Here is a 72089-nt window from a genome sequence, read left to right as displayed (position 1 = left end):
GCTGTTCCAAATCTACCTTACACAGAGTGGGCTGACATTCAAACTTTAGATGTCTCTTGGACAAACATTAAAATTGGGTATCGCTATAAAATGTGTCATAAAAAACAAAACGGTAAATGCTAATTCCTTAATTTTTTCACACAAAGTCACTGATGGATATATCATATATAAAATGTGTTTAAACCTAAAAGGTTCAACTCGGTTCTTAAATAAAAATAGATTCTTTTCGCTATTGCACTTTTTTTTTGACTCACCATGTACTTTGTGATGTTACCTATTTAACAAAACAATTAATGCAACTTTTATGAGTTTTGATTTATTTTTGCCAAAGGAAAATTGGAGCATATTTCCATTGTAAACACCCGTGGGCCTCAAAAAAATGACCTTTGATCTTTTTGCTAATAACTCATACATACATACATACCTACACAAAAAAAATATAAGGCGCTTCTTACAGAGCGATCAGGGCGCACACAAACAAGAGAAAAAAAAATAAGCAAAAAAAAAAATATATCAACATTCTGGATACATATGACATTTAAGCATTTTTTGAAAGAGTGAAGTGATGAAGCCTCCCTGATGTTACGTGGGCGGCTGTTCCATAATGAAGGTGCCGCAACACAAAACGATTTGTCACCGATGCATTTTTTTACCAACACGAGCTTTTAGTAATGTGGTGTCTTTGGAAGATCTTGTCCTACAACCAGTTGAAGGTATTTCTCTATGAGAGAGTAAAACACATAAATATTGAGGAGCAGTACCTTGTAAACATTTATAGACATACATACAAATCTTGAACTTGATTCTATCACGGATAGGCAGCCAATGGATGTTATGTATTAGAGGCGAAGGGCTTTCACGTCTACCAACTGAGTGAATCAGCTTGACAGCTTTATGCTGGAGTGATTGCAAGCGGTCAAGATCTCTAGCATTCGCACCATAGAGCAAGGCATTTCCATAGTCAAGAACTAAAGTCTGCACAAAAAGAAACTCAGCTGTTATAAACACGCCTATAGCTTCAGAACTAATAATTGTTTTCACATTATTTTAACATAAAAAGAGTGGGTAGGAGAACATGAAAACTAATATGAGATACTGTATTAGGATCACATATTAAGTATCATGTGAGAGTATACTCTTGTACTCCAGAAGACAGGATCACATATTAAATATTTGACACCATAGAATATAAAAACTAGTAATTTGATAAGTTAAAATAAGATTTTTAACGGAATAAATCTAAATAATATGATTATGCAGTTTATTCCGTTAAATATTTACCCCATAATTTCCCTCATTCTTCAGGCCCTGCCCTCTATCGGGTGCTAATTTAAAGTTTAACCTTGATTGCTATTGTTTCTTTGTAAGCCTGCGGCGCAACCTTGAACAATATTGTCCTTGAGATAGGGTTAGGGTAATGGTTAGGGTTAGGGTTAGGGTAGGATTAGGATTAGGGTTAGGATTAGGATTAGAATTGCGATTTGTTTGGTATTCTTTTACACGAAGGATACACCTATGGTTGTTAACCAGATTTAACCAACTATTGAATTTCACCCCTGCATTAGCGACCATTTTGGATTTATGCAAGTTAGGCACTGTTCCACTACTTTTTGGGGACGTTTGATGTGTTATTAAATATGCTTTTCTGAACGGAATGATGATTAAATTGGTTCCGTTGCAATTAGTGGTGGGTTAACCTCTTATTTTTTTCTTAATTTGACAGGCCTAAGGTTAGATCGTAGTTTCGCGATAAATTTGGTCTAGAAAATGATCAAGGGTTTTGATCATCGCTTGCCTAATCATAAAAATGTAAATTAAGGATGACATTATTTAAAGTTGGAAGTAAATGAAAAGTTACAATTGACGATCTGTTGTAGGAATCACATAACGAAGGTCTTTTTAATAACATCTAAAAACTCAGGTTTTCAAGTGTATAGTGTGGAGCGTAAATTGGTTCATATCTCAAAATGATGAATATTAATCATTTTTATTTTAACCGGTTTGTATGAAATTTCATTTCCTATATTACAGAGTGTTTCACTGGACCAGATATCATAAGCCGTGAGGTTGATTTAATGGGTATAAACGATTATGTCCTTGTTGTGATCAATTCCTACACAGTAGTGTGTAATGGTATGTTAACAGCATGGCAGTTTTTTCCAACCGATAGCACACCTATTACATTTCTAGTTCTACGACCAATCGGAGGCGGCATGTTCCGCATGTACGAAATCGTCGGTCTTACCGTGGTTACTGATGTGGACGTTGGTGTGTCAAATGAATACAATATACCAGAATCGTCTCGCATTGAGGTTGAAGCAGATGATGTCCTTGGATTATTGACTTGTGAGCCCCCTGTACCTGGCATGTGTGGATATGCAATAGCAACCGGTGGTACTGGTACGCTTCATTACCTAGATTCCAGTTCCTTACCAAATATAGCTGTAGGTGCTACATTTACTCCATACGTTCAAGTCCCGGTTACTGTCTCCGTTTCAGCTACAGTAGTGCTAGGTATGGATATACTTGTAATTATTAATTACTAAAAGGGCATCAAACTCATAGGGTACCAAAAATAAATAAAACGTGAAATAATTCAATTTCTGTTGTTTCCCGAATTCAAAATTGCAAATATACAGTTGGTTTCCAAGGGATAAGCAGTGGTCCATATCACTTTCAGAATGTCATCATCCGTATGCAGACTTTTTATTAGACGTAAAATATTTGATGTAACATATCTACGTTATTTAATCTAGTCCCATTCCATTTCCTGTAATGTTTATGTTCTAACGAATGTTTTATGACGTAAAATCGATAATATATTTCTACCAGATATTATACGTTAGAACTTAAACATTACTGGAAATTGAATGGGACTAGATTAAATAACGTAGATATGTTACATCAAAATATTATACGTCTAATACTCTGAGTCTGCATACGGCCTAAAGGTCTTAAAAAATTATTCGTTAGAACTTAAACATTACTGGAAATTGAATGGGACTAGATTAAATAACGTAGATATGTTACATCAAATATTATACGTCTAATACTCGGAGTCTGCATGTACGGCCTAAAGGTCTTAAATATGATGCGATCAAGCAAAATCAGTCGGAACTCGGAAATATCGGTTTTGAGTTATAGCAAAACAAAGGAAATATTTCCTTTTGTTTTCTGCTGTTTTGGAAACTCTTTAATTGCTCATATATTTGGAACTGGTTGTTCAATTTCAATGGGGTTTTCTGCAAAACGCAGCTTTGTAAATGCTTTTTACTATCCCAAAAAAAACCCTGAAAATTTAATATTTCCAAGTTCCGACTGATTTTGCTTGATCGCATCACAAATATAATTTGCTTGATTTGTTTACCTGAAAGTATTTGCTATACATTTCTTTTATTTTGCGTATTTATGCAGCTTGCGAACCAGGTAGCCAGCCGTCAGGTTCAGTATGCACACCATGTGATTCTGGATCATACCAACTCGAATCAGGAATAGATTTATCGTGTAGTGATTGTGAACCGGGGTCCTACCAAGCCAACGCTGGTGCCACTTCGTGTAATACTTGTCTTCCAGGTACTTACCAAGCCAGTTCTGGCGCTTCTTCGTGCGTCTTATGTAAACCTGGTACATATGCACCTAATTCTGGTTCTGCTGTGTGCCTTCCTTGTGAACCCGGGACCTTTCAGGAAAACTCAGCGTCTACCGAGTGCAAGCCATGCGATGTTGGCTTCTATCAAGATTCGGAATTCAGCACTGGATGTATTCTATGTGGAGCAGATATGTCCACGATTACAACAAGATCCGATTCTTCTGATTTGTGTCTGGGTGAGTACTCATATATAAGTGCATGCAAGAATAACAGTAAATTGAAAAGCGCGCGCATCAAAGTTGTTCAATTTCGGCACACATCCATGTCGAAAAATTAATTTCCTCATATGTGCTATTTATCCCAATTGTTTGAATTTTTAATATATGGTGTGTGAAACCTTTCTTTGACTACCATCGGGTCTTTTAAAAATAAAATTTGCTTCGTTTAAGAGCTACTACCTGTTTTTATGGAATGTTGAAGATCCCTCATAAATCAATAAATATAGACCTTTTGAGAAAAAAAACTACCACCATTTAGCTGAAATACTTAATCTTTCTTAGCATGTAAATTATTTCCGTCGACAACCAATGGCACACTTGAGGAAAACGAGTTGAAACATAATATTATCAAAGTGAGGGAGTAATATTACAAACCACAATAGCTCTAAGCCATTGTGTGTGTCCAAGGCCACACCATTTTGGTATACACGGTGTAGTGGAATGGCGGTTCCTTTTACCATTTGCCCTCCCATGTTAAACCAGATAACAAAATGTTAATTTAAAGTCTCATTGCAAATGAATTTTTATATTTACTTTTCGGAATTGGCTTTGAGCAATGGTGACACATTCTATTCCAGACACCGTCAAAATGTAAAACTTTGCATTTTTTGTATTATATTAAAGTAATTAACTGCAGTTTCTTTATTCAACATTATTAAAGGTACTAACTATTAATTTAACATTATTAAATCATACTTGACGAATCTATGACGAATGAAAAGACTTTCATTAAATATTGAAAAAACCCAACATTTCTTATGCCTAATTTACATCATAATAATATGAACACATAATTAGCTATAATTAGCTAATTTGCGTTTACTTTTTGTGTATTTTTTGTTATCAATTGAAAGAACTTTGTATACATATGTGTGCAAAAAACCCGCACCATGATATCATAATGTTTTTAATTTGTCTGCAAGTTGGCCGAAATTGCTAAAATAGTATATTTGGTTAATTTATTATAATATAATTTTTGGGGCTTAAACACAAAGATGAAAAATTCAACATCAGTTGGGATATAGTCCAAAAATCCAACACCAAAATGAGAAAATCAGGAATTTGCAACCTTTGTTTAGAAGAAAAATTGCAATCTTCAACTCAAAATGAATAATCCAAGAATCTCGCTCAACAAAAGAAGTGAGCTGATAAGCAAATGCAGTGTTAAGAAAAAGTGATGTTTCATATGGTGTGTTTAGATTTTTGATATCTAATGATATGTACTTAAAGTGTATGTAGCTGGGATGAAAAACCGACGATCAATTGAACATTTTGACCTTTCATATTGAAGATATACCTTTTTTTTTTTTTAAGACCTAGTTTTTTTGGGTTTTTGTTGGTGGTTTGGGGAAAAAATCCATATCTTCAATACGAAAGGTCAACATGATCATCGGCTATTCATTCCCAGCTATACACTTTAAGTGCATATCCTAAGTAAACAGGTAACACGCACATTTACTTCCTGAGGGGAATTTCCAAAATGATCTCCATTTCACAATCCAAGGGATTTTCCCAAGGTTAATTATACACATTAACCTTTCACGTTACATCACTTCATGAGGTTTTTCTATGGTGCGATACACTGAACTGGGGATTTCCAAGTTCCAAACATAGATCTGACTTTGTTTACAATAATTTGGGGGAGGGGATTCCAAAATGACTCTTTTGGACTACTCAGGACACATCACAACTTCTAAATATATATTTCTGTATCATTTGCCATACATGTGTATTATATCGCGAATTTCAAAAAATCTAAATATTTTATATCAGACAGACATTCTTCTTATATGATTGTCCACCACGAATGAGCCGTAAATGTCCTCAATTGTATTCTGAGTTACAGTGTAAAATGGGCATGAAGGTCGTATTCATAGGTACCTCAATTTGGTGCTACGTGTACCTCATTTAATGAGATACACGTAGCACCAAATTGAAATACCTATGAATATGACCTTCATGCCCATTTTACACTGTAACTCAGAATACAATTGAGGACATTTACGGCTCATTCGTGGTGGACGGTCACATATGTGTGGTGTGCTCTCATGTCCCACAAAAAAAAATGCCCAAACGCTCATACCAGAGCCCTTAAACTATCGAAACTGCCCATACGCTACAGTCTGGTCGCTGCCACTGGGCCCTGTCTCCAGAACACATACTATATTTACATGTATGTGTCTTTATGAACAAGATATAGACCGTGACAAGAGCAGGTGGTAACAGCATCAAGGCGCTGCTTGCTTATACTGTACTAATATTGACATTCAACCTGCACACTAACACAGTCAAAATTGCAGATATAATAGATGTGTTGTGATCCTTTCCCGCAGAACCAGGAATATGGCAAATTGTATATACCAAAAAAGATTATGAAATAAGCATGAGAATTCGTCTTTTGTTATATTATGTATAAATTGTATAATTTGTCAAGTGTCCTTAGATATTGATGTTAATACACGGCACTAAAGGGTTACTAAAATCATCCGACATTATTGATTTAATATTCCCCTTCCTTAACTTGTGCTTTCATTGGTAATACAGATATGACATCCTAAAAAAATAAAAATTTCACAATTTTTATGATATGTATCTTTTTGTGGCCTTCATCTCTGCCACCATGTTGCGGGTTCGAGGCGCAAGTCATACATTGTGTACAATTCAATTTTCTCTACAGCGTATTGTCAGCCAGGTGAGAGTTCGTCAACAGGGCTTACTCCTTGTACTCCATGTGAACCAGGATCGGCCCAGTCTACTCCACGTTCACTTAACTGTGATCCGTGTCAGGCAGGTACATACCAACCGAGTGATAATCAGGCATCCTGCCTTGAATGTGATCCAGGATCGTACCAACCAAACGTAGGAAGTACTGAGTGCATTCCCTGTCGAAAGGGTTTCTATCAAAACGCAGGTGCTCAAGTTGTCTGTGATCGCTGTCCATCAGGGACGTCTACAGCAGCAACAGGTTCAGTCTTCTCTGATTGCACAGGTAAATACGTAGTTTATTTATAAAGTATTACGTCTATACAGTTTGAATTGTGAAAAGATTAATGTGTTTATGTATTAACCCTTCAGTACTCCTTTACAGAACTGGCAGTGGCGTGCGCAGAGGGTTGGGGGCGGTCGAAACTTGTGTTTGACATAGGGGGAAATTGGAAGGTCACATAGAAGGAAAAATCTCTGAGAAATTCAGAAAAAAGTATTTATGAAAGAGTCCGTCACTTTTGACGGTGCAAAATGTAAAAATTTGCCCCCTCAAAATAGGATTCCTTGGCCTTTTAAAACGCTTAACCCCAGAGAATCCGGGCTGCCCCCGGGACCCCCGCCAGTGGCTTTGCCCCTGCACCCAACCTGTGAGGGGCTGCGCACGCCACTGAATACTGGTTATAACTAATATACCAACACTAGGAAACCCAAAAGTCCGGAAAGTACCAATTTTGTCCGGAACAGGCGAGGTCTGTCCGTATTGGTCCGCAAAAGTCCAGATAGCCAACACCTAAGAAGATAATTCAATTAACTCTGGTTCAGAGTCTGGTCACTTTGTCCGCAAAAGTCTACAAGAGTCCGCAAAGTCCGCAAAATCCTAGAGCTTGTGATAGAGCTGTAGACATGAAGTCTGAGCTGGTCAAACCAGAAGTCTCACCCAGCTCCAGGCCATTGTTAAACTATTTATTTAAAGGATCATAAAGTTCTGGCCCTGTTGGCTGTGAGCAGTTAATTGATCATGCCGGAGAAAGCCAGGCAGTGGCAGGAACATCAAGGTTGTCCGAATTTGCCCATATTTGGTGTAGTAGGGGTGTTTGATAAAACATTCTCACTGAAACTTTTTCAGGATTCTGACCCCCCTTGTTAAGGGTTTATAGCCCTTATTTGTTTTGGTACAATCTACCCCCTTAAAATGGATGAATTTTTCCTGAATTTAAGCCAATTTTGTATTCTCATTGTTTCACAAGTGGTTGAAGTTCTTTAAGTAAATTAAGTATTTGTAGGAAACATCTACCCCGGGCATTACAGAGAACAATTGACATTCAACCAACCCCTATCATTTGGCTCTGGGGGGTGTCTAAACATACCCCCCTCAAAATGTCTTAAAAAATTGAATTTTTATTTGATGAATTCAAATGCAAATATAACAAATATACATCAAAATTTTGAATTTTTGTTGGTGTCATTAGAGTGACCCAACATGTGGCTGTGGGAAACAAATTAGAATATCTTGGGGCGGTGTTGCTTTTTTTAGAAAATACAGTGTTTCTATATGGTATTTAAGCAATATTACAAAGCTGAAAATATTGTAATATTAACGAAATATGTGATTATTTCAACTAAATACTTTATTTAGAGCTGGTTATTAAGTTGAGTAATGTTAGTAATTAGAATATCTTGGGCGGTGTTGCTTTTTTAGAAAATACAGTGTTTCTATATGGTATTTAAGCAATATTACAAAGCTGAAAATATTGTAATATTAACGAAATATGTGATTATTTCAACTAAATACTTTATTTAGAGCTGGTTTTTAAGTTGAGTAAGGTTTTAAACTTTAATAACATGGATAACAAAAGCAAAATGTTACTAAAATTTAAGTGTTTCTAGATTGTTTTTCGATCTAAAATGAGAAAAACCTAAAATACTGATCAAACACTCAGGAATTTTAAAGAACAGTTTGATTAAACAAACCGTTTATGAACAGATTCAAACAAAAGTACGAAATAAACAATTATTTGGTAACATAAGTAAGAAATAAACAATTATTTGGTAAGCAGCACTCCCTTAAGATTTAAATCATGATCATACAACATTACTTAGCATCAACATATAAATATGAGTTATTATAGACCTAGCAATTCAGTTATTTATTAGTGCATAATCAAGATGACACTTTGCATGTTACCGTTCTTTTCGACGCCTAATTGTACTACATGGTGTCGCAGAATGTTTTATACCATGTTTGAACAAAATATCAAAAATATGTAGTCAACACTGTATTTAATTTTAATATGTGCAATACAATGACACATAATGTCTCCTACTTATTCTGTAACTTCTATTAGAAACGTCCAATTTCTAAAATCTAAAATTCCTAAGAAAGCTAAATATATGTTAATTTTAGAATTTAAAAATACAACCGATAGTAATGCCCTTCATACCTAAATAAATACAACTTTCCTGGTATAAATAATTTTGGGACTCCCTGTAGTTGAGGACAAGCAAGTGTCAAAATGATATTCTAGCTTACACATAAGAAGTTGTATGGAACTGAAAGTGCAATGTTTACAGGGTGTCCAAAAAAAAAGAGGCCCCTCATTGCGCCCTCTTTTTCTCCTATTTCTAAAAAGTTGATACTCGTATATTTCGATATGTAAAGAAACCTTTAATCGTTAGCTTTAATAAACCAAAACAATTATTTCAATCGGCTCACAACTTTTGAAGATATGCTCTTTTGAATAAAAGTACCTGTTTTTCACTCTGTCCACGGATAGCAAACAGAGTGGTTGGGATGGCTCATGCTGTGGAGTGGCCTGCACGATCACCAGACCTCACACTACTTGATTTGTTTCCTTTGTGGCAAAATCCAAGATCTTTGCAAACGTATTACTGAATGCATTCGCAGGTATCTGGCGCACAGGGATGGTACGCAACGCAATTGATGCAATGAGAACCAGGGCTGAAACCTGTATTCGCCTAGGAGGCAACCAGGTAGAGGGCAGAGCAGCACAGTAAACTCACTTCAGAAGAACCAAAGACAAACTAACCAGCCTTTTAGGGCTACCTTTTATCCTAAAAAGAGAAATGACTTATGTTGTAAAGAAAAAACCCGGAAAAAAACCCCAACAAAGCAAGAAACATAATAAAACATTCTTGGATTTCACTCTTAATCGTCCATTGATATTTCTGATCCTGATAATCATGATAATATAGAACAACTCATCCCAACTTACCCAATATTTTATTGAAAAGTATACAATTTTATACCTCAAATATTTCAAGCACAATCTAAGTATTCGAGCCAGAATAGATACTTTGATTCAATCATATACATCAAACATGTTTTACTTCTCAAGTATTTATGATGTCTTGCTGTAATATTATTTCCAGTTCAAAGATGCATTCAAAGGTCACTTTATGACTGTGCAAGTTATCTAGGTTATTTTATTCTCAGGAACAAATAACATAACATGTCTGATATCATGATGTTCCAAGAAGTTTGCTTTTTAATAAACAAAATATGTATTGGTACCAATCGTTTTGATACAGCCTGTATATCTCGCATGTAAATGTAGGTCTATGAATTACATTCCAGACAGATGTCCAAAAAATACATTCCTAAAACTTGATTTATTGTCACTGTGTTTGAGCCCCATACCCTTACAGATGTCCAGAAAAAGAAATTATAAGATTTGACCCCAGATTACCTTTGACCTGACCCCTGCAAAGTGTTCCAAAATATTTCCCTGGTCATTAGGGAAATGAGTTTTAGTCCCGGTCCCTTACAACTGTACAGAAAATGCATTTCTAAAAATTGACCTCTGTATGACCTTTGACCTGACCTCTGTAAAATGTTCCCCTGGTCATGAGATTTGTTGTCACCGAGTTTGAGCCCCATATCCCTTACGGATGTCGAGATAATGCAATTGAAAGATTTTACCCCCTTAATGACCAATTCTTTGTACAACTTTTAGACATTGGCTAAGGCCGATGCAGGTATGCAAGTCACGTCATTGTGTTATGTAATTTGTGGAAGAAGAAGCATTTTTAGTGAAAATCACATTTTGGCCATAATGACCTTTGGATGACCTTTGACCCCGAGTTGGTCATGTAACATTTGTGCCCCACCCATTGGTCCTTGTGACCAAATATGGTTACAGGGTCCTAAAGCATATGGCTACGATGGCTTGTTACAAGTTTGACAGAAGAAAGAAAGAAGTACTGTCCGAAAACAGTACAATCGCAAATTGGAAATTTGCGATTGTAATTGAATAAAATCCTGGTTTGATTTAGTGAATACTTCAGTATTTATAAGGCAGTTGCAGTTCAAGCAGCATAGCATGAAATTGATGATCATAAAAGACCATATCTGCCCCAGCTACTAGAAAGGCCCACTGGAACTACATCCTATGGCTAAGAATCTTGGGCACTTGCAGTATAGTGTTTCTAGAATAATTATTTGTGAATGTAAACTGTGATCCAATTTATTTGAAATGATTAACTTACTCCTTTATAAACTCTTGTGATTTATGTTAGTTATCGGCTATTATCACAGTAGCCAACTAATCTTAGTTTCTTACTCGTAACATTGAGGGCTTTTAGGCATAATTTTTATTAATATATAAAAACAATATATATGATATACTTTAAAAAAAGCATAAACAGTAGGCCTACACAATGGACCTACATTTATATTGCAATTTTGTTCATCATGGTTTAATTATCACAAGGTAGTCTTGTATTCAGTATTTCTGTTTTGCATTTTACTCAGATAGCTAAATATGAATTGTTTTGCATTTAGAAACACTTCTGCAGACTTGACATGATTCTGTTTAGAAAAATCTAAAACAATGTCACCATATATGAAAACATTTTAAGCATTTTAAGACTAAAAAATAGAATTGTCACATTCAGTTTCCTCCAATTTTTAGACTTAAAATATCATTTTCAAGAAATTTATTAGGCGAAAATACTGTCTAGAAACACCAATTTTATGCAAAATCGTTACACCGCCCCAATCTACCATTTATTGTTTGGAGTAGACCAATATAGCCTCAAAATGTTGACATAAAAAAAAATCAATATTTAAGATGTATATTTTCATAAAATGGCTTTAAAATTTACCCTTTTTTACATTTTTAAAAATGCTAAAGAGGGGTAACATTGATGACCCCCACCTGAAAACCCAAGACCCCAATCATTGCAATTTCAAGTTCTATATTACAAATAAACTATGTTCTTGACAAATATTTCAAAATAAAATCCAATCGAGAAGTTGCTGATAGAAAAAAACTTCATAAACTTTGCCATTTTTCAACTGTTTTCACAGCAATTTTCCTGTGTCAAAAGCTCCAAATTAGGGGTACCCATATCTCCCTACCCAGGGGGATCAGGTGGGTCTAGTCTGGCATGTGAAAATATGTCATCCAGTACATCAATCTTACAAAGTATGAACCGATTTGGCCAACCTTCATGTTCCCAGATTTTGTCATATCACCTGGATCTCTCTGGCATGGACAATTAAGTATTGATTGGAAATGGTCATGGTTGAACATGGTTTTTATCTGGATGGTTTGAATCTTAAATATTTTCCTAACATTCAGAATATGTTTTTGCATGTTTTTACTATATCCATGGTTAAATGCAATTTTTTTATTTGAATTTTCTGTGTATTTTCTACGAAAAATTACAAAATATTAGTGGTGTGTCATGATATCCCAGCAAATACAAAACATTTTCACAACATTTGTTTTGTTTTTAAATGTTATAATATTAAATGTGTGGTTTTAGATTGGTTGAGATAAACATTTTCTCAAAAATATTTATAGAAAAATAGACAAACATCTTCAAAATGTTTAATAAATGTTTCTGATCATGTTTTTGTGTAAATATTTCAAGAAACTTGAGCAAAAAATATTTTGTGTTTGTTGGGATGTAATGTTTCTGTGTGTGAGTAAATTGAGATTTTGCCTAATATTTAGACTGCAGACCTGCATAAAAAAAAACACTTATGCCAACATTTGAAATACCGGTACCAAAAGATATTTTTTGTCTCAGGTTGTAAGATGATAAAATGTTAGAATTATAAGACAGGAATAGGTTTCATTTTAATCACTAAGCATGGAATAATAAAATGGTATTTGGTGTTCACATTATTTTATTTCAAATTTCCATAAAAAAATTGCCTTTGCTATTTACAAGTGAACTGAACATTTTGCAGGTTAAAATAAAATAAACATAAACAAAATGAAGTATGTTGGGGATGAATCTTTTCCAAGATAATTGCCATTTTTGTATCAATTTTTCAAAATATATTTTTAAGTTCCCACCCCCTGATTTTAACAATGACAAATATTATGAACCAAAACATCAATTACTTGTAAATGATGTATACCAAATAGCCAGCTGTGTCTCCTTTATGTCATGAACTTCACATTTCAAGTGGGTGATTAAAAATTACCTCTTTACACATTATCATTTTTAATTGTTTAGATTGTTAGAAACCATTGTTTTTGACCAATTTCATGCAACCCCACTCTTTCACACAGCACCTCTGCAGAAACCATTGAAATAGTGGATTCAGAGATAGGCCCACAAGGTGCCAAGTGATTACATTTAATGGTCCATTGCAGTGTACACTTACTAGATCACAAAATCAATTGTCCACTATTGTATTCCACTTAACATGATCAGATCAAGTCAAGTGCTGTCAGATTAAATCAAGTGTATTGTCAATTAAGTGTCTCATAAGTCAGTTGAATGTTAATTAAGTTACTTTTTTGCATTCCGTATCAAGAATGCATAAATATGAAAATATATCACTTAAGATTGAGTAATTAGTCAAATAATTAATTAGGTCATTGTTTAGGCCAACTTAAAAAGAGCATTGTAAAATACTTGATTTATTTATTTTTCCCATGATTATGGCAAGAATGTTGCATGGTAACCTAAAAAATCATTTTCAAATCCATGTCTACATGTTGCCAAGAATTAGCCAGCCCTGTTGTTTCATCCAATAATTTTGTATCAAACAATAGTTTGTACTCTGTAAATATTCATTGCCTACAGAGCTTTCTTAGGTAACACATCGGCCAGAAATCAGTATGACATTTCTGGTGTGTTCAAGCAGAGAAGATGAGATTTAAAAGTACACATAACATTCATAACATTTTATGAGGTCACATTAATCAAGATCAAATGAGTGGAAATTTAAAAAATCCAAGAAAATAAAAAATTACCAATTTTGTGAAAAATAAACTAAAATAAGGCGACAGGGAAAAAAACATGATGGACCTTTCAAGTACGGTTGGTCTGTCTGGCGATTTTTTGTATTGGTTTTCCTGGAGGCTAAAATTTCCCTATATCACCAAAACTGAAAAATCTAAAAAAATCTGAAAATTTTTTTGAAAACTTATTTTCTAAAATGTTCAACCTAAATATCTGTACTTTTACATGATTTTAAATAAATTACAAAAAAATTCTCCAAAATGCAAAATTCTGGTTCGGGTTTTTTTCGTCACCTCTTGTTTTGATGTCTTACAAAAGTAACTCCTGAGTATGGTCAACTCAAAAACGCTACTCACTCGATCATGATCAAAACATGTGACATAATTATTACTAGCTTTACTATAATAAGAAATAAAATGTGTAAAAACATCTCTGAATTTGTTCAAAATTCTGTAGTTTGTGAGTTGTCATTTATCATGATCACCAACCATGACCATTTCCAATCAATACTTTACTGCTCACAGCCAACAGGGCCAGAATTTTTATGACCCTTTAAATCAATAGTTTAACAATGGCCTGGAGCTGGGTGAGACTTTGTGGACTTTTGCGGACTCTTGTGGACTTTTGTGGACAAAGTGACCAAACTCTGAACAAGAGATAATTAAATTATCTTCTTAGGTGTTGGCTATCTGGACTTTTGTGGACCAGTACGGCAGACCTCGCCTGTTCCGGACAAAATTGGTACTTTCCGGACTAATTTGTACACCATCCGGAGTGATACTAAAAGTTACAATGTGTGATTTGCTCCCCAGCGATGCCCTCAATTTTTCTTGTATGTCTTCTTTTTGCATGATTGTAATGCCCAGTGGTGTACTAAAATACCACGTGAAAGACTAAGCCTGAAGTGCTTTAATTACAATAAACGTTAAGTGTTTATATTAAATCCGGAGATTATTCATCTTGTGCATATTGCTATTCGTCTTATATCTTGCTTGTACATCCAAGCTGCATGAAGCTCCGCCAATAATCATGATACTAATATGACCGGCGAGCTAATACATGCACGCATTGTAGGCGCTGGAATGAAATGGCAATTTTCTTCAATTTCCCTCATTTGTTTGGCTAGAAATTAAAAGGGGACAATGTGATCAGTGAAAACTAACATTTAAATAGGAATCTATTCTTTATGCAAATCATACATTACTGCTTTGATTTATTAGCTTAAATCAACCCACATCCCATTTTAGGCAAACTGTCAATATATTGGTGTTACTTTTCTTTACAGTGTGTCAGTATACTGATGACAGTAATCAATTAGACAATGACCAAGACGGCGAAGGAGATGCTTGTGATGACGATGACGATAATGATGGTAAATTATATGATTTATGTCTTTAGACCTATATAGACCAGGTTTAACCAGACTTAACTATAGAGGTTACACTTTATGGAGAGATCACTTTAATTTTGTTTTCTTACCCTTTATTATTCCTAACATACCCATTTAATATTAAGCTGCATGTTTTTGCCCTTAATCATATTAACAGGATCTACAATAATATGGAATAAGGTATTTAAGTACCAAAAGCTTGAGTCTCTACAGGACTAGTCGTGATATTTAGCCCAGATTACTTATTCTACACCAGGTTATTGATACTCACTTCTTTAGTGGACACTCGGGTCCGTATGAACAAAACAAGTTACACAAGGTCTAACTTTTGACTTGGTCTACACTCTAAATTACAAGGATTTAAAAAAAAAATCCTTAAGGTTGTAATTAGGGACCAATCAATGTTAGATTTAAAAATAATCTTACAGATTTGAATTTTAAATCCCGTATGCTTTATTTTAAATCCTTGAAATTTTGAATGTAGCTATGGAGTTAAAATTGTCCTATGGAGAAGGAACTTTTTGATATATACAAACCTTATGTTATATTACTGTAGATCCTGTTGAGGGCAAATACATGTAGCTTGATATTAGATGGCTGTTGTTTAAAATAATCGTGTTTATAAGTCAGACAATGTGGCTTCTGACCAATAACAAATTTATAATATTTCATGTTTGTGTGCAATGTAAGCTTTAATAGTGATCTACATATCTTTGCCTTGATTTTTGTTGTTGTTGTTGTACTTTAGGTATTAGTGACGAAACTGACGTGTGCCCGTTTATCCCCGATGGCAACCAAGAAGACCGTGATAGGGATCGAGTCGGTGACGCGTGCGATAATTGCCCAGTTGACATTAATTTTGACCAAGTGGACGCCGACAATGACAACGTCGGTGACGCATGTGATAATTGTGTAAATGATGGAAATCCAGATCAATCTGATTTAGATGGTGATGGATATGGGGATGCGTGTGATCGTTGTCCAGGCGTACGAGGTGAGTAAAGCAATTGTCAGGATTAGATGTAGGATTTTGTATGTGAACACGGTACGTAAACACATGACATCAGTTTGATGTGATTCAAGAGTGCTGATTGGTTACAGCAGTCGAATAATTAAAAAAAATAAAATAAATTGACTCATATTTTTGACTCATCTTTATTAGACGTATTAGACGATCCTGATACTGATAATGATGGTATATGGGACGGATGTGACAACTGTCCGGATAATCCTAACCCGAATCAGGAAGACACGGATGGCGATGGGCGGGGAGATCAATGTGACAATTGTCCATTAAATAAGAACCCTTCTCAGGAGGATGGCGATTTCGATAACGTCGGTGATATCTGTGGTAAGATGATTTACATGTACATATCAACTGTACATTCTTTAAATTAACTCCTCACAAATGAATAGAATCTATTTAAATTTGACAAGTATTCCGAGGGGGACATAACAGAATCTTGTCAAAATGAAATGGGTATTTCTTTTCAGAAATAGGAGAAAAAGAGGGCACAATGAGGGGCCTCTTTTGTTTTGGGACACCCTGTATTTTGCCAATAATTCCCAATGTTTGGGTTCTTTTAGATCTATTTTATACCTTCACCAACAAAACTATTAATTTAGATTCTGAACGTTGTTTGTTTTTAACAATGATTAACATACACGTTTGTTCTCACTTTATTGATTTATGCAGACATTTGCCTGCCAAATTTCTGTCGTAATGGTGGTTTGTGTGTTGGTGACACTGAAAGGAATACTGCAATTTGTCAGTAAGTCTATTGGGCATTTTAATGTATAATTTACTCATTCCTTATGTGTCATTTTTACTTGATGGCAGCTCTTTACTCAAAATATGGATTACTATAAATAGAGTGGAACTATTGATTGAATATGTAACAATGTGATCTCATTATGTAAACTGTGCTTTATTATATAGGGTCCACAAGTTATAAGTTCTAATACTTTATTTAATAAATCGAACAATATTTTACGAAATGTAAAAGTGGAAAATTATGTAGCCTTATTTGTTTTACAAATAGTAGCGTCACATGTTATTGCGTTCAGTCACAATGGTTCATTACGTAAAAAGAGACCGTTTTTAACGTTGTTAAAAGTGGCATCTGAGTCCATAGGAGACAACTCTCATATAATACAGTGGGTCAGGCTTATTCATGTGTTTGTTAAGGAAAACCTGACTGCTATGGACTCAGGTGCAACTATAAACACGGTCTCTTTTTACACAAGTAACCATTGTAACTGAACACAATGACATGTGACGCTATAAATTGGTCCACGTGTGTAAAACAATTATTGCTACCCCTAACTTTTTACATTTTTACATTTGGTAAAACATTCTTTGATTTATGATAAAAAGTATTGGGTGACTTATAAGTTGTGGACCATATAGTTTAATTATCGTTAAAATTTGGTGGTTTTTTTTAGATGTTCAGTTGGTTTTGGTGGTATTAGATGTACTGATATTGTTCCAGATGATGGTGACGGCGATGATGGCGGCGTTGCTAGACAAGGTAAATAATGACGGATACGTTGTGATTTATTTTTTTTTGTTTCATTGATTATCAGTGTTGTCAGTTAAAAGCAGAGTGAACCGCTCAAAAACTTCATTCGCACTTTTTCTTCATCAAAATGGAGATTTTCCTGGTAAACACAAAGCTATTTTAACACGTTATGAACGTGTTACAAACGTGTTTTGGTTTTAGTGAAAATGTTTAAATGACATGTTAGTCATTAATGTCGGGGTATACAGATTTAATGAAGGTGTTTTAGAACATTTTTATATAACAAAAATACTGTTCAGTATACCGATTTCATCCCAGCGAACACAAACCTTTTAAATATCGGGTTGTATATAAAGGGTGAACATTATAATTGACAAAATATCGTAATTATTGTTGGGTTTTTTTTAAATAAAAACAAAAAGCCCATATTATTCTTATCACAACATGATATTAATCCTGTGGAATACTAGGTCTGAAAAGTGTTATGTGTTTTGTTTAGATTTTGTGAGCCAAAATATGCCGGAGGTGACCAATTTTTCCGCCCTTGTTCTTTTATCATGATTGTTTTATCATCATGGTTCTTCTACCTCTAACCATTCGTTTTGCCCCCCCATGCCCCCCCAACAAAAACCAAAATACGCGCATGCCGAGAAGTCTCAAATGCAACATTTTCCAAATTTGGAAAACGTGTATAGTTGCTAACTCTGCTCCAATATTTTTCAGGACTGAGTGACACCTCCATTGCTGTTATCAGCATGTCGTGTGTTATAGTAGTTGTGGTCGGTCTGGCGGCCATATTGGTTTTTCTGCGCATGTTACTTACCGCATCACGTGGGATCAAAACATCTGGTATAAATGCTCCACAAACTTCACCATTCAGTAATACTCCGAGAAGCAGGGCGTATTATTATAACGGACGCGTAAACCTATACCCAGGGATTTAGCCAGTAATGCTATAAAGTAAGTATGCTAATCTTTTCCAATTAAAGAGTTTTGGGAAAAGATCCGAGGCCATTGAATCTCGATCATTGTACGAAATAAGGCGTGGAACCATGAAAAATTCGAAAATATGAATTACTTGGGGCTATATTTTGTTATTATTATCGATTTCTTCATTATTCTTACATTATTTATCAACATTCTGGCACTTGCTATTCCATTTCATTTTCACTGAAGCTTGTTTTGCAAAGTAAGAGGTTTTTCGCCATCGGTTCGTCCGAAATTTCAGAGCGATATGCTTGTTTATTCTAACAGCCATTGTGCGGACGCGATTGTAATTATATAGCCGTTTTGAGATCAAACAACTGCGTATGTTGATGCTTTCTCCTTTTCCTTTACCCCCTTTTCCTTTCTTTTTTCTTTCTTTATTTCTTTTTGTCTTTTTTCTTTCTTTCTTTCTTTCTTTCTTTCTTTCTTCTTTCTTTTTTTCTTTCTTTATTTCTTTCTTTTTCTTTCTTTCTTTCTTTCTTTCTTTCTTTTCTTTCTTTCTTTCTTCTTCTTTTCTTCTTTCTTTCTTTTCTTTCTTTTCTTTCTTTCGTTCTTTCTTTCTTTTTTTTCTTTCTTTTCTTTCTTTCTTTCTTTCTTGCCTTCTTTCTTTCTTTATTTATTAACTTACGCCCCTCTGGAATCAAGGAATCATTGAAACATATATTGAAACCTTAAACACCATTAGCATATTAGTCCCAATAACCTCAGAACCCTCAAAGTCACTATGCTCCTTGTTGTAAGGGGATGTCATTTTCATCGGAATGTGGGTGTCATGTATATACTGCTACTGGGGCTTATAGAGTTTTTAGACCAAAAGTAGGTTATAGAATTATTAAGGGCTATTCTTTTAACTTACGATTTGACAAATGTTTGAACCAAGTATGTAACAAATTTCACTGAAACAAATTCTTGTTTATTTTTTGTATGTCTGCCTATTTCTGTTATAGGTCACAAGATGCTGTTTTGATGAACTCTATTATATATTAGACTATTTATTAATAGATGTTGCTGGTGTTTTGCGGACACCTAAATAATATGATACATTTTTCTGCAACTTAATGTATAGTTATGTGACATAATTGTGATACCTTTGTGTACAAGTACCATATTAAATTGAGTTATTCGTGGTAAAATCGCTGTATAGAAAATAATCACTGTGAGGCTTATCCCTCTCAAATTTGACTTTTAAAATGTAGACCTACATACTTATCAAACCTGTAATTAAAGACCTGAGCGCAAGAAGACCGTAAGTCCACTTGGCCCCTCAACGTGTATAGGCTACACAAAAGTTTCGTATAGTTTCGTATAGTTTGGTAATGTTTTATACATGGTCAGGGGCCAAAACAAATCTTTCACAACCTTTCATGATGTTTTCACCCTGGAACATCTATTAAACATTATAAAACCCTAAAACACTATACGTAACTTTAGTATATACATGTTGAGGGGCCAAGTGGATTTACGGTCTTCTTGCGCTCAGGTCTTCAATTGTAGAACACTGATCAGTGGCTGTAACAAAAAAATCGCTTCCTGGGAGAATTGTGTTAAATTGGAATTCAAAGGGACCACAAATCTGACATTTTTCTTAAATTTTGAATTCTTTACCCGAACTAGACATTTTCATGGCTTTTGTTTTGTTTTGATGGTGAAACAACAAGTTTTGGGTGTGAAATGCCCCCATGTCTTCCTTGTTACCGCCCCTGCAACTGGTGATGAGTTACTGGTTATACATGGTGTCCACGAAAGAACTGTATCGTCGGAAACATTAATTTGTTTGTATTTTAATGTCTGGACTAACCAAACACTTAATAGTTGTCAAGGTTAAGGAATAAAATAGATATCGCAAAAGAAAAATAAAAAGAATTTTACGAAAACACTTCATTTTCAAGCGTTCCAGGGAGTCAAATACCAAAGACGCCTCATGTCTAGTGATTGGCACTCCTATTAAATGCAGATCATTGATTGATATTTGAATCCGAGGAAAGGTTTGAAAATGAGGTGGTTTCGTAAAACTCTTATATTTAAAGAAAAGTGTGGTCAGTGATCAAAATTCAAAAAGTACCTGATAGCTGATTTATTCCTCAAGCACATCATTTATTTAGTTATGTTTATATTATATTAAGTTTACGGACATACGGTTCTTTCAGGGACACCATGTATTGTTGCTCGTTATTTATCAAATACACAATATCGTAGTGTGTGTCTAATATATTGTATAAAATTGTAATTATACTTGTATTTAATTAAACTGTAAAACATTATTATATATTATAAAGAACAATGCAATATTATTGCCTTCAAATTATAAAGATGCATTTCGGTGCATAAAAATTACATTTCATTGCATTCACATAATTTTTGACCGTGTGTCTATGAGTGCCATGCACTTTAAAGTATTATTATTACAACTTGCTGTCATTTTCAAACGCAAATGGTACATGTAGTAAAAGGGTAGTAAAAGGGTACAACAATATTATGCATTATGCATGTTACACACATGAGTGAGCGTTTTGCAAACTTAACAAGCCTTACTGGCTGGCAGAATTCAACAACATGGTGGAACAAATTTTACATGTTGCCCCCCAACCCCCCCACCCCCCCCCCATTATGACCTTAAGCCCCTCGTGGGAAGCATAAGGGCATAGAAAAAATGGAAACAATTATGGTTTGATCATTTGAGGTGTAATGATGCCAAAAATCACTAAATCATTGTTTCCACTATAATGTAGGAAGACAAAATGCTGACTCAAATATCACCCCATTGCGCCCGTACTACCTGGTGTTAAAAGAAATTACGGAACTCACCTGGTTTCCATGGGAGTTATGTATGCAATTTTTTTATTTCTTTTTTATTTCATCGATCAATACTTCTTTTTATTAATTGCGAAATACTTTTTCAAAAATAATTATTTTTTTTATAAAAGTGTATCAGCATACCTTAATGTTAATAACTATATAGAATAATTGGAATATGTTTTGTATTAAACAATACATGGTTGTAAACATTGGATTAATTTGAATTGTGTTAATGATAATCCCGTATCATGGTCATTATAAACATAAGATATGTATAATAGTCATACATTTTCCTTTTATGTCTGTACCAATTAAAGAAAGCGAAATCATTCAGTGCAGACATTTTTTATTGATTTAATATTTCATAAATCAGAACCTTTTGGTCCTAATGTTCGCTGTAACATGTATGTACAAAGAGACATACAAAAGAAAGCATATATTTTTGAATAATTCAGAAAATGTTTTCCACTGTTTTCAGTATTTAAACACAGTCATTCATCCACAAAATAATACAAGACAGATGAATACAATCTAAATATTTACAGTAAACTTTTATTGTGTGTGTAAAAATTACACGAATCTGTTCACAAAAAAGCTAACGTTTTGCTGTATATAAAACTTGAACCAGTTTTACCTTGAACCTACCACTGGATTGTCTGGATATCACCAGTACATTATGGTTGGTTCAAAGAGGTTCAAGTCTACGGTACAACAAAACATGTACATGTTCTTTAACCATGAGTGACATAGTATTAATAATAAAGTTGATTGAATCTGTTAATAATTTGTATTCAGCTACCAGTGAATGCACGAATGAATTGAACAAGTTCGTAGCCAAAGCATAATCATGAAGAATAAAACGAAATAATTGGTTGTGTTATTGTTTAACTGAAGATTTGGTTTAGAAATTTAAAAAAAGTCCATATATTATCATAATAATAAATAAATAAATAAACACATAAATAAATAAATAAATAAATATATAAATAAATAAATAAATAAATAATAATAATAATAATAATAATAATAATAATAATAATAATAATAATAATAATAAAATAATAATAATAATAATAATAAAAAGAATAATAATAATAAGAATAATAATAATAAGAATAATAATAATAATAATAATAATAATAATAATAAGAATAATAATAATAATAATAATAATTACAAGAAGAAGAAGAAACAAAATAATCATAATAATGATAATAATAATAGTAGTAGTAGCATTAATAGTAGTAGTAGAATAGTAGTAGTAGTAGTAGTAGTAGTAGTAGTAGTAGTAGTAGTAGTAGTAGTAGTAGTAGTAGTAGTAGTAGTAGTAGTAGTAGTAGGAGTAGTAGTAGTAGTAGAAGTAGTAGTAGTAGTAGGCCTAGTAGTAGTAGTAGAAGTAGTAGTAGTGATCTTCATAAACTGTATTGCTATCAAATAAATATAATGCTATAGTTGAAAAGTACGTTTGGGTGTAACCTAATAATTGGTTTGATTTAAAGTACATAAAATTAATACATATTTGCACATGAGCACCTCTCACATTGTTCGGATCCAACATGTAACACCAAGTAAAAAAGGCACTCCATGCTATATATATATTCTTTACTTTCGCGGTTACCACCTTTTCACGCATCATGGGCAGAGTCAGTGCACGTGTTAAGTCATTTAAAACCATGAAAGTTCAAGGTTTCGGACGACATGATGGCATTTACTAGCATATTGCAACAACAACTCGCAATAATATTATATCATCATATGTCCGTTAAACAAAGCATTATGGACAAATCAGCATGTCACCTTTCTAATCCAATCTGAAAGTTAGGTTTAAAGCTGCCAGTTACCAATAATATAATATTTGCATTGCTTCTACACTATTATTATATCATTATACCTTTGTAGATGTCAATATACTCAATATACCTCTCAGTATTCCTGCGTCATTTCAACTCTGGGAGGGCACATCTCGGACACGGATAATACACAACTTTCCGCCCCCCCCCACCACCACCACCACGTTTCAGGATGGATATTCACGGTGCTTTAAGGGATCTGTCATCAACCTTTGTACAGTATTTCTGTGGGACCTGAGAGCACACCAGACAACCCAAATTGCATTCTGAATACGTGGAAGATCATTATGAAAAAGTTTTGATACAAATTTTATTATATTTTTGATATTTAACAGTCCTCGAAGTAAAATTTACAAATATATATAATGATATAATGATACCCTTACGAAAATGGCACGCAGTTTTTGAACGCATGCAGCATGCAAGCAGCACGCGTGCCTCACCGCATGCAGCACGCGTGCAGTTGGTAGCGTGCGGATGCGTATATTTGGAACGAGGCACGCATGCAGGGAAGCGTGCAGATGCTTGCTGCATGCGTGCAGGTCATGAGCGTGTGCAGTTTGCATGCAGCATGCAAATCCATTAGCGTGCACTGCATGCGTGCAGCACGTACTGGTCATATATATGCGAGACAAAATCATGAAAAAAAAAAAATCAAAATAATGGTTAACAGTGTATACTGTCCTTACAATTAGTCTTACACAACCTGGCTATCCATTTCACAATGAACTAAAATTGCCTAGCTTAAATTTATACAAGTCACTTATCTAACTTTACCTACCTGATTTTGAACCTGGGACCTTCTGCATGGGAGTCTGATGCTTTACCATTTGAGCTATTGGGGTATACACAGTTGATTAGGTGTTTTAAGTTAATATAAGCAATATTTTGATGACTAAACCGGCCAAAGTGCATCATTTTATGAATATTGATCAAATTTACTGTGAATATTGATAACATTCACTATAAAAATGTTGAATTTTGTTTTGATTTTTTGCAGTGCCAATTAACTGTTGATTCATGAATGACATACCAACATTGGCCCAATATTGTAATGCCAACTATCGAAAAAGAAATGGCATTCCAACATTGGGCCAATGATGCAATGCCTACTATTGAAACAGGAATGGAATTCCAACATTGGCCCAATGTTGCAATATCAACTTTCGAAACAGGAATGACATTCCAACATCGGCCTAATGGTGCAATGCCAACTATCGAAACAGGAATGGCATTCCAACATTGGCCCAGTGTTTCAATGCCAAATATCTAAACAGGAATGGCATTCCAACATTGGCCCAAAGTTGAAATGCCAACTATCGAAACAAGAATTTGCTTGCCCTCCCCTCTAGACCTGCCAAAAAATGCTTGCCCCCTCCCCTGTTGGCCTGCCAAAAATTGCTTGCCCCCCACCTCCCCTCTTGGTCTGCCAAAAAATCTTGGTCTGAAGGTTAAATACTTAGAAAATTTTGGTCCGAAGGCTAACTTATTTATTCATTGTAAACATTTAAATATTTTCACTTCTAGATCATTGCCAAATTGTGACTTGATGTCAGTTGTGTAAAGGTGAATTAGTCATTGAAAATCCTGCATGCATGCAGCATTTTACCTTTACTGCTTCTGGAAACCCTGTATGCGTGCAGCATTCTAACTTTGTGATCTGGAAATCCTGCATGCATGCAGCAATATGCGTGCTGCATGCAAGATGCGTGCAATTTGCATGCAGTCCTACAGTCCGCACACAAGTGTAGTCTGCACGTAATTTGCGTACAGATTGGTAGTCTGCACGCAGGTTCTGCAAGCAAATTGTGTGTGCGGTGGATATTTGTGTGCGGTGCCTGCATGCACACAGCTGGTTCGCACACATGAACACGCTACCAGCAGGCCTTGCTTGCATGCTGCACACATCTGCACGTGTGCTGCACACTGCCGCACGCGTGCTGCATGCTGCCGCACACATTTTTCATTGCTTGCATTTTCGTAAGGGTATGTACTTAAAGTATATGTAGCTAGGAGGGAAAGCCGTCCATCATATAGAAATATTGACCATTCATATTGTAGATATACATTTTTCCCAAAATCACCTTAAAATTGGAGGTCTTTTGGGGAAAAATACGAAATCTTAATTTTCAAAATGGGCGACTTTTCCTCCCAGCTACATACGCTTTAAGTACATATCATTATATATATTTATTGTAAATTTTAATTTGAGGACTGTTATGAACAATTTTAAAAAATGTAAATTTTTTAAAAATTATGTCGCGAATTTCAAAAATATATCTCAACAATGCGTACTGTCTGTACCAATTGTTTCGCTATTTAAGGTTTTCATGACGGGAGGGGTAAACGGTGCAGGCGACATCTGCCTCCCCTCTTTATCAAAATAAGTCCAAGTTACAGTATAAACTTTAGAACTGGTATGGTGGTTAATTAACACCGTCTGTGGATACGACTTTCCTATTGCAAACAAGTCGATTACAATGTGTGCATTAGACAGTGAACATTGTTGTCATATATAAGTTTATTCAACTTGTGTAGTGACCCCAAATAAATTTGTTTTCAACATACTACTCCCTATTCCAGAAAAATACAGCACTAATTTTTTGGGAGTAAACAAATATTATCACGTTCTGCGAAATGAAACGTTGTTCAATCCTAATCATTCATTTAGTACTAACTGGAGATAAAAGAAAAAGGTTTACTATTTTATAAATTTCTTGAAAAAGGACCCCAAAACATGTATTTTAGCATGTTTTCTGACAATCGAGTCACAAAAACTTGATACAAGTCTAAGCATCCAAAATCTTGAGTATATGTGGAAATTTTGCTCAAATTTTCACTTTTTGTGTAACTTTAAATGATTGGTTATAAGAATGAAACATGTTTTTTCCAAAAATTAGAATGCATAAATTGAAATTAGACTTCGTACAAATCTTTAGACTTGAGACACCCTAAAAATGCATGTTTATGGCCCCTAATTCATAAATTCTGCCCAATAGTGAAATTTAACTTTTATTACCAGTTAGAACTAAATGAATAATTAGGATTAAGCTGTGTTTCATTTGGCAGAAGTTAATAATATTTTTTAAATCCCAAAAAATAGTGCTGTATTTTTCTGGAATAGGGAGTAGTAACAGGTTATATGTCATAATTGTTGGGATTAGAAATTGGATTTTGTTGCCAGCGCGCTAGATGTGAATGAGAGATGGCGCTATTAGCACACAAAAACCAGCAACATGGGGGGATAAGACCTGCATACAATATTTACCTTCATTTCTGAATGAAAGGACATCATGTACGCTCTTTTAAAATTAATTTGACTAATTATTTTCAAATCTGCTTTTGTGACATATTTGTAATGTGCTAACTTATATTGCACCCAATTGGAATACCAAAACAATTTTCAGGTTTTTTTTTTTGGGGGGGGATCTATATCTTCAATATGAAGGTCAAAATTTTCAATTGATCGTCGGCTTTTCATCCCAGCTACATACACTTAAAGGATATATCATTTATACAATTTACTTCGAGGGCTGTTAAATTTCAAAAATATCAATTTTTAATCATTTGCCATAAAATGTGTATTATATCGCGAATTTCAAAAATTCAAAATTATTTGATATCAGGAGGACGTTCCTCGTATTGAAAATATATCTGATGTGCTCTTAGGTCCCACAAAATATACGTAAAAACGTCGCTATCCGAGTCCTTAAGGGCAAGCATATCAGAGTCAACAATAGAAACATGTTAATCAGATATCATTTAAAATAAATGCCTCTAAAAGATGCACACTGTAAAAATATGTCAATTTAAGAGTATTTATTTACGAAATAAATATTGATTGCTGTTAATCCCTATCCAGTGCTGTGTATTTCGGAAAATTAAATTATGTATATCTCATTATTGCATTTAATACTAAATATCGAAAAGAAACTTGACACATGTACCTGGTAATAAACTAATACATTTGATGCCATTTCAAAACGTAGATATTATACAAACAGTACTTTTTTTTGTGCATCGAGTTTTGTGGGAAGGGGTCACAAATATATGTTATATGTTATGTCACTTAACACTACATATCTCAGAAAACAGTACACTATAGCAAAATCGAGGAAAAGAGGGGTCAGCATTTTTTACTCATATTTTGAAGTTTTATTAGGTTCCCTAAAGTATTCATGAAAATAGTGATGAAAAATTCCCATATCCCCCCTGAGCAAGATACCAGACCACCCTAAAACCGCCCTAAAATATGCTTCTGTTAACTCCTGACAAATTTGAAAATATTGAATTTTGCACACATTTCAGATGACATGTTTGAATATAACACAATGGTTTATCAGTTTATTTTTTCTGTCATGTAATATTACATATTTTTACAATATAAAAATGCAAAGCAAGCTTTCAACATTTTTGGAATGTTCCATTTTCAGTTTGAGGGGTGAGACTATATTCTAGTATTTTTGAAATGTTGAAAATGCCTAATTTTCCCCAATCTTTGATGGAAAAAATCAAAACCTTCATATCTTTTTTTATTTTTTATTTTTTTGTCATAAATTACCCCACTATTGATGTTTACAAAAATGCATTCAAAATCATGGAGACTTCTTTAGTATTTTACTTACATGTCTACCAATTCAGGGCACTTTTAACAATTAGTCAAATGAGACATTTGTGTTACTTACACTTCTACTTCCATATCACTGCATATGATGATGACTTTATTTCAAAATTGCAACATTTTGTTTATCACTCTATACCACATGACTACGATGACACAAACATGTGATATTAGTAAGGGTTAGTCCATAATTTCAAAGGGGTGTTTGAAGAAAACTGGGGTGTCGAGGTTTTTGCTATATTCCACTGTGTAAAATGGCTGATATTGAGCAGATACTAGCTGTACGGTCTGACAAATGCTCATATCTCTACAGTATGATGCTAATTAGGAGAGTTGCATTAACGTGGTCAAACTTAACTAATATGGTTATAACAATAAGCAACAAAAGACTTTTTTTACAATATCCAGGTCTCCATGTTCAAAATGTTCAAAATGCCTTAGTTCATAATTTTAATTTGTGTGTTTTTATAGGAAAATATTTTATTTTTCGTTAAACATTATTCCACTATTGCTGTTTGCACAAATATGCAGTCATATCATTGAGACAACCCAGGCCTTGCCGTCTAGATTTTAAAGGTGAGTGGTTAATCACTCGCTACCATGATGCTAGGCGAGTGGTCGAATTTTCACAAATATCACTTATTTGGGTATAATCAAGTAAAGCGTTGGTCTTAAAATGGTATCTATGTATTTATGTTAAAATTTTTGACTTTCTCCGCTTGGAGGGGCACAAAATCGATTAAATGCTGCATCGAATCAACCAATTTGGTTAATTCGATGGTAGATTTTGGGAGATTCGCGGCGAGTGATATTAAATGTCTATGGCGAGTGGAAAATCGCTCGCTAGAAATCGAGTTTGGGCGAGCGGTGGCGAGCGAGAGCGATCGCTCGCTCAAACGGCAAGGCCTGCAACCATTGCATCTTTTTACTTACATGTCCACCAATTCAGTGCATTTTTAGCATTATCCCATTTTTGCTGTTTGCACAAATATACAGTCATATCATTGCAGAGAATACCATAGCATCTAACATATCCACCAATTCAGAGCATTTTGAACAATTGGTCAAATGAAGCATTTGTGTTTCATCATGTGTTTCTTACACAAACTACTTCCTGTACAACAGATGGTAATGATTTCAACAAAAAATACGTTTAACATTGTATCACTGGTGTGTTTGTAGAAAACTTAATTATCATGGTTTTCACCATATTTCACTGTTACGTATGGTTAACATTGAAGGGATAATACATAAACGGTCTACCAAAATGCTGAATCGACAAATTTTGCGCAAAATTGCCGCAAAAAGCGGAATTTTTTAAAAATTAAAACCAAAATCAAGACTTCAAAATAATAACCAATTAAATTGAATATATTTACAACAGCTACATTCTGGCATTAGGAAAAAGTAGTCCACTTTCGGGGCTTGTATCCGATAAACTGAAATACTCTCCATGATTTTTATTTTTTGATTTAATTAGTCTGGAATAAAACTAGTTTACCTGTGAAAATAAAAGAAATTAAAAGAAATGAAGGTTTTTATTTTTTGTGTCAAAAAGTGGGCAAAAAACGCATTTTTCCTTTTTTTTTTCAAAAAATGAAAAATAGGAAAACACCCCTCCTAAAAATGGAACAAACCAATTAGATTTTTTTACGTTTTCTGTCATATCTGTTAAGGGTAATATATCAACTTAATACCTACAGAGTATATTTTTTTATTGTGAATGGTTTTCTATATCTTTGATCATCGTTAAAATACTAATTTTCTAGCCTTTTCGATGTCATTGGCCCATTATAAGCAAACTTGTTCTAGAGTGATGCCTCTGTATTATAATGGAATAGCCCAAGCTTCAAAATACCTTTTATTGTCATCTTAGACATTATAAAGGAGAAACAATTTCTTTTTAATAAAAATACACAATCAAGACTTCAAAAAACCAATTAAACTCAATTTCTTTACAACATCTGCATTCTAGAATATGGAAAAAGGAGTCCACTTCCGGGGCTTCTATCTCATAAACTAAAAGACTCTCCATGAATTTTATTTCTTTATTTAATTAGTCTTGCATGAAACTAGTTTACATGTGAAAATAAAAAAAATTAAAAAGTATGAAGGTTTTTATTTTTTGCGTCAAAAAGTGGGTAAAAAATGCATTTTCACTTTTTCTCAAAAAGTGAAAAATAGGAAAACACCCCTCCTAAAAAATGGAACAACCCAATTAGAATTTTTACTTTTTCTTTCATATCTGTTAAGATTAATATGTCAACTTAATACCTGCAGAGTATATTTTTGATTATTAATGGTTTTCTATATATTTGATCATCTTGAAAATACCCATTTTCTAGCTTTTTTGTTGTTGGAAAGGGGGAGGCAGGGGGTCATTTTAGGGGGGTCTTGTATCTCGTACCAGAGGGGTCGTGAGATTTTTTTAATGTCACTAGTGTGCATAACTTGGGACACTTGCTCAACCATCAAAGCATGAAAGAAATCCGCCTACCCTCGTTTTCCTCGGTCTGTCTGCTTCTACCAGATATTCCGTGTTAATGTGTCCCTGTTCAGCAAGTCCATCAAGTCTAGAACTTACAGTCTGGAGTTACAAAATCCGTAAAAAAACTGTTAATGTTGTCGAATACGAAAGACTTGAACCGAGCCATTGACAATATTAATTTGTTTATTTCCTTATTTATTTATTTATTCATTTATTTGTTCATTTATTTATCTATTTAGTTAAGTAAACAGTTGAAAGATGATTCAACATCTTGTCCTCCCACAACAGTAAAAACACTGGCTTGTGACGGATGTGTGATTGATTTGAATCATCAAGTGGAATTGCACAGGTTGACATCTTCAGGCAGGACATACCTCTCATTAGACGTTTAAAAAGAGAGAGCTGAAATTAGAGGAATGGTGGCCATGTAGAAGACTAAGATTGTCAATTACAGTAAATAAAGTGGTGAAACATGTGATTTTCATGATTTTAATTGATTTTGCGCATCTGTATTTTTACTCGGCTGACAAAAATAGCAACTAACTCATTATTAATGGTCTCACGCCAGTGATTTTACAGTTGTTGGAGGACAAGATGTTGATGCAGCTATCAACTAGAGAGAGCATTTTGACCAAATAACCTTTTAACCTAATGGCTTTTTTCAAACTGTTTTCTTTATTTTGCTACGCACTGTATGACTAAATCCAGAACGTTTTTAGTTAACCGTTTGGAAATTAGAGGCAAAATAAGACATCTCAGCGGCGCATACCATAATAATTATATTAAAGCTAAACATATCTCTGATTTAAAATATTAACGGGGGCTTCAAAAAACTTCTGAGCATTCTACTAATGCCAAAATCGCGTTTTTGATGCAGGGACGTAGTCAGCATCTTGCTTTCGAGGGGCAAAGCCAAATTTTCTTCCCCATCCGTCCATTTTTGTCCCATTTACTGTAATCATTTTAATGATACATAACTCTTTGCCGTCCCCATTTCATCCCTGAAAAATTATATGGTGGCATCCCCTCGACCCCCTAGACACGTCAATGCTTTGATGAGAAAAGTGTGAGTGAGGCTGTTAATTTAGTTAACCAGGATTAAGCTCGAAATTGGAAACCACTGATGTTACTGTCGATGTACTGATTTCAAATTTGCCAATTTACATGCTGTAGTTTGGTCATCAATATGGCTATTTTTAAATGGTCATAATTATGTCATTTAAAAATGACAATGACCTATTGTGTCAAAAAGATAACATGCCCCAATTTCACTTACATGTATTCATATACAAAATGAATACGCCTGTGTGCATTCGACATACACTGTCTATTTCGATTGTTAAGTAATTGACAATACAGCTTGCGAAATACGTTGTTCTTCAAAATAGCTTCAGCACACCCCTAAATTGGGTAAAGTGATTCCCTACTTCTACTAAAAATGCCTCAACTTCTTTATAGAAGCACATATCATCCAGTCTATTATAATATTGTACAAATGTAAAATATTCACATTTTACAGACGATTTTGTATAATCTGTATTTGATAATTAATTCTTGTTGATAAAAGACTTAAGATAATAATTTGACTATCTTCAATACCTTAAACATCAGCTTCGCGTGATAAAAATTGTCAATTATGTATTATTTATCTAATTACGAGATGTCGATCAGAAACGTATAACGGCTTGTGGATTGTCTTTTTTGGCTGTAATACTAGACTTTTAATAATAACAATGAATGAGATTCTTTAGAAATTATCTTATGTGCTATTATCGCATAATACATCACATTTACTACCGCATTATTGCTAGCCCAGCAAACACAAAACGTTTTTAAAACGTTTTTAACAGGTAATATTTTGGATTTGTTGTATTGGTCAAAATGTTTTCATAACATTAAATGTCGGGTTATGTAAAGGTCAAGAAAACGTTTTGTATGATAACACATTACAAACATATTTTTTAAATGTTTTCAAAATGTTATTGTAAAATATTTTTGCAAACATTTTTTGCCAAATATTTTGTCAACACTTAAATAACATTATATTTGCAGTAAGTTATCACAGAACATTTTTGAATGTTATGAAAACGTTTTATACCCTATATATACACTTTATGTAACCCGATATTTAAACGTTTTGTGGCAACCTTTTTTTAACCTTTTGCGAATGATGCCGAAAATGTTTTGCGTTTGCAGGGATGTTCATGTGTTCAAATAAAGCTGCATACTCTGTTCTATCACTCATAAATAAGTTGTTGAACTTACTTAATCAACTTGTGGCCTCCTTTATTTCAGCAAACGTTGAATAAAGTAATACTTCATACTAGTACTGCACTTAGGTAATTTAAATTCGAACAACAAAACTAAAAAAACGTGTCATAAAATCCAGTCAAGAGTAATTCTTTTATGCTGATTACTAATCATATGAAGTCGTAATGGGCAAATTTTAAACACCAAAAAAAAGTTACTTTAATTACAACAATTAGTTTCAATTGTCTGTGCTTGTTGTACTTTCAAAAAATATTTGTTTTGATCGGTTGACTTTATTGTTTTAAGGTGTAATTATTGCCTATTTTGATTTACTTGTTTATTGTAATTGTAATTACTCAATAAAAATTTAGGTAAGAAGTTACTTAAATTTAATTGCATCAGCCGAACAAATCATGTAGGTAGATTGGAACATACAGGGTGTATCAAAATGATTGGTACCGGGTTATGTGACATTTTGAAAAATATATCAAAAATATAAAATTGCTAATTAATATAGTTTTTGTACTATAAATAGGATGGAGCATATGTTAACTTATTGATCTATTAATCTGAAGTTGATAGGTTGATGCATCTGGGAGCTATTGTCATTTAAACGAAGATCGGTGTAATCATGGTTTGACTTACAGAGCACAATATGAATAGGTTCACTGTTTGAACATTGCATACATACTCTTCAATATCTCACCTCAGTCTACATAACATAAATTTGCTTTACATATGCTTTTAGAAAAAAAGTTCCTGAAGTCCCTGCCTTACGACTCTGGCAGTGTGAAGTGAAGCCCTAATCTTGAAAGAACTTAACACCTGGATGGATCCATTCTGTACCTGCCCATATCAAATTTTGAAGCATTGCAAGTTATGGCATGTTTGCATGGGATACTCCTTGCTCTTTGAAACTGTCTTCTAAATCTTCTCTGCACTTCTCCATAGCTTCGTGTCACCAGTGATTCTTAACTATGAGTGCACACTGAAGCGTGGAAAACTTTGAGCTACTTTGGAGCCATTCCAATAACATTTACCAGGTCTAAACTAACCTACACTGTCTACAGTCTCTAGCCAGTCTGCCACATCATCTAATCTCAATACTACAATTTAAATTACCGCCGTGGAAGGTGTTGATACACAAACGTCTTTCACCCCACCTAAATTATTCAAGTCAATAATATTACTCTTAACCAATATTGATTAGAACATTTATATATATATTATGAATGAAGAAATAGGCAAGGGAAATATTAAACATTTCCATGATTGTCAACATATTATTCTCACAAGGTATTTGCAGTAAAATAGAGCTTTAAAAAATGGTGCGCTACTAATCCAGCGTTACGACGAAAAGTGTAAAAACACCTACTTTCCTTTAGAATCATGTAACTTCTGAACAGAATGTGCTATTCTTATGATCTAAAATTCTTAGAGAAGATAAAACTACTATAATTACAAATATTTAAACATTTAACCCCAAACTGACTCAAAAAATAGTAAAAAAAATCGGCAAAAAATGAAAAGTCTTCGGTACCAATCATTTTGATACACCCTGTATGCTGACAAAACTCGTACAAGTGAATGTTATATAATTCGTTGTAAAGATTTGAGTACGCTGAACTAAAATTAATTTTGTGACCAATACTAAGGTTGAAAGTCATTTTTTGAATGTAGCTAATACTGACGTGATATTGATACCTGGATTTTAATTTCCCAATCAAAACAAAGTATACCCGTCGCCTATAATTTAAAAACAGTTTCATTCTTTGCAGTCAAGGGATAGGAGGTGCCAGAAAGCCAAGCAGTTTGTAATGATGTTATTGTCAAAACTTAATAGTATTGATTTTTGACAACTGTGTGTACGAACGTAATCTCTCAAATATATTAACGAAAACTCCACGAAATTCCGATATTTCTCAATTTAAACAAAATGTATTTAACCTATTAAGGGGACTTCGAAGGATCAACTACATAAATGACGTCATAGTGACGTCATACAACTCAAGTTGCAATTTACTTTTTGTCATACATCTGACATTAAACTTGGACAATCAAGACACTATTGGTGACCTTCACGAAAAGTTATTGAATTCGTGAGGGCTAAATTAATATACAGAATTTACATTTAACTGTGGAGAATATATGCATGCCAAATATACATTCAATATTTGACAACGAAGACAACCTCTGTAGATGAGATATGTTGAATGTTATGGTCCTTTATATTAATCCCTTTCTATTTGCATACAAAAATAAAAAGGTCCATTTTTATTCTTGATAAATGAGGTATCTTCATGACTGGATACCACTTAGAAAGGAAAGATAACTGTGTATTCTCTAAATATAACGAATGTTTACTTACAGTAGTTTCAGTAATTGTCGTTTATTTTTGTTGATGATTACGAAAAAGTGCTATCAACTTGAGGAAAGAGAACAGAGTATGCAAATCAAAATTGTAACACAATTAGAATCCTTACGAAAATATTGTAATGAACCCTAAGGTAACGACTTCTAACAAAAGTTGTACATGTGTATTCGAGAGCAGGATATCTCAAAAGTAAGTGGACGCATCATTTTTAGTCGAATATTAATGAATTTTAATCATAAATGCTGTGCACGACGAGACAAGATACGCAAAATTTCTTTCTAGGATGAAAAGAACACAACTATAAGCAGCACAGCGAACTGACATTAGAGAAGAGGTGACAATCAGAAGCGGTGGGGATCGAACCATTGAGCTCAATATTTCCGTTATAGAGTTCATCCAACTGATCCACACGGAAATATAATGGGTTGATCATGATTGAAAGTGAATCTTCTTCACTAGTCATCGTTTTGCTACCATGAGTCTCAACGACTATGATCCGGCCCTAAATACTTCACCCTAAGACGAGGCGAGACTCAAATAATATACACGAGCATCGTAGATAAAGGTTGCCTTCCGTTCGTGAAGGAAAAATCATCAATGCTACATTTTTATCCAGTACAAACATAGTTTTGGTTAATTTAGGGATTCAATCATGTTTCACCGTTGTTCATCACCGATTAACAACGATGCGTCCCCTTCGTCTGAGTGGTTTACTTCGCTTGGGCAGCTTTAGCTGCCCAAGCGAAGTATTTTTTATAATGGAACCAGTCAATGTTATATACATGCATAGAGATTAGTTTGTAAATAGTAATGTATTTTCTTTTCAATTCACATAAGGAGACCCATTCCTACAAAACCCACAACATGTTGGCTGACATAAAAGATAAGTGCCTTTGAAAAATATATATAAAAGTATAATAATTAGTCAAACTTTTGAAATTTACCTTTTGAAATCGTTAGTTGTGATATTTATTTCAGAAAAGGAAAATAACTATTATTGTTTGATAGTCCGAAGGGTCATTAGACCGAAAACCCAAACCATAAACCCTAACCCTAAACTTCACTCTTCCTATAACCTAAGCCCTAACCCTAAATGTAACCATGGACTTATGACCATTCGGACTAATAATAATGGGTTGCTCCAAAAATGATTTCATGTTTATTTTTGTCAATCCTAATTATGTTCTGATTTTTTCTCTGAATGCTCGGAATTGCACTTACACCCAAAGAACATCTTTAAACGTTTTACATGGTACAATACAAATAGTTCGTGTCAAGTGAAAACTAATGTACAATACATTAAATATCAAAGGTCAAATTTGGACATGTTCTGAGTTGTTTAGGAACGGGTCACATATCTCAATCCATACTTCCCACGATTTGAGGATAACGGGTTCTTTCAAATTAATATTTTGACTACTAACACTGGTAAATTGCTATTACCACACCAGATTATTGACATTGAATAACGACAAATACATACCATTATACAAATGGCATATTTGAAAGAACTTAGCAATTGCACATAGTATACAAATATATATACTTCATTAATATGTTCTTTGTTCATTGATTGGTTAAAATAAAATTATTTGACATTTTGACTCTCCAGCTTCTATCCTGAGTGAACAGCACGGCCAATTTAAGCACAACCTATTTTGCCCTTCAAAAAAATTGAATAGGCTAAAATCGGGCTGACCAATTACAGCAGCGCGAAATCACGCTATGGCAGTTTCGCGTGCGTGAACTGTTCCGTCGCATCAAATGCGCGCACGCGGAAGGCATGGTCAAAAGTACTATTTACGGCTTGGAGGTATTATTTACGGCTCATCCGGGACATTGCAAATACTATTTACGGCTTAGAAGTACTATTTACGGATAGGAGTACTGATGGTAGAACTATTTTTGGTCATGTGATCCATTTTTAACCAATCAATGAACAAGAATATATTAATGAAGTATATAATATTTGATAATACTATGTAAATGGAAAGCTGATTAACAATACATTTACAGAGTGTTTTATGCAATTCAATGCGCAATACATTAACTAGTGATTACATTTTTTCAATGTATTTAATAATTTACACCGTCATTATATAATACCCCTTCCAAGATTTAAATATTACGGTTTCTTTGAAAATGTTAATATTTTCGTTAATGTTAATTCAACGCCAAGTTGTTGATATTGAATCATTGTAACACCTACAAAATCTGAATGATTCACAGTTTACAACATGCCAATAAGTTATTTGACCAACTTCAAAGAGCATCACAATTGCAAATATTTTATATTACTAAGTCCTGCAAAGCTGATTTACAAAATATTTATGATATTGCGTCCTATTTAATTGTTCAGTGTGCAGCAAGTTATTGCATTTTTATTCTGTTGCAATGTTCTATTCAGGCTACCAATTATCATAAAAGAGTACTACAAAAAATTACAAATCTTTGATATTACTAAATGGGTGCAAAGCCGTTTTACATTACATTTATGTTGTGTCTTATATAATTATTCAGTGTGCAACAAGTTCTTGGGATTCATGCCCAGTGATTACATATTTGGTTATTTTTCAATGCATTTTGTATTGAACGGTTTACACGTATTATTATACCCCTCTAAAAACTTACTATTGCGATTTCTTCCCAATGTTCTGGCTGCCAACTAACACAAGAAATATTATAACACTACATCGATGATGCAAATACGCAAATATTTAGTTATCAATTAAAGCAGTGTTAAATTTCTAATTCAACACCAGGTTATTGGTATCGAATCGTGCTAATACTTACTAAATACTGAATAACTTCAAAGAACTTTACGATTGCAATTATTACTTAGTAGAACAGTGTTTTACAATACATTTATGTTGTGCCCTATGTAATTGTTTAATATGCATATTAAATTCTTGCGATACATACATAGAGATTTTTAAAATGTTAATATTTTTACTACCAACTAGAACAATGCTAAACAGCTATAACACCACAAGATTATTGATATTGAAACATGCTAATACATACTAAATACTGAATGACTTACATTGTACAAAACTTCGCAATGGGCTAATCCAGAAATTGTCCACACACCCCATGATAACATTGGGATTTCCCACACCTTTCTCCCTCAATATTGTTTGGGAATTCCCATCAGGAAATCTCAAAAGAACATCCCCATTTCCCGTCCAGATGCAAATCGGAATGTAAAAATAATTAGGAATTCCCATAGTTTTTTAGTGTTAAATCATATATAAATCTCAATTCCCAAATGCACACCCTAATTTTTGGCTGGGAAATCCCACTGTTATGTTATGGATGGCTCGGGAAATTGCATACGGTATAATTGTGCGAAATCACTCATGTGAAATCCCATATTTCTTTAAACATTAAATTCGTCATCATCGGGGGTGTGGAAAATATCTGGAATAGCCAATTATTGAGTGAAAAGCTGTTTTACAATACATTATATTGCCTCCTATGTAATGTCAACATGCAGCAAGTTCTTGCAATGTACAGTTTCAGTGATTAAATTGTTGTTATTTGTCAATGTATTTTGTGTTGAACGTCTTACATAACTCAGTATCAAGACATCAATATTAGGATTTCTTTCAAATATTAATATTGTTGGTTTACCAACTAGAGAACAATGGTGAAGTACTATTCACACATCATACCTGTTTATTGTTATTAAATCACGCCAATGCTAATCAACTCACATTATACAAAAGCCAGCGTAAAAGAACTTACAACCAAACACATCCAAAAAAGAAAGTCCCCACTTGATTAAATGGATAAACTTAGAGCACAATTAATTAAAAGCAATCAAATCCAACATTTGGAAAGAAATCGGAGTGGCTGAGAAATTAATGAATGAATACCACTTGATGTAATTCAAAACGTTTCAGCGTCATTTAATGTGTAAAAGCCTACAAAAGGATATGTTTGAATAGGTATCGCCCATACTCTGAGATTCACTGACTTCAGGTGAATAGAAATCTCTTCAGCTACGCAATCTCACAATGCGTAATCTGTTTGAATTCGCAACTTTTAAAATCGCACCAAACTTGGTATCAATTTTCATCTAAAAAATGCTCCTCATGTTTAATCAGTTTTATTGCTTTTATTTAAATATATCTATAGTGTTGACCACCTAATCAAGTGGGGACTTTCTTTTTTGGATGTGTTTATTTTGTGTTGAACGGCTTATACATCTTATTATACCCAAATTATGCTTTTCTTTCAAACTGTTTATATTTTGGCTACTAACTAGAACAATGTTAAACAACTATTACACCACAACAGATTATTGATAATGAATCATACTAATACATACTATTATCTGTTCCAACATCGTTGATACCTCTGTCACACTCAAAGAGGTATTAAGGTTAGCAACTTGCGATTTCATAGTTCACAGCATCTTGCGAGTTGTAAAAATGGCAAAAATTGCATCGGTCATTTCATAGCGAGAAGAATTAAAATATCACAGATATACTTTTGTAGGTCCTGTGGTTCTTGAGTGATGTTGTAAAGAGGGCTGAAACAACAACACTTTTGTAACTCATTAACAACAATAAATCAATCAATTTTTTAAACTACACCAGGCACAAAAAAAACTCACCAGTTCTATTCATCCTTTCTGTTCAATAACTTTATAATTTTGTTAATTGGACTTTGCTTTCTCATTTGACACCCTGTTCGTGAAAAACGAACAAGAATTGAACAAGATATGCGCCTCCAAAGCCTCAAACCCCAAAATCAAAAGTTGCATTTTCAACGATTTTCAATGGGAACGCATCGTTGTATTGCACACAAGCACCACGGGCCAATCAATAAAGCACACAGTGTAACAGGCACAATTGAATCGTTAAAATTGCAACTTTTCATTTTGGGGTTTGAGAGTTTGGAGGCGCATATATTGGTCAATTCTTGCTCAATGTTCATGAACAGGGTGTCAAATGAGAAAGAAAAGTCCAATTAACAAAATGTATATTTCAGAATAATCTAAAATTATGAAGTTATTGAACAGCAAGGATGAATATAACTGACGAGTTTCTTTTTGTGCCTGGTGTATATGATTTGTAGAATGAACTTTTGCAAAACATCAGCGTGTTATTTTTCAATAATATGTTGATTTAAATAATGAAAATTATTTTTTTTTTACTGCTTCGACCAACAATACCTAGTCTACCCTTAATATCTGGCTTCGATGACACCTGTCACTTTCGAGAAGTATTAGAGTGATTTGATGAGACAGGTGCCCAGTTCAATTCTTAGCAAATCAGTGCAGTATTGATTGCATCTTTATTTACTCCATTGCATTCACACACACGAACCTCCTCTGACAGTAAATGGAATTTGTCCAGCGTGACGTCACTAGGTGTCACCGTAGCTGGAACGTATAATAGTGATCGGATGAGACAGGTGCCCTGTGCAATACTAAGCAAATCAATGCAAATAAATTACATTTATACCCACAGTGTGATCATGACGGCGAACATGTAACTTCATGTATATTTTAGTTTCAATGTTTGTAACAACAAAAAAAACCTTTCGTAGTGATTGACTCTATATAGTACAAACTTCAAAGCTAAATGATCATATCTGATAGGCCTAGTGCCTTCCAAGGTCCTGATGGTTCACAATTGTAAGTAAATTATTGTTCCTTTATTAGGATTGCAGGATTTTGCAGCTATATAATTTAGACTTGCAACAAAATAGCCCAAACATTTTACAGAGTTTTGAGTAGTGATGAAAAATTAACAGAGCATGTAGGCCTAACAAATCATGCTGTGTTGTCAAAATAAATGTTTTTGCAACTTTCATTGGTTATTTCAATATTGCACCATATCACGAGATCAAAATACTACCATTCTAAAAATGTCCGTAGACCTTGCCCACAAATTCTGTAAATATCCCTTTCAACAACCAGGATTCTTCCGTAACTAACCCACTTGCTTAAAGGCTTTAACTTGTGAATAGATAACGGAATTGCTTCAAATCGTAAACTATTTTTCTTAGCAGCGCAATCTAAACTTCTGAAATAAGAGTTTGTTTTGTAACTTTTATGGTTGTGCCTTTTTAGCTTTATTTTGTTCAATCATTGTCTTTTATAGTGATGTATGTAAACGAGTCATGATAAATTTCTCCATTTACTTGAATTGCAATATACACCACCAGAAGCTCATCCGGATCTACATAGGCGTCGTCAACGATACTCAGGCTAACTGTAGCATCAGTCTCGGCAGGCACAAAATTTACGGGTTCGTCCTGAAGAGGAGTATAGTCAACACCGGCTGTCGCTGTAAAATCTGCCGTGTTCACAACTGCAATGAAATAATAAGACGCGTAATTGAATATTAATTATGTTTTCTTTTCTATATATTTTGTTTCGTTCCACCCCTTTTCCACTTTTGATTAGGATTTGGATCGAATCTCCAACCAAATTAATTGATAATGTGCAAAATAAATTTATGATATGAAATGAGATTTGGAAATTTACATTTTAATAAATAAGAAAAAATTAACATTTGTTCATGTTTCATGGATTATATAGTACATGTATATAAATAGCGTTCCAAATACTATCTGTTTAAACACCAATGTGAATTATACGCAAGTATGTAAAACTACCGAATATTTCTCATGAATTAGGTAACAAAACGTAATTTCTAGATCAATAGTTTTTAAACACATGTTTGTAAATATCAACGGATTATAGGTACTACACATTCATTATATAAATGTCTTATGTGTCGACGGTCATTCCATGGTATTCAGATGTTCGAAATGTTTAGGTAAGGGGCGCACTATTATATAATCCAAGAAGCATAATTTGACTACTGTCTGTTCAATTAGCTTAGATTATTGTTTTTTTAGATATTTGAAAAAATAAACAATTGTGGTAAAAGTCATCAAAGAAAAGAGTTAGCACATAGACTCAACGTGATTTATACTTTTTGTGTTTGTTGAGGATGGTTCGTCTCAAATTTGTAACGGAACTTTCCCTCTCATTTTACATGAAAGTTACTGAGAAGTCTGAAGAACTAAGCAAAATGGTTTGCTGACATTACATGGGTGGGTACGTGATCTGTAATCACAGCAATATCTACCTTTATTTATCTAGTCCTGCGCGAGATTCGGTATATTTTCAAAAATGTGAATTATACTGTGTGTTGTGTGCTCCTCCTTAAACATTCGGCAAAAACATGAATTATTCAGCTTAATGATGACATTATATTACTCATGCGAAGAAAATTTTATTTCTCAAAGCCCACGCGCGCATTCGTTTTTCTTGACGCGTCCACGTCAGCTGAAACAGCAAATTCATTTATTTTTTATTTTTTTATTTTGTTTAAATAGTTTTTTTTAGTTTTTTGCCGAAAAATCATAAAATTCTGTGACAAATTTGGAAGAAAAGTTACTGGATTCGATACTCGCAGTTGTTTAGGTATAAAACAATATTTATTGATATTTGTACTTCAATTGTGTAAATCAGCCACAATTTTATGCGAAATGACATCTTAATTCAAAATTAAGTTTCAAAAAAATCTTTCAAAAAATAAAAATCTTTAAAACAAAACCCTCATTCCGCATTCGTTCTTGAATGCCATGGGCTTTGAGACATTATTTTTTAGCCTTATCTAAATTCGATAAGTATATTTATTATGAATATATTTCAAACTCACCAACTACACCTGCGTTTACACAGTCCGGTAAACATGTCCTTGTAATAGTGATGGCTACAGCGCCGTCTGCTTCACCAACAACATATTCTCCAATGATGGAAAATGGTTTTGCTTCTATTCAGGAAATAAAATAATGATAAAAGAAACTAATGGGGTCTACGGATCCTGCATATAAACTCTATGTAGTCTCAGATATGACAATATAGGCCCACCATAGCCATCACTGTTCTTCAATCATGCCATACGGAACATGTTATCCAAACTCAAAGAGTTTTATTAAAAGTTAAAATAATAATAGCTAGGACATTTTCTAGGTTTTAATGTCTTAATATACTGCAATTTACTTGGTATAAATTATACCTATTAGGATTTTGTCTTTTATTCATTAATTGGTGAATGACCATTTTGTTACCTACATATTGCGTTACGAAGTAGCAAAACTTTCTTTATATATGGCCTCGTTCGCTCCTGGAAAGCTATATTGATTTTATCAAGCAAAAGGCTATCCCTTCTTACAACCTATCGACAGGTCTAATTTTTATAATGAGGTGTCACGGGGTTTAGAACAGATAATCGTTTTGTGTATTTAGAACAAAAATATGCAATTTTCGTTAATTGGATATTTAAGAGTATACGAGGTATTGTTGGTCGAAGCAGCCAAAAAAAATCGATTTTCATTATCTGAATCAATATATTATTGAAAAGTAACACTTTGGTGTTTTGCAAAAGTTCATTCTACAAATCATATACTTTGAAAACTTGCTTAATGTATTGTTGTTAATGAGTTATGTACGTTTCATAAAAGTGTTGTTGTTTCAGCCCTCTTTACAACATAACTCAAGAACCACAGGACCTACAAAAGTATATCTGTGATATTTGAATTCTTCTATACGCTCGCTATGAATTGAGCAATGCAATTTTTGCTAAAGCTCACTACCATTCGCAAGATGCTGTGAACGACTTTGTTTTGGCTGTTTCGACCAACAATACATCGTGTACCCTTAAGGTAAGTTGTTATGGCAAAACGAAAAAAAATTGCATCGAAAAAAGATTGCCTCGCCTTAAGGGGGTACTACACCCCTGCCCAATTTTGTGCCTATTTTTGCATTTTTCTCAAACATTTTGGAAATTTTATTTCAGCACAGACAACACTGGACTTACAACAAAAATGAGGGAAAACCAATTTTGATCAATAAATCAATAACTACTTGCCTTGAGTTGCTGAATTTTCAGTGCAGTAGTTGTAGTCTTTTCCCCTATGATATACATATCTTATCTGTCACCAATGCGCTATAATTTTTGAGAAAATTGCAAAAATAGGCACCAAATTGGCCAGGGGTGTAGTACCCCCTTCAAAGTACATTCAACTTACTGAAAGTTGGTAGTGTTAAAGTGCCATTAGCGTCGTCGCAAGTTAATATTTCAAATCTCATTGAAATAAAGGCGTCTGATGTAATGGTGAGAGGTTGCATTTCAATCAATGTGGCTTCTGTCACGCTTTCAAATGATATTACATCGTATGCATATATCGCCTGATGGTTAACATGAAATATCTGTGAGAGAGAAACAGAAATGGTAATTGCATTAAGATACGAATAGGTAGATGTGATGACATTACTGTCAACCGTCATAGATATATAGAAATGCAACAGTAGCAGTAGCTTATGTTGGCCACAGACTTAATTAATTTAAATTTGTCCAATTTGAATGAAAGTTGGTATATGTGATCCTGATGTAATTCAAAATATTATGGAGGTTATTTCAAGGTCACCAGAGGTCAACCAGAGGTCAAAAGGGGTAAATTCCAAAGTTTGTCCAATTTGAATGAAAATTAGTATATGTGACGTTGATATAATTAAAAACATGGTGAAGGTCATTTCAAGGTCATCATATGTCAACCAAAGGTCAAATTAGTGTATTAGGTAGACTGTTATTAAACTTAGTGCCGATGTTGACAATTTTGTCCAAAGAAATTTCAAGGTCAACCTTTACATTTGCTGTAGCACTCACATTGTTACACCAATTTTGACCTTACTTGGTCACAACCATCATTGACTATGCTCCTACATGTCCCATGAAACTTGTGGGGTCAAAGTTCACGCAGTGGTCATAGGGGTCAAAACGTAATTTCAACTCAAAATGCTTCATCTCCCACAAATTACGTAGGACAGTGACGCCACTTGTACACATGAATTGCTATTACCCAGTACCTATGGGTTAAACACAGATTTGAGGTCTAAGGTCATTAAGGGGTCACTCCCGGTATAAAACGAAATGCCTTTTATTTTTATTAGCTAAAAAAAACATAGGACAGTAACGTAATGTTCACACATGAATTATGGTTACCTTCTATACATGTAGTATTTTTATTTAGGGTTGAAGGTCATTATGGATTCACTTCCGGTATAAAACAAAATGCCAAAAAAAAATATTAGGTAAGGAAAACATAGGATAGTAACGGTATGTTTACACATGAATGGTGGTTACACATTTTATATGTAGTATTTTTTATTTGGGGTCAAAGGTCATTTAGGGGCTCACTTCCGGTGTAAACGAAATACCTTCAAAATACTTCTTCTGTCAGAAATAACGTAGCAGAGTGACACCACTTGCGCAGATGCATTGTAATTATCCAAGGGGTCAAAGGTTATTAAGGGGTCACACCACGGCTATGTTCGTGGTCTTAGACCACAGCTATGTCTAGTTACTATTATTTGCTCTTACTTAACAAAAAGAAACGAAATATGTTAGATTTCAAATTCTACCAAGTATCGACCGCGGTTCGAACCAGACACCTATGGACCCATAGTCCAGACGATATAACACTGTGCTACGAGTTGTTCTGCCAGAAAGCCGTCTATTAAATCATACTTATTGTTTACGGAATAAAGCGCATATACACGATATAATATTACATGTATGCAATATATTCAAAAATTTTATTCATATTGCTATGGTAGTTATTCCGATTATTACGTCACGTAGTCTTATTGGCTATGGCTAAGAGTCATACACTTGTGTACGCAACTGGCTCTGGTTATTAAATTCAATCTGATCTACTGGAAATCAGTTTTAAAAGTTCAAGTCACATACCGGAAGTTAACCATAAATTACCTCACCTATTACATTTTGTGTACACTATATTATTGTGCTGACCATTGTGGTACAAGTCACTTCAAAAACATTTATCATCAATCATGGACTTACAGCTAATAAGCGTACACCCTATACATACCACCATAAACCGTATCAGCCATTTTCATGCCGCTCCCCAGTTCTCGTACGGGTAACCGGGACACTAAGCAGTTAGTTTTTTGTCTAGGGAAATTTCAATTAATTCAACTATTTCACAATAGATTGTGACCGCTGACATAATTGGATTGTTGACACCAGCATTGCAGAAAAATGGTGAAGTTTTTTTTCTGCAAGGGCGGTGTCCACAATCCAATGTGTCAGCACAGGGTGTGAATTGCGCTGTTCACACACATTGGTATAGGAGAGGAGTTGCCAGTGCTTGACGTCAATGTGATGAGCTTATTGCATCTATTGTTATCCTTTTATGACGATGAATAATGTGGCCATCATATTAATATCTTCACCATCTATACTGCTTTAACATCAGGTTTTTAAAGGTATAGTGCTATTGAAAGTTACATACAAATTAAAGTTTACTTACCTTAGGCAGTACAGGGGCATGATTAGTAATATATTCCATTGTATTGGTATCGTTGCCAATTTTAATCAACACACTAGTGACACAGTTTATTTTTGAACCCTTTGTTCCCTGCGGTTTACATTGCAAAATTACGCCAGATATTAACCTTGGGTAAGCAAATGTCACCTGAAAAATTAAGCAAGATAAAATTCCGTATTTCATTTATTCGGTTATTATTCATCCATTAATTCAACATGTTCAATCATTCATTATTCAATTAACCCAAGTTATCCAAGTTGACTGTAAAATGGTTAAGTGTGAGCCGTTATTGAAGATATTGTTACTAAATTCAATTCAATTCAACTTTATGATGATAAAAGCACAGACAAAATACGTATTAACCGTAATGGAAAATATAGGGTGCACAACTTATAAGTTCCCCCCTACATATTTTTTACAATAAATCGACAACTATTTGACGAAATGCAAACCTGTAAAATGATTTGGGTAGCCTTATTTGTTTTACACATGTGGACCAAATGTTAGCGTCACACGTCATTGCGTTCAGTTACAATGGTTCATTATGTAAAAAAAGGAGACCGTTTTAAACAGTGTTAAAAGTTGCATCTGAGTCCATAGGACTCAATTCTCAAACAATACAGTAGGCCAGGGATATTCATGTGTTTGTAAAAGAAAACTTAATCTTTGGTATTCTTCTTCTTCTTCTTGAAAAGCAAAGTAGGTGTTTTATTCTTTTTTTTTTTTTTTTTTTTTTGTGATGGAAGTGTTATGTACTGCAGTGAGAATAGACCACATCGCCAGTAGTTCATCACATGTGAAAAGTCACATTTTAATAATGCCGCGTTTGCCAGAATTTCTTCGCGGTAGAGCAATAGGTTTGCTGGATGAAAATGTACCGGTGAAAGAAATTGCTCGTCGTATGGGAGTTGCGCCTAATGCAATTCAAAATTTGAGAACAAAATTTCAGTTGACAGGAGAGGTGAAACATCAGCCAAGAGCACCTCGTCGACTTGTCACGACTGATCGTTAGGACATGTGTATAGTGAATCTGGCTGAAACCCGTCGAAAAATGTCTGGTAAGTTATTGCGTTTCAATCAATTACCGTACGTCGTTTCCCAAACAAATTTGACTTACACATTACGATTTTCATAAGTTGTATCTGAAATTGTCTTTCACCACGTTATCTCTTTACAAACACATGGACAGGCCTAACATATTGTATTGTTTGACAATTGACTCCTATGGACTCAGGTGCAACTTTTAAAACACTCTCTTTTTTTACACATTGAACCATTGTGGCCAAACGCAATGATGTGTGACACTACAAATTGGCCCGGATTTGTAAAACAAATAAGGTTACTCATAACTTTTTACAATTTTACATTTCGTTAAATAATTTTCGATTTATTTCAAAAAGCATTAGGGGGAACTTATAAGTTGTGCACTGTATACTACGATGATAACCACTGCGCATGCATGAATCGTGATGTGATGATGCAATCACCCTAAGTGTTATATGATCGGGGAATTGCTGGTCAGGCCAGCGAAATCCCTGTGACTACCGGTCGGTGGTCGTGTGACTTCTTTATTCATCTTCTCACCTTTTTTGTTTCTTCTTTAACTTCCGATAGCAACAAACAGTGTTCGGTGTTAGGGTTAGTTAACATGTATTTTCCTAGATTGCGGCCTATATTAACCCAAACCCCTGAAATTACCACAAAATACCACGATGATAGCCACTGCGCATGCATGAATGATGCGATGACGCAATCACCCTATGTGCTATATGCTCAGGGAATCACTGAGCGGGCCAGCAAATCCACTGTAGCTTCCAGTCGGTGATCGTGTGCTTGGCATGAGAGGGGTCTAAGGTTCGAATCCCGGGGGTAAGAAGTGACTTCTTTGTTCATCTCCTCTCCTTTTTTGTTTCTTCTTTAAAAGCAGTGTTCTGTATTAGGGTTAAATGCATTACTACAAAGACAGATTAAACCAAACGATTATGGAGGGAATGATCGAAAGGCCAATAAGGCTAACTAGCGAGCGAAGAATTGAGGCCTCTGATGACTGTCTTGAATGATTTGGGTGTCGTAGCTTTAATTTATACTACAGTCTGGACAAAAGTTAGGAATATTTTATATTTTTTTGCATAGCCCTGTTTTTAAGTGCAGATTTCTTACCATCAATGACCCGTCAGCCATGCAAAATGGATCACGGATGTCTGGAAAGGTCTTAGGTACCATTCCATAACACACAATACGTAATGTAGGACAATGGCTTCTCATGCCTGACCAATGAATCATTGGGCATTCTTTTCGCAGTTATTTTAGCAATATGATCCATAAGGTTACATTGACTTTTGCATTACCGTGTGAAGAAACCAGCTTTACTTTGTAACATCAGTCTGTTGTATACGATATTTCTGATCATGGGGTGCGATTGAGCATAGATTTGTACGCCAGCGTCATTGACTTACGTAATCGCGGCTAGAAACAGAAATATATTGTGCCGCTTTAGGAATTCCATAAGGTGCAGTTCCTAAAAATTTGAAGAGACGTCGAGAGACCGGAACTACTACACCTACACCAAGGTCAGGTCCATAAACGCGCCTGTTACCAGGAAACTTGTGAACAATAGACTGGTTAGTGCAGGTTTTCGCGCATGACGACTAATAAGAAAGTCGATACTTCTGCAAAGACATCGGTAATAGCGCCTGCTTTGGTCACAGAGACATAGGCATTTGACAGTAGGCCAATGACGTAATTTGATCTTCAGTGATGAGGCCCGATTTCGCATCTACAGACATGGTGGCCGATTCAAGGTGCGAAGACTGGTTGGTCAAGCCCTGCTCGAGGATTGTATCCTGCCTAGGTGCACCCGATACACACATGATTATGTACACGTAATACACGTAATATTGGCACGGTATATGCGTGCTGGGATGGATATTCTGTATTACAGCATACATATGGTCACGGTGTATCCGTTGTCAAAATACCACGTACTTTAGTACAGTAATAGCGCCCTCTGTTGGTCATAATTCACTTTAGAAATATTTATGCTTCCGTTTGAAAGAAGATACTTCGGGAACAATTTCGTGATCCAAGATGACAACACCACGGGGCACAGAGCCTTGTGGCATTCCTTGAAAATGAGAATGTAGATAACCTGGACTAGTCGGCTTTGAGCCCGAATATGAACCCTATAAAGAACTTATGGGCAGATATATCCCGCAGGTTAGGTAACATGGACAACCAAACAATCACCCTGCAGGAACTTAAACACGCCCTCCCTGCTTGCTGGCGAGATATTCCACAAGGATCCTTGGCAAATCTGGTTGAGGGAATTTTCACGTCGTGTACATGACCGTGAGCTGGCAAGTGATGGACACTCCAAATATTGATGAGTTGTGTTTTCTCAAATAAGAGACCTATCTGAACATGTTACAGTGAGAGTTTAAGTTTCTGTTTAAACAATAAGTTTGCTAATGTCTTTAATCTCATTTTATGATACAAAGACACCCCCAAAAAGTGTTCCAATTGTGTGATCCTTCCATTTTAAATTTTAATTCGCTTCCTCAGGTAGTTCTTTGTTTAATTGACAAACTGTGTGATGTAAACATCAAAGGATATTTGTATCTTTCAATTAAATTCAACTGAACACTACTCCAGAACAATAAACCTGTTCCTAATATGATTGAAAACTGCATTTGATACAAAAATAAAAAAATATTCCAAACTTTTGTCCATGACTGTATATTGGAAAGCATGTTGGTGGTTTCTGAGTAAACAAACCGTGTGAGTGCTAATGCTCTGATGGTTTAATATTGATATCAACATCTGACTTAATGGTAACTTAAATGTCCTCGGATTTACCTTCGGATGTGACAGTGATGCTGAGCTGCATTGGAAGAGATTTGCGAACGACATTTATGAAAATATTGTAAGGGATATGGAATTGATCTATTAAATGGATAACAGTCATAACTAGATGCCACAGTAATGTGTTTTACCAAACACGAATATCTATGCCCGTGACCACACCTAACCCCCTTCCCCTATTCACTAAACGAAAACTTGGTGAGCACCATGTGAAAGGACTTGTTTTAAGCTTTCATTTGATATACAGTGCTCATAACACTGGACTGGCCCACACTCTCTCTAATACCCTAACAAGCCTTCATTCTCTTTTATACCCCCATCATACCATCTCTCTCTCTCTCTCTCTCTCTCTCTCTCTCTCTCTCTCTCTCTCTCTCTCTCTCTCTCTCTCTAAAACACCACCATACTGGACCACACTCTCTCTTATACCCCATCAGTACCTCACTCTCTCTTATACTCACCAGACCATCACTCTCTCTGAAACACCACAAGACTGGACCACACTCTCTCTAATACCCCACCAGACCCTCACTCTCTCTTATAGCCCATCAGACCCTCACTCTCTCTAAAACACCACCAGACTGGACCACACTCTCTCTAATACCCCACTCCTTAACCAACCACACCCCTTGTCCCATCATGATAACCTTTTGAAGTGGTCCAAGGAACCAAAATCAAAATACCTACACATTCTCTTCAAGTGATCAGTTTCCTTGACGTACGATTCAGATCTTTATCATTGCAAACACAGGTAGCTAACAAAATACTACCTATTGCGCTACACTGTGTTAATAGGTCGTACCTATTTTGCTTTTTAAAGCCTTTGAACTTTGACCTCTGGGGTTGCGGCTACCACAGAATACATCTAGGGCCATGGGCCATCATTGTACCAAGTATGAACACTGAGGGCGCTGTAGTGCTTGAGCTAGGGCTGTTTGAAATTTTACACATATTGCTCCTTGTAGCCCATGACCATTGCCCTCTGGGGTCGATGTTACCTCAAAAAATATCCAAGGGTCATGGGCCATCATTGTATCAAGTATGAACCATGAGGGCGCTATAGTTCTTCAGCTAAAGCTGTTTTAAAAGTTTACACATATTGCTTCCTGTAGCCTATGACCTTTGACCTCTGGGGTTGTGGCTACCATAGGTTACTTCTAGGGGTCATGGGCCATCATTGTACTAAGTATGAACCCTGAGGGCGCTGTAGTTTTTGAGCTTGAGCTGTTTGAAATGTTTCACATATTGGCCCCCTGTAGCCCGTGACCTTTGACCTCTGGGGTCGAGACTACCCTACGAAATTTTCTGGGGCCATGGGCCATCACTATACCAAGTATGGGCCCCAAGGCTACTTTAGTTCTTGAGCTAGAGGAGTGCAAAGGCGTGGTCTTAAGAAGATGAAGGAGAAGGCGAAGAAGTCGAAGACTAAACACAACAAATACAATATCTATGCCCTGTTGCACGGGCATAGATAATTTATTGAAACTTCATTCTGTCAAATGGCAGAAACCTATGGAATCAAATACCGACCTTCGTAAAGCTCTCTTTTAGTAATCTTTAGTTTCTTTAGCTTTCTTTTTGGCATTTTGTTTAGTGTTAGATGATCGGAATAAAACTGCCAAGATGATATTAGGTTATATTAATGAAGATAGCAAATCAGTATTTCAATCCCTTTAATTTGTATAGAAAAGTCAAATTTGACCTGGTGCACGTGTTTCAATTCACTAACCTTCATGACATTATTGATCAGAGGGACTTGGGGTGCCCAATTGTTTGTTGGGTGATTTAGTCTACCGTTGGGAGGGTCTATAACATAGCGGTCTGATATTCCCGTTACACTCTCAATTCCAGCAGATATCATGCAAGCTAATGCGAAATAAAATGAAAACATGTAAGTGTTATTTTAATAGAGCAAAATTAATGTTATAACTTTCACGGAATAGAAAAAGAAACTGTAAGATATGACGTCCTCTGCTACAATAAGGTAAATAGTAAAATTTTGTTAGATTTAGAAGTGAACCATACCTTTTGTCAGAGCTAGCGAACTGTTACAACCCAATATTTCCAACTGTAACTGGCATACACCATTACACTCATGAGGCTCGACACGAATAAGAAGAGTCTCAATCGGACTGTCAAATATGTTGGTAACAGATCCGCTTCCGTTAGTGTTCCCTGGGAAAAGCTAATATTAAAGTAACAACTATGTTATTTTATGTTTTGAACAAGTCTAGCTTTTCACAAATTACCATTAGCTTTTTCAAAATCGACACTTTTCCATGTTTTCAACATTTTGAAACTGCTTCACATATTACATTCGTAATTTCAAAATCGACACTTTTCCCGATTTTCAACACTTTTACAATATTCACAAATTAGAATTAGTTTTTTCAAAATCGACACTTTTCCATGTTTTCAAAACTTTTTTACTGCTTCACATAATTACATTCGTAAATTTCAAAATCGACACTTTTCGCAATTTTCAACACTTTTACTATTGCATACTACATTCAGAAATTAGAATTAGCTTTTTCATAATCGACACTTTTCCACGTTTTCAACACTTATGACATGTATTGGAAGAAACGTTTAAAACATGATTAAAACGCGTGCGCGGGTGAATGGTGGGAGCGACACGCAAGCGACACATAAACGACACGCGAGCAAGCGGGCAGAGCGTATACAAATCAAGCGCGTTAAACATGTTTAAGTTGAAAAACACTGCGCGCAAAACGGAAAATATAAAAAATACATTATAAAAACAAAATACGCAAACGCGTATGCGAGTACAAAAAAAAAATGGCGTCGCACAAGCGTACGGTACAAGGGTAGGCCTAATGGTAAACACGCGTGGTGCGAGTGAATGGTGAGAGCGAGTCCGTGTAAACACTTAAAGATGTAAACCATGATCTTGAAGGTGATGCGTTCACGAATCGGTAGCCAGTGAAGTTCTTGAAGGTAAGGTGTGGCATGATCTCGCGTCTGTGCACGGTGGATACGCTTGGCCGCCCAGTTCAGTATGCGTTGGAGACGTTGTAAATCTGAGCTGGTGGATCCAAATAAATAACTGAATTTTGAGGACCCAATACACACATATTGTACATGGAAAATACGTAGTGTATTGTCACGGTGAAGACCGTGCTTGGAAGAGTATGCTGTATGCTAGCATACGTATGGTCACGGTGTATAACGTTGTCAAAATACCACGTACTTTAGTACAGTAATATTACATTAATAGCGCCCTCTGTTGGTTATAATTCACTTAAAAACGTATTTTCAACGTAGTGAAGAAATATTTTAGGTAATATAACACTATAGAATATAAAAACTAGTATTTTTAGAAGTTACATTTCAAGGTCGTTACATTAAGGTTACTCAATGTTTCAACATTAAGGTTACTCAATGTTTTAACATTAAGGTTAATTTTTGTTAAACAAATTAGAGACAGCCCGTCACCCTTAAGGTTACTCACTGTTGTTTGTTGATGCTGGGGCCCAGTATCAACCAAAAACATCAAGGCCGCAGGGCCGGCAGGCCCGAGGCCGGAGACTCCCATACGACGACTAAACACTCCAAGTGGGACCCCAATATAAGGGCCCCGCAGGGCAAGAAAGCAAGAGTAACCTTAAGGATGACGAACTGATAAGGAATATTCTGTTCGGACAGCTCGTCACCCATTTCATAGGCCTACTTTTACATTTTTTTTTACTCTTTACCCCATAATTTCCCTCATTCTTCAGGCCCTGCCCTTTATCGGGGGCTAATTTATAGTTTAAGCTTGTTTGCTATTGTTTTTGGAGCAACATTGTTTCTTTATAAGCCTGCGGCGCAACCTTGAACAATATTGTCTTAGCAATATTGTCTTTTGAGATAAAGCCCCGTAGCCACCCCCAGCCAGCCCTATACCTCATTTTGATTTTTAACATACCAATATTCTGCTTTTTATATTCTATGGCGTCGCATATTATCTCAAATATTTCTTCACTACGTTGAAAATACGTAATTATGACCAACAGAGGGCGTTATTACTGTACTAAAGTACGTGGTATTTTGACAACGGTATACACTGTGACAATACGTATGCTAGCATACAGCATACTCTTCCAAGCACGGTCTTCACCTTGACAATACACTACGTATTGTCACAGTGTTTTCCATGTCCATACGTGAGGATCAGGATCTTAAAAGTGGATATGGAATCAGAATTTCTGACAGACTTTGGGAGAGCATTTCCATGTTTTGGGAGTAGTATATGAGAAAGTGCGATTCAAAGCAGTATGAAGATGGTGTCTGGTATTTGGTACAGTTAGTCGAGTGGTATCAGATGCTAAACGGAGACTTGATCGTGCTGGATGGTACAAAATGCAGGCAAGATAACGAATAGCATGAAGCGAGTCCGTGTAAACACTTAAAGATGTAAACCATGATATTGAAGGTGATGCGTTCACGAATCGGAAGCCAGTGAAGTTCTTGAAGGTAAGGTGTGACATGATCTCGCTTCTGTGCACGGTGGATAAGCTTGGCCGCCCAGTTCTGTATGCGTTGGAGACGTTGTAAATCTGAGCTGGTGGATCCGAATAAAACGTGCATTGCCATAATCCAATCTAGAAAGTACAAGTGCACGTACAACAAGCTGGCATGTGTTGTGATCGAGGTATTTGCGGATGCGAGTAATGTTGCGCAGTTGCAGATTGAGACCAGAACATAGAGAAGTAATATGAGGTTTCATACACATGGCTGAATCAAAAACAACACCGAGGTCGCTAACCTTGTCTGCAGGAGGGATAAACTTATCACCAACACGAAGCCTCACTGGTGGCAGATAGCATTTGAGATGCTCAGCAATGGCATTGAAAAATTCTGTCTTGTCCTCATTGAACTTAAGAAAGTTTGTTGTCATCCAGAGCCTAATTTCATCTATACACAGCGATATGTGTGAGAGAGCAGATGTGATGGAAGCTTGGTCTCGTGGGTCGAACTCCGTGGCATCAGCGTAGAAATGAAACAATATGTCATACGTTCTCAAGATCTTGCCAATCATTATTTATTTCAAGATCAGTGTGATGATCATCATCGATATAATTAAGCAAGACCACGGTAAAATATGTCGAGGAATACGATAGTAAATGATGATTTGGCAAGAAAATTAAAAAATTAAAATAAATAAATAAATTAAATAAATGAATAAATAAATAAACAAAAAAAATAAATAAATAAATAAATAAATATAAATAAAATCCCTTTTGGGATTGAGCACTTTATTCAAAAGATAGTCTAACTAAGTTGTTAAATAAATAAAATAAATAAAAATAAATAATTAAATACAAAATAAATAATAAAATAAAATGAAATCAATTTTCGATCGGAAAAAGGCAATACAATTTCGTTAGACTTACACAAGATTAAACCTGTATATAATAGACGAGTCAATTTATGTTTGAGCTGATCAAAATTGGAACATGAATGTTTTATGTTGTTAATATCTCTAAAAGACAAATGCTAATTTGGATAAAACATAAGTCGCCGCTTATGCAGGGCTTAAATTGGTCAATTGCTAATTATTAGGATTCATAACAAGTATAGTTTTACCTATCTCCGATGTAGAGTTCTTTAGTTATAGTCATAAAGGTCAAATGCTAAATTTTGGTCTCCAAATTTCCATGGGGGTAAAAAATCAAAAATGCTCCGATTTTGATTAAAGTGGTATCCAATTGTTCCGACTGGAACAGCATTTTAAATAAAGAATAGTTCGCCATATCTCAGATGTTTTGTTACATCACAAAACAGGTTAAGGGTAACATGATTCAATGGGCTTTGAATTTCTTGCTCTGTTATCCAGGTAGCGAAAACCCTGAGATATGGCACACTATTCTTTGGTTAAAATGTGTTTCCAAGGGGAATAATTTTGAATAAAAGCGGAGCTTTTTTGTCGTCAATGGCAGGGACCGAAATTTGACATTTGACCTTTATTCCTATGAATCAAGAAATGTACATCGGATGTAGGCCAAACTTTTCCTGAATCCTAATAATGAGAGGAATACAATATGATGGTTTTATCCATAGTCGCTAAATTCTATTTAAGGAAATGAGCAGTTTGTCCCATATTCACCTTTTTGTCATTTTTTGGATATGTAGTCACTAGCAAGCAAAAACATTGGTGTTCCAATTTTGTCTAGGTGCACCCATTATTTTACTTAAAGTGGCTCGCCTGTAACGCTATATCGTATAATAATTAAAATAGTGGTTTGTACCTTCTTGGAGTCATTGATATCATGCGTTATATATTGTAGTTCTCCTCCGAAACTTTGAGTCTGCACATAGTAGTTCATCACCCAGTTGACATCATTTCCTTGTGTCACAAGACCAGCAACTGTCGTTGTCAACCCAAGATACACCTGCATCCAGGTGCTTAATGTTGAATCTGTGTCCCAATAATCTCCTTTGTTGAGTCTGCTGTCGAAAGCCCTGTGTGAAACCCATGGAGAGTGTATCTCGCTAGTAATTCGTGAATCAGGAATCTGCTCACTCTCCATTCCAAGTGGAAAAGAACATTCTGATAAATCTGATATGAATAAAATAAGAATGGATTTTTAAAGACCCAATAACGTGGTGAACCAGGAACCTTAATTTTAAGCTATTAGGAAAATTCAAAGAGAAGGACATTTGCATGGGAATTTTAATTTTCACCCATATTTTGTCAATTTTCAAGGAAATGTGCTTAATTTTACTGGTGAAATCTGCTGAAAAACGAGTACAATGAGCCTTTCACAGAAAAATGATGTTATTGACTTATATTAAAATAATAATCCAAGAAAGGTTGAAACCATGGACATGGTAAAGTGTTCAACCAAAAGGGAGCTTAATACATGATAAAACTTAGATGACCCTGCTACATTAGTTTTACAGTACTGTTTCGTAAGGGCCTTAGCCCTCACTCCTCAGAGTACACTCCATACCAGTATCTTGATCAATTTTAGTTACATGGCAAAGGAGATGTTGAGCCCTATTGACGTTGACATATTTTGTGATGTTACTTATGTAAAGAAACATCCAAAACAATCCAAGTTTTCTCATTTAGATTTATTTTGTCAAAGTAACCATTTGAGACCAGTTTGCTTAACATTGGGGCATTGTAGAAACGTGTGGACCCCATGTGGACAATTTTATCTGTGACCTTTTGTGTATAACTCAAGAACTGTATGTCTGAGACAGGTCAAACTATACTTTTTCTAAATTATTAGAGAGAATACATTGGTATTAATTTTACCAGAGTTGACCAACTTTGAAATTTCACACCTTCATAAGCGGCCAATTTGGATTCGTGAAATAAAGGGCTGGCAAAGAGCTTTTGGCAGGGCAAGAAATATTTGGCAGGTCGAAAGGGGAGGGGACGAGCAGTTTTTGGCAGGTCGAAAGAGGGGGAAAGTTTGGTTATCCCTATTGAGCGGCAGATGAGTTCTTCCGCGGTTTGTGTTTTCAATTTCTCTCATTCTTGGGGAACGTGTAAAGTGTACGCTTGTTGGATATCCAAATTTCGCAGTTTGTGGTCACGGTTGTTTGATGGCATGTAAAACTGAATCATTTTTAAGAAATGTTGAACAATGATGGCGCTATTAATCTTAAATCTTGTTTGCAACTTTACAAGGGGTAGACACTTGTATAATGGTATTAGAACATCAGCAAAAATACTTTTGATAAGGGATTTTTCAAAAAACTTTTTATCATAAAATGTAAGATATAACTGATATTATTGGGCTAATTTAAATATAAAATATATGTAAATAGCGCCCTCAATTTCACAAAAATGTACAGTTTTTTGGTAGAAATTACCAAAAAAGAGCAAAAAAGATGAATAATTTCATATAGAAACGAAAATCTATTTTACAAAGTGCTACAAAATATATGTGTATATACAGTTTATTAGTGTCATAGCTGTTGGTATTATTCAGGTCTAGAATTGAACATTATATAATGTTTTGTTAGAAAAATTAATAAATGATCACATCAAACAACCGCGTTGTTCTTTGTAGCCCTGCGGGCAATCTAGTTAGATATCCCTGTTGAGCGACGGTTGTTGGTGACTTTTGTGATTTGTGATTTTAATGTTGCCTTTAATTTCCTGCCACCCCTCCTCCACACCCTCTGGATGCTTTAACTGAATTATTTCCCATAATTCCAATTCTATGGTGTCAAGAATTACTCTTCCTTGGTACGATAATTTATCTTACCATGATGACTTATATTTTTTGTTAAGTCAACTTGACGTGACGAGTTATCCTACCATGTAGACATTAATTTTGCCAAGTTAACTTGTATTGGCATAATAATTTATTTCGCCAAGACGACATCCATTTTTTTGGTATGTAGACTTGGCATGATACTTTGTGTTGCCATATTGACTTACATGTTTTCTTTGCGAGATAAATTATCGTCATGTTGACACAATGCTGATAATAAATCGACATTATCTTGCTAAGTCGTGGCACTTATACGCTTCCGTACTATGCAGTATGTTTGACAAAAGTTAAATGAGGTTTTGGAATCACAATAAACGATACGAGTTGAAGTGGATATTAGAGAGGATTGCGATTTCCAAACGAAGAATCGAACGCCCGTGCAATCTATTCAAAATACTGTCACAGGAGAGTGATTTTGAATAGATTCCACTGCCGTTCGATATGTACGATTGGAAATCACAACCTCTCTATTATGTGGGAAAGAACGTAAACTTTATTGTTAATTTCTTCATCGAGCTATTTAGTAGATCGATGATTTCTTTGATTTATCAATTTAAGAGAATTGAATAAAGGTGTTATTATATGACAATCGAGCTATACTGTATTCAGCGAAACGTCCAATGACGTCTTTCGACAATTCCACCATCTCGGATAGGGTTTACTGTAAAATTGCTTCATAATCAAGTCGCTAGCGATGACCACTTGCAATTTGAACAATAAATTAGTGAAAAAAAGGTTTTTGTTTATTACGGGTGCACAACAGGATTTTTTTACTTGGAAAAATACGACCTACAGTAATTTTGCAACTGATCAAGCAGCAGAATCTCACATGATATTCAGAAAAACCAAATTCAGTTTCTCAACTTTTAATTGTTATCATTACACCTTTCACACATTAGGTATTCAACTGACAAAGTTGATTTATCCTTATGTTTATTTTATTGGTACATTTTTAATCATCTAAATATATATCATATTTTTAGACGTGTGCCTACTAGGCCTACCGGTGTGTTCTCTTATAGACTAATTAAAGATTTTCTTAAGTAATATGAACAAGAAATTGGATGCCTATGGACATGATAGATGTACATCTTAAAACATAATAAAGATCTTTGATGGCCCTCTCATCTCTAGATGATCACCCAGATCAATTTAAAATAGTCTTTGCGTATCTTTACAGATGCCGAAATCACAGATGATGGTTCAAAAAGATATAGATTTGCATTTGTCGGTGGATAGTTTGATTTTTGATGGCAGATATCACCATGGTAGGTTGAATCTACAGCCACGCATGTCCATTTTGTTCCGATCTGTTTAATAGTTTTGAGACGCATAATGGGCCGAGGGATATCCGACTAAGGCTACTGACAATAGCCTAGTGACTGACCTCTCTGTGTGTGAGTGAGTATGGTATACGCCATGAGGTCATCTTCTTTTAGACTGCCTCCACGAGTGGCCTACGCTGCGCTATAGTTCGGCACATATAAAATCAGAATTTTTGTCACTTTTTGAGCTCAATACGCACCCTTCTTTCTCAATACGCAAGCTAACGACTATCATATCATTTCAACATATATATTCAAGTGCAAGCCAAAAAACATGGCTTCTTTAGAATAAAAAGAAATACGGGAGATATTCATCATTTTCTACCCCGGTATCCAAAGATTTATCGTTTGAATATCAAATCGTGCATAGCACGTTCACGTGTATCGATCCCGGGTATTGATTTTAGTGTCTCTGCTGTACCAAGTAATTATTAACCAGGCGATGTCGGTCAACGCTCTGCAGGGTATATTGTTCTATTGTTTCCGATTAGAGCGCTGACATATTGGAAAATGTTGCCAATCAATATTCATGAGAGTGTACATTCAACGTCCAGTTCTCGAAATTGGGTGACTTGTGTTTGGCAGGTGTGAAATACATCTGACTGGGCGTTTTAATTACGTAACGAATAAAGGCATTGACATCATCGAATGGCTGCCCAGTGCTGTTATGTGTTTAGTTATTATATAGGCCTATAATAATAATTATTAAATGTATTCATCATTCCTTTCTTTTCCCTTCTCTGTGCTTATTCTTTCCTAGGCCTACACTTTATCACTCCCTCGCTCTCCTTGTCCCCTCTCACCCTCCCTCTCTCATTCCCATCATTTTCCTTATATTTCTATTTATCTACTTGTCTTTATTATATCTTTTCATTTCTCCTTCCTCCAGCCCTCTCTCATTCTCCATATCCCTCCCCCTCTTCCTCCCTCCTTCCCTCCCAAGACTTCTCACAGGGGTGAATCTGCCCCTTCCCAACCCCCTCCCCTCTTTGGGTACGCCACTATTTCTATACCAATCTCCTTCTTAAAATAAAATTAAATGGACATTTCTTAAAAACAACCTTTATAGGCCTATACTTATACTTACATGTATACGTATAGCGATTACCATTATAGTGTAATATATGTGATGCGATCAAGCAAAATCAGTCGGAACTCGGCAATAATAAATTTTCAGTTTCTTATAGGATAGTAAAAAGGATTTACAAAGCTGGATTTTGCAGAAACCCCCATTGAAATTGAACAACCAGTTCCAAAGATATGAGCATTTAAAGTGCTTCCAAAACAATAGGAAACAAAAGGAAATATTGCCTTTGTTTGGCTATATCTCAAAATCAATATTTCCGAGTTCCGACTGATTTTGCTTGATCGCATCACATATGTGGAAATGGCAGCCGTCATACATTCTAATGTGTAATCGATCAGCAAGAGCATTCAATTTATTTAAATGAAGCGCCTAAAGCCAGGTGGGTGGTAAAGATGATTGCATCCACAGCTAAAACCTCCTTTAAAGATTTCAATGGTACCACTTTACACATGACTGCCCTTACACATGACTGTATTGTGGTCACTTATTGATACTCGCCTGTTGTGTAGAGCGTTAATATGATGCCGGACCAGTGACCAATTTAATGGCGGAACCCCTTTGTTCGAAACAATGGTACCACTTTTATGAATAGCCTGTCGCATCTTCTAATCGGCATCAAAGGAACAAAGCATTATATAATCTATTGCGACTCTATTTCTATTTAAAAGCTCTTTGATGTCGGTGTGTGGTGGTTCATAACCAGCCAAGCTCAATAGATAAGAAGCTTAGCAAATCGATAGTCCACCATTCATACCTGATTGCTCAGTATCGACTCATAACGATCATAGAGCGTGTTTATAGTGAGCCAAATTATCCGGTATTTAGCGTATATTAGCGTACTGCGAAATCAATTGTTATTGCAGTATAATCTTTCCGTATACAGCCACTATTGACACTCTCATTGTACAGAGGGAACTGGGTTCGTGGATTCTCCTTCTATTAATAGCTCGATGATATGACGAAGACAAAGACACCTCAAATGTGAATGAAAATCAAACAAGTTTCCTTGATATATACAAATAATATCACAATAGCAATATATGGATGTTTAAAATTGTGTTATTCTTGATTTAAGACAATAAATTGGTTAATAAAACATTGAAAAAAAATTGTGCCCGGGTTTCAGAAATGGATTAGGAGTTCATCGCTTTGAACGCTCCGCCACGGGCAGCTGCTTTAAATTAGCTGCGGAAATGGAGTATTTCCTCATATGAATGTATGCTGTGTTCCGGAAAGAAAGAAAGAATTGTGAAAAACTTGATTTTTTTGGCTGACCACTCATCAGCCTCAGCCACTTTTCAAAATTGGGGAAGAGCATGTTAATAATGGTTGCTCACTACTGCAAAATGTTCAGTGGAACGGATATGCTATGATTGTTTGCAGCCAGTTAGTTTTAAAACACACTTCTTCCATCAAGACATATATTAAAATGCAACTAGTTAACATAATTTTCTGTGAACCAAAATGCTAGCAACAGTGGTTGTAGGGGAATATCAAGGGCTCTGGTAAACAGTTCCCTTGCACAACATGACAAGCAGGCAAATCTGAGCCATTATGAATTTCAACAGGGTTATACCAGGTTAGATTTACGCTTTCAACCTTTTGGCAAGGAGCGTCGGTATGACCCTGATGTAGATTTAACCTAGAAGAATCTAATACCCAATGATGATCTGCACGACAGGACAGATACAAGGGAGCGCCATGGTAAACCAACATACCAGTCGATATCAACACTTTTGGATCTATGGTTAGGATGATCACATTTTGGAGTATAGTTTTATCTAAAATTGATTTCATCCAATGAAATGAAAATGAGGGTCAATGACATTCTGCAGGGTAAAACTTTGCTGAGTTATGGGCAAAGTAGTGCCGTCTGAATTGTCCAAAAATGTGTGACTCAACATTGACATACGACGTATGTCTTACTGTAATGCTGACGTTATTATTTTACCACGAAGGACTACTGTGACGAAGGGCCATTTTACAAAAATGCACTTATAATTCATAAACTCTGGCTATTGCTACATCATAATGTGGGCACTCTATGTAAATAACAATGTGGTCATACTTACCAGGTGTGGTTGGTTCAATGGTGGTCGATACAGGAGTGGTCGATACAGGAGTGGTCGATACAGGAGTGGTCGATCCAGAGGTGGTCGATACAGGAGTGGTCAATCCAGGGGTGGTTGATTCAGGGGTGGTCGATCCAGGGGTGGTTGATTCATGGGTACTTCCACTGTCAGTGGAACTTCCGGTATCTTCAGTCGTTGGTGTAAGTTCAACAGTTGAGGTTGGACTCTCTGATATGATAACATCTGAAGCAACTAAAAATTGTGACATGGTATAAGGTGTATAATGGTTTTGGAGGAGCAACATTTTTCTGCTTAACGACGCTGTTTATTTCCCAGCAAACACAAAACGTTTTAGAGATATTTTGCAAAAATATTTGCCAAGAATGTCTTACCAATAAACATTTTACAATAGTTGTGTAAATGTCGTTTTTTCATATTCCGTTCTGTCCAAAACCAAACGCGTTTATTTGCTGGGTTACCAAATACCAACGATTGTATGGTAACGATTTTCAGAAAAAATTACTTCTCTTTTATAATTGTTGCAAATAAAGTTCACAATAATAAATAAAATAGTGATTATCAAACTTGTAAATGTTGTAAAACAAAACAAGAGTATTTCAGAGATGAATTTCAAACTGCTGGCAAAAAGGTAAATTTACTGCTCAACACAGAATACCAAGGTTCTACCTCCTCAAAGCAGTTTAGATGAATTTTCTTTTGTGTTTTCAATGACAAGATGAACAAGACCTGTCAGTGTCTTGAAAGTAAACAAGTGAGTGAATATTGTGACCCTTTAATAACATTAACAGTTAAGGTATCAGTTACTTTTTCGCGTGTATATCATAAACAAAGGCATATGTGACATAATTAGAACTAGCGGCCAATAAGCTGCATCTTTTAGCTCGGATTTGACACCTTATGTGATAAAATCGGTCAAGAAATAAAGTCACGATGAAATATTACTGCACAGATTAGATCAAGAATTTAGCATTGCTGCTTCAATTCAAACTTGGTTCGGAACATACCTTGATAACAGATCTCTCCGTGTATTTGTTTCAGGGGTGTATTCAGACAACATCTCTCTCAAGTATGGCCTACCCAGGGCTTCGTTATAGGTCCCTTAGGATTTGTTTTCTATACTCATGTTGTTGGTCGTATACCTCGCCAACATAATCTGCATTATCACATATATTATGCAGATGACATACAGGTTTATATCACAGTTGACCCAAACATTCCTGGAGATGCAGTTTGTGCCATCTTTAAGCTCTCACAGTGTGTTAAATACATCAAGTTTTTGTTTAAATCGAGAAAGCCTGAACTCACAACTCACATTATGTTGTATATTTTTATATTATTGCGTTTTTTAACCATGTTAATTGCTTTGGTACAGCGCTGTGGTAATACATTGATATAGCGCTCAATAAATGCTGTGATATGATATGAAATGATATGATATGAAATTAATGATATGATATGATATGATATGATATGATATGATATGATATGATATGATATGATATGATATGATATGATATGATATGATATGATATATCAACAAATGGAAGGTGCGTAACAAATTGAAACCCAATTCTGACAAGACAGCGTTCTTTGTTATGTCTTCTCCCAAGCATGCTAAACACTTCTCAGTCTCCACCTTGATGATACTGTTATAACTGTATCGTCTACTGTGGGCAACCTGGGTGTTGTTTTTGACCAAAATATGACCTTGTCTTAGCATATCACCAGTTTGAGTCAATCCATTAACTGGCAAATTCGCAATATTTACAGAATTCGCAGATTCATTAACTTTACACTTGTGCTAACATTATTAGATCACTCGTCATCTCCCGTCTAGACTACTGTAATCTTCTGTTAAATCGTATCAAACAAAAAGATCTGAATCGTTTACAGAAGCTCCAAAACAATTGTGCCCAGCTGATTAATCCTGCCATATCACCCCATTGCTCACTGACTTGCACTGGCTCCGTTTTGAAGTCCGCGTCAAGTTCAAACTTTTCCTCTGTGTGTATAAGTCACTGAATGGACTCTGTCCCCAGTACATGAAAGACTGTCTGGTGGTGAAAAAACCTCGTCCTGAGTCAGTAACCACCCGTTCTTGTCACAACTTGAACCTTGAGGTTCCTAAGACACATACATGTGCTGGCCTTATGAAGCATTTTTAAGGAGTGTGAACTATTAATTTTTGGATGGATTTACATTTAAAGCTTCTGTTTAAATCCAAATGATTTATTTTCACCTTCGAAAAAACATTTCGCCGCCATTATCTGCGATTGATTACGTTCGGTAACTATATAGGGGTGGACGGTATGAGAATTTTTAGTCAACGGTACCGCGATACTTTTGTGTGCTACCTGGTATCGGTATTTTTATATTATGAGACTCCTTAAGTCGAAATTGAAGACCACCTACGTAAAGGTTGTCGCGAATAGGTGGTAGACGGCCGTGTCTCATTACAACGGCGACCGAGGTGGCGTAAGGTTAGGATAAGGTTAGGTTATTGCGTTTTACTATATCTTTACTAATTTTGTCCTTCTTCCATTGTAATAAATTGATGTCCAACCTGGTATAATATAAGCACACCAAAATAGCAACAGCTATTTTTTCAACTAACTCGAATGAACACTAAAATAAAATGGTGACATGTTCAACTAAATCATGTTAATTGAAAGACAATATCTATTTCTCAAAAATATGAAAGAAAGACTTTGCATTACAATTTAAACAATTTGTAAACTGAAATAGACCATGGCTTGCGACCTCAGACCTGCTATGAGGCTGGGCCAAAAAAGCCGCTGTAAGCCTGGCCTAACAGGCTTGCGTAGACTACGGCTACATAAGACTGAATTCGAGAAATGCAAATTTTACCGAAGCTTGGGGCTAATCCTACAAGCCTGGCCCACAGGCTAACGAAGCCTCGAGGCTATTTTAGCCGTGCTTCGGGAAACGCGTTTTCAGCTAAGCCTGGTCTTACAACCTCTTATCCATGAGGCTAGACAAGCTAACTGCTAAGTCACTCGTCGAGAATTTTGCTTTTTGAGTAATGCTTTTTGGTGAATATATAGAGTAGAACATAACAAATTAATGTACCCATTTTCTCAAAAATGTCGAATATCTATGTGATACGGCCGACGTTGCGTGTTTTCCATAGTGACGTATCGTTTTGTACTTATTGCTTTTAATTTGCCAATGTGTCTTTATTTCTTTTGAAAGTTGTTTTTATATAAAATCTATGTAGTTTGCTACAAAAAGTTCACATCAATTACAAAATACTCAAAATATAATGAATATCTGATTTACACAACTAGATTTTATATTTCTTCAAACCCGATTTTCTCGAAAAGTTGTTTATTCGCGATGCCCCACGATACAGCCGACGAAATCTGCCACGTGCCAACTTGGCTCTCCCTTTCCGAATTCCCAATTTGAATATTCACTATGTTTGTAACGTAGATATTGGTGGAAAATAAAATACACTTATGAGCATGATCAGACTTGCCTTTGATGTCGACTACAAAATCACATGTCTCGTTGTTCTTGCTGTTGTCTCCTGCTACGCACGTGACCGTTGTTTGTCCTATAGGAAACTGCGATCCAGATGCCGGGCTGCACACTACGCTCACCTCACCAGAGTTATCATTAGCAGTAGGAGTCTGGTATACAACTATGGCAGTGGCTTTGCCTGGATCTGTCTCTGTTACTATGTCTGTAGGACAAGAATCAATCGCTGGTGCTTCTACGTCTAAGAATAAAAGAACATTTATTCAAATAATTATTGTAATCTGGACAGGGACATGAGATCTGCCATGATTTGTTGTGGCTTTGTGGGAAATAAACATTGGCCTATCCCGTAATATGTAATGATACATTTGTGATGGAAACATTGGTCTGTAAATTAACCGAACTTGCCTTTGATGTCAAATTGAATGTTGCACGTGGCGTCATTCTCACTGCTATATCGTGCTACGCACTAGAACTTATAAATTATCCTCTTCAACAATAGGATTATTGATTGGTTTAAAAGGTGTTTGACTAGCAAAATGAGATATATGTAGCACCAACTTGAGGGACCTATGAATGCGACCTTCATGCGGCTGGTTTGTGGTGGACGGTCACATATTACAGTACCCCATATAGTATAATCAAATAGGCGGGGAATGTTAGGCTTTTACCACTGCGCCGAAAAGTAGGCCCACGTTAAGAGTGATATTAGTTGACCTGTCTGGTCTGTATTTTGTGTGTTAAAGAAAGTAGACAAATTAAATGACTTGAATTAATAGTTTGTGATGTTTCTGGCGAGATGTCACAAGAACATTCTCAAAATAAAATATTTTAATATCAATCCGAGATATTATAAGGCCAGCCGATTACGAGCTGATCAAAGTATAGGCATTTGTGTTGTAATATCTGGCTGTTGACAGCCCGCCTGAGAATGCAAAATGGACGATATTATTGTCATACGACCAAATCTGCACACAAACATTATATTGTCCTAGGTTTCTGATGGTACCGTATAAAAAACTCAACTTTTTTTCCACACGTTGCACATTTAAGGAAAATGTCCCTAAATCTTATCACTCACATTACTCATTCCGACCAGATGCGGAACTTTCACTATTTGTCATGTTTTCAAAATAAAAGCATGCTAGTTGTGCGGGCCCTTTCCGGGGCGCGCGTGTGGAGGTGTATCTATAATATATGTGTGTACGTTTGTTGTGTGGGTGGACCGACTTGCCTTTTATATCAACTTGAAAGTCGCATGTTACGCTGTTCTCGCTGTGGTCTCCTGCAACGCACGTGACCGTTGTTTGTCCAATAGTAAATACTGATTCAGATGGTGGGTAGCACACTACGCTCACTTTAGCACCAGATTGATCTGCAGCTGTGGGGTTCTGGTACACAACCATGGCGGTGGCTTTACCGGGATCTGACTCCATATTTTGGTTTGCCGGACATGAAACCGTCACTGGAACTTGTCGTATGTCTGGATGAACAAAAAACTCAGATCTGGACTTTTGTATGCCACGCAAAGTAAACGTAATTTTCAAAAATAATGATGACGACGACGACGACGACGATGATGATGATGATGATGATGATGATGATGATGATGATGATGATGATGATAATAATAACAATAGAAATAATTACACTAATAACAATAACAAGGAATAGTTTCTTACCACAATATGTAGCGCGGTTCATAAGTTCATCAAGTATGTCCTTCTCCCAATGGTGTCTCATAATCAATAAACTTGGGTCATCTATAAACCACAGGTCGCCATCCTCATATTCCTCTTCCCTTCTTGGACACGATTTTGCATGTTTAGGTGCTACCACTCCTTGGCAAAAACATACTTCCTTATATGGAAGAGACCATCTAAAGACACCGCCTCTAGAAGGATCTGGTCTTTTTTCAAGGATACAAACGGTAGTCTGCACCACAGCTAGATGAGCTGTTAATATATTGACAAAATAGTGAACCAATTGTAAAAATAAATGTATAAAAAGTCACTACCATACAGTAGTATCTGTAGCAAGGTCAAACAAAAATTGTTTCCGAAATCTCGTCAGGTCAGTGACATTATATTGTTCATTTATAGAAAAGCCAAATTAGACCAGCAAGCAAGGGCTTTCAGGTCCAACAGAAATGTCAAATTAAGCACTGACATCTGAGATATGGACGGACTCGCCTTTGCAAACTGGTCATAAAATGTAAACAAAAGTATTGCACTATAAATAAACATCAAAATTACAAAGATAATAACACATTAAAAGTACAAGTTTTAAAAACAGCACTATATTAAAAGCATGAAGCCCCAACATATTGCACTTAGTCACGCAGAATAAAAAACACCCCACATATTAAGATAATGCCCCTCCCCATCTCCATGACAAAACACAATATTGGCACTAAGGATTACATTGAATGGACTGAAAGTAATCTCTCAAGTGGGATTAACAAATTGATATCCGTAATGTGCAGGGTCTCATTTACCATTGGGCCAGATATGCCCGGGCCCAGGAACCCCAAAATTGTGGTACCACAAACATTGCCCTGTGCGTCTTCCTTTTTAGCCCAAAATATACCATGTTTTGATCCTAAATAGGGTAAATCGCAAAATTAGGCGCAATGGCCCTTTATATAGCGAATTTCACCTTCATTTTGGGCTAAGATCGCCTGACATGGAATTTTTTTCACACACTTTGCTTAGAAATGTCAACAGTCCTAGTAAAATCGGAATATCTAAATTCGATCTTATACGTAAAACTTGGCAACTTGAGTGCACATGCCTTCCTCACGATGAGTTTGACCCTCACATTTTTGGCCTGGCACAGGGCCCTCAAAAAGGCAAATCCGGCCCTGGTAATGTGACGGGGAAGGTCAAACCATTTTAAGTAAGCGTTGGATGGTGTGATAAAGAAAAGCATCAGTTTTGAATTGAGATGGTGAAAAATAAGGTGACTAGGATACCCACTATTCGAACTGATTTTATTTCAAATCTGACAGTTCTTAATTATTACCATCGTAAACATTCAAACCCTGTAATTTCAAAACAGAGAAAAGATAATGAAACCTATTCTATCCACGACCATGTTAATTAATTGAACTTTTCATCATATAAATGTTAATGTCTACTTTGCCAATTAATGGATACTTATCACTTGGCGGTGCTATAAAAATTTCCACTACATCTATTTTAAGTGCTTCCAGTGCAAAATTGTGTCATTAAAAAGATCATTAAGGGCGTTCATTTATTTCTTCATGTGTCGAGGCAATTAAGAAAGTGCAAACTTAACGTTCTGTACCAAAGCCGGTTCTGCACTGTCGATTATCCCAATAAAATACACACAAACAAACCTTTTTTGTAATATTTTCAAAAGGACACACAAAGATTACCTACAGAGAGTTTTATAAAAGCTAAAAACACTTAATAAATTTAAGACTTCTTAAAATGTTGCCATATATAAATGTATCAGATATTGAGCTTTTTGGGAAAACAACGTTTGCTCTCAATTTCTGATAGATTTTTTTGAACTTGGAAAACGTGACCAGAGTTACCCCTGCTTGCTAAAGCTACCTTGTTCTACGGTAGGCTTTACTCCACATCTTGAGCTCAACCATCTGTCTATGACTGTTGAATACATAATACACCAATCACAAAAAGAAACTCGTCAGTTATAGTCGTCCTTGCTTCTTTTGAAATATACATTTTGCTAATTGGACTTTGCTTTCTTATTTGACACCCTGTACGTGAAAACCGAGATATGCGCCTCCAAACCCTCAAACCCCAAAATCAAAAGTTGCAATTTTGACGATTTTCAATGGGAACGCATCGTTGTATTGCATACAGGCACCACGGACCAATCAACTGTGTTTGTTACATAATGTGTGCTTTATTGATTGCCCGTAGTGCTTGATGGTTTGGAGGCACATATCTTGGTCAATTCGTGTTCGATTTAGACGAACAGGGTGTCAAATAAGAAAGTAAAGTCCACTTAAAAAAAGGTATTTTACAGAATAATCAAACATTATCAGGTTGTTGAACAGCAAGGATGACTATAACTGACGAGTTTCCTTTTGTTTCTGGTGTAGTTTATTGCATTGTGACATTGGAGATCAGACACTTTGGTGTTTAACACAATCGGCGACAATAATAACGCAAAATCGACGACAACACTTAGAGCAGCTGTAGCAGTAGGTTTAGAGTTCATCCTCCAAATTTTTAGTGTTATGGTTTACAGATCTTGTAAGCCATGAGTGCTATCTTTCTCCTTGAATCCATTGACTTTCTCCTTGAAGTCATTGAATACATTAACTTTTACATTGATTACATTGACTTTCCCCCGTTAGCTGCGTAATCGTCAACGATTAATATAATGTGAAGAATCACTGAACATGCGACATACCGACAATAACCATGCCGTGGCGTTGCTAATGGGGGCAGCTGGCCGCCCTGATATTTAAGTTCGATAGACCTTGTTTGTGCCTTTTGGCCCATTTTTGACAATTATCGTCACTTTTTCCCACTCCCCCTTGAAAGTTTCCCCCTTCCCCCTTTTGAATATGTTCTGGCTACACCACTGATGTGTCTTTTCTGCAGGACTACAGTTGCTCTATTGGCATGTCAGTTGTTCAATGATTGGTAGTTTAGAAAATAGACATCAAAAACTCAAAAAGCTAAACATCAGCGTGTAGCCCATTTTATTCTGCATCTTATACACCAATTTGACTGGAATCGGTTGATTGATCGCGAAGAAATGAGCGATCTCATAACGCATAGTTACGTCAAGTTACTTCATTCCAAGTTTGAAAGAAAGATCATTCAACACAATGCACACTAGGGGTTAACTGTCAACGAGATTTTGTTCTGTGAAATCTTTTTCGTTCTTTTTAAACAATCTGTGTCTTGCAAAACATTTAATTAGGTTTTATTCAAATTTGAAAACCTGCACGATGTTGAAAATGAAAGCTTGCATGTAAATTGATGCTCAGTACTTGTAAATATATTTTTTCGTTATTGTTGATGTAAATGTTGCATACAGAATTATTGCATAAAGAATTCCAGCTGGCTTAAAATAATTTCTCACACACATTAATGTTTTTGGAATATTTCCAATAAATTGTAATGCAAAGTTTAAATCTTTCAAAACTTCAACATTAATGTTACATGGTATCGAAAATTACACGTAAAGCTGTAAGCACTTGATCATTGTTATTCTTGGCTCAAATGTTCTTTGGAAAGTTAAAATATAACATATTTGCACGACATTAAGAGTTGAATTTGGAAAGCTTCCAATTGCAAAAGTTTTTTCGGACAAACTGTTATTTATCTTCAATGACATAACACCGTCGGATTATAACATAGTTAATATGGACTAAATTTAATGAGATACACATAACTTTAGGAAGCGTTGAACAAGTATGAAAAAAGCGCCTGTTGATCAAACTTGGAATGAACTGCATTGATGCAGGCACTATGCAATTGTTCATATCTACACAACCAGTCAACCGAATCTAATAC

The 72089-nt window shown here is 35.3% G+C and overlaps 2 protein-coding genes across 2 annotated transcripts in view; one reads left to right on the top strand and one right to left on the bottom strand.

Moving 5' to 3' along the window:
- The window catches only part of LOC140169602 (uncharacterized), a 28829-nt gene extending 7796 nt beyond the window's left edge, over positions 1–21033 (top strand). The window contains exons 2-11 of the mRNA XM_072192867.1: positions 2032–2514; positions 3415–3825; positions 6545–6856; positions 15086–15172; positions 15939–16184; positions 16353–16541; positions 16887–16962; positions 17636–17721; positions 18436–18672; positions 19647–21033. Coding sequence (XP_072048968.1) covers positions 2032–2514; positions 3415–3825; positions 6545–6856; positions 15086–15172; positions 15939–16184; positions 16353–16541; positions 16887–16962; positions 17636–17721; positions 18436–18656 — 2111 coding nt within the window. The 3' untranslated portion in view covers positions 18657–18672; positions 19647–21033. The remainder of the gene's footprint in view (positions 1–2031; positions 2515–3414; positions 3826–6544; positions 6857–15085; positions 15173–15938; positions 16185–16352; positions 16542–16886; positions 16963–17635; positions 17722–18435; positions 18673–19646) is intronic.
- Positions 21034–40773: 19740 nt separating this feature from the next.
- Positions 40774–70987, bottom strand: LOC140170510 (uncharacterized). Its single transcript, XM_072193866.1, has 12 exons — positions 70975–70987; positions 68247–68519; positions 67799–68047; positions 66563–66805; positions 63043–63294; positions 56573–56883; positions 52347–52506; positions 52051–52187; positions 46443–46607; positions 44139–44319; positions 42767–42880; positions 40774–41404 (listed from the first exon to the last, which is right to left on the bottom strand). The coding sequence occupies exons 1-12, from the start codon at positions 70985–70987 to the stop codon at positions 41175–41177; spliced, it is 2328 nt and encodes a 775-aa protein (XP_072049967.1). The 3' UTR covers positions 40774–41174.
- Between the last annotated feature and the right edge of the window lie 1102 nt (positions 70988–72089).

Source organism: Amphiura filiformis, chromosome 14 (genome assembly GCF_039555335.1).
Source record: "Amphiura filiformis chromosome 14, Afil_fr2py, whole genome shotgun sequence".
Classification (NCBI taxonomy): domain Eukaryota; kingdom Metazoa; phylum Echinodermata; class Ophiuroidea; order Amphilepidida; family Amphiuridae; genus Amphiura; species Amphiura filiformis.
This window is presented reverse-complemented; position numbering and strand designations above follow the sequence as displayed.

Bases quoted from the DNA above. Each gene is read 5' to 3' on its own strand.
- LOC140170510 (XM_072193866.1), bottom strand. The intron at 63,295-66,562 runs GCAAGTCTGATC...CACAATTTTTAG, and splicing joins TTTTGTAGTCGACATCAAAG to TTGCTTCAGATGTTATCATA. The intron at 52,507-56,572 runs GTACAAACCACT...CTTTAATATTAG, and splicing joins ATATCAATGACTCCAAGAAG to CTTTTCCCAGGGAACACTAA.